General features: G+C 33.5%; 5 protein-coding genes across 6 annotated transcripts; all 5 read left to right on the forward strand.

Moving 5' to 3' along the window:
* The first annotated feature begins 19,242 nt into the window (after positions 1 to 19,242).
* LOC107839655 (topless-related protein 3) lies at positions 19,243 to 29,955 on the forward strand. 2 transcript variants are annotated; one of them, XM_016683230.2, is made up of 25 exons: positions 19,243 to 19,645; positions 20,552 to 20,731; positions 20,831 to 20,944; positions 22,291 to 22,449; positions 23,012 to 23,186; positions 23,317 to 23,449; positions 24,024 to 24,139; positions 24,276 to 24,411; positions 24,555 to 24,664; positions 24,938 to 25,007; positions 25,079 to 25,152; positions 25,267 to 25,362; positions 25,441 to 25,533; positions 26,500 to 26,627; positions 26,736 to 26,970; positions 27,130 to 27,297; positions 27,386 to 27,472; positions 27,615 to 27,767; positions 27,849 to 27,959; positions 28,053 to 28,232; positions 28,319 to 28,447; positions 28,533 to 28,628; positions 28,814 to 28,996; positions 29,072 to 29,247; positions 29,472 to 29,955. In XM_016683230.2, the coding sequence occupies exons 1-25, from the start codon at positions 19,566 to 19,568 to the stop codon at positions 29,686 to 29,688; spliced, it is 3,399 nt and encodes a 1,132-aa protein (XP_016538716.1). In that variant the 5' UTR covers positions 19,243 to 19,565; the 3' UTR covers positions 29,689 to 29,955. The 2 variants fall into 2 exon arrangements, with proteins under 2 accessions (XP_016538716.1, XP_016538718.1); XM_016683232.2 differs by having other exon boundaries at positions 27,389 to 27,472.
* Positions 29,956 to 33,064: 3,109 nt separating this feature from the next.
* LOC107839656 (pre-mRNA-splicing factor 38) lies at positions 33,065 to 36,461 on the forward strand. Its single transcript, XM_016683233.2, has 5 exons — positions 33,065 to 33,627; positions 33,712 to 33,802; positions 34,675 to 34,801; positions 34,883 to 34,953; positions 35,775 to 36,461. The coding sequence occupies exons 1-5, from the start codon at positions 33,216 to 33,218 to the stop codon at positions 36,238 to 36,240; spliced, it is 1,167 nt and encodes a 388-aa protein (XP_016538719.1). The 5' UTR covers positions 33,065 to 33,215; the 3' UTR covers positions 36,241 to 36,461.
* Positions 36,462 to 38,429: 1,968 nt separating this feature from the next.
* Positions 38,430 to 43,147, forward strand: LOC107839657 (single-stranded DNA-binding protein, mitochondrial). The gene is made up of 6 exons (XM_016683234.2): positions 38,430 to 38,652; positions 38,741 to 38,931; positions 39,822 to 40,027; positions 40,099 to 40,199; positions 42,609 to 42,668; positions 42,858 to 43,147. The coding sequence occupies exons 1-6, from the start codon at positions 38,592 to 38,594 to the stop codon at positions 42,872 to 42,874; spliced, it is 636 nt and encodes a 211-aa protein (XP_016538720.1). The 5' UTR covers positions 38,430 to 38,591; the 3' UTR covers positions 42,875 to 43,147.
* Positions 43,148 to 52,023: 8,876 nt separating this feature from the next.
* On the forward strand, positions 52,024 to 52,632 carry LOC107879352 (wall-associated receptor kinase-like 20). Its single transcript, XM_016726401.2, has one exon. It carries the CDS (start codon positions 52,024 to 52,026, stop codon positions 52,630 to 52,632), a length of 609 nt encoding a protein of 202 aa, XP_016581887.2.
* Positions 52,633 to 57,502: 4,870 nt separating this feature from the next.
* LOC107879825 (wall-associated receptor kinase-like 20) lies at positions 57,503 to 58,787 on the forward strand. The gene has a single exon (XM_016726767.2). The coding sequence runs from the start codon at positions 57,751 to 57,753 to the stop codon at positions 58,366 to 58,368; it is 618 nt and encodes a 205-aa protein (XP_016582253.1). The 5' UTR covers positions 57,503 to 57,750; the 3' UTR covers positions 58,369 to 58,787.
* Positions 58,788 to 66,484: the final 7,697 nt, after the last annotated feature.

A 66,484-nucleotide genomic window follows, 5' to 3' on the forward strand; every position in this document is an offset into this window, starting at 1 on the left:
AAGTAGATCTTGATAGACATTCACTATAATGTAAATATATTTATAACACCCCCCCCCCCCTTGAATGTGTAATTGGTAGATAATGTGTCTCGGTAAAACCTTAATAGAAAAAACCATTAGAATAAAAAATATAGTGAAGGAAAAATAGTACACATTTCTAACAATAGCATATCGGTTGCCTCATTAAAACCCTTACAAGGAAAACCCAGCGGGACAAAACCTCATAAGGGAAAAAGAGTACAACGCGTATTAACTCCACCTAATGAGAACATCCTTGAACCTTTGCATCCCGATCTTGTACACCATCTTCTTCAAAGTTGCAATTGAAAGAGACTTGGTGAATAAAACAGTCACACTGTCACTTGAACGAATCTGTTGCACGTTAATATCATCATTATTTTGGAGCTCACGTATGTAGAAAATTTTTGATGAAGTGTGGTTCGTTCTATCTCCTTTTATGAATCCATCAAGATGTGTTATGCATGTTGCATTTTTTCCGTATAAAATTGTGGGTACATTGTCACATTTCACGCCATATTTTTCTCGAATGAGATGTATCATGGATCTCAACCATACTCATTCTTGACTTGCTTCATGAATAACTATTATCTCATCATGGTTCGATAAAGTGGCTAGATAGACTGCTATGTATATCTCCAAGATATGACAGTGTCCCCACATATGAACACATTGTATGTTTGAGACCGAGATTTATGCCGGTTAGATGAGTACCCAACATCAACATAACCAGTAATATCGGGACTGCAATCTTTAGAAAATCATCAAAACTCATGTATCTTATCCCATTTCAATATCTCGCAGTAGGAGTAGAAATATACCTTGCTAACGAATTGAGCGAAAGGCTATATTGGGTCTTGTAGTATTTTACAAGATACATGAGTGCACCAATTGTACTAAGATATGGTACTTCATAACCAATCCAAATTGGTATATTTCTCATTTCAACAAATAATTTTATTGCTTTTGAAAACTCTCTAAGAGTTTCAATAATTTTCAAGCTATAAGCTTATACAATATAAGGATTATCAATAAGTTTCCCAGAAACTTTTATATTTTGAATCCTTAAAGAAGTTTTCATATAAATTTTGTCAAGTGACAATATTCAACATTTCATGTGTGACATCTTAGCTTCAAGTGTCTGGACTGCAAATCAAATAAGTTTTACGCTTACCAAGATGCATCCTTTCATGTCCCTTGATAAATGTTTCTACGTCAGCATGCTTAAATTAACGTAGAATTCAGATCCTCATAATCTTTCACAATATTGTGCCAATATTGTATCAAAAATATTGATGATATATCATTTTGTATCGGTTCACAATGTGACATAACATTTTGAGATCTCATCACTTCATTATTTTCAGGTACCTGAACCTCTCATAAGATTTCATGAAGTGTTATGTCGTAGACATTGCCTTCTTATTATGATTATTTGCTCCTTATCATTTTCAAGGATTATTTCATTTGGAACCGATTGGTCTACCACGCTTCACGCATGCATAGACTTTGTCCTTGATGGATACAAAATAGGAGCACTTGCAGCTTAAATATGAAATACTTTCGGCATTTGACTTGAATTATCTTTTGAATGAGGATCTGTTGATAATTCTAACATATTTCATAGCTGCTTATAATCTCTCCTTTATGTTAGGAAAACTAACATACATCCTCTATCTTCTTTGAGGAATCCATCTTTGTGCATCATGGTATATTCATTAATCATATACCGCACATCAAAACTATTAGATGGAATAGTTGGTTCATGACCTTGAACCAATTGAGGGGGAAGAAATAATTATAATTTATTGATCTAATGCATACAAGTGTTACTGTATGCAACATATCATATTTCAGACCAACACACGAAGCTTTGTTCTCATTAGTGATGGTTTACCTATATATCGAAGGCATTCAATGTCAAACCATCATCATCAAGATAACTTTCTTGACTGAACAATCTGAAAATTATGTTTTTAACTCAATTTTATTGAGCAAGCAACTTTATGAATGTCAAACTGCAGGTTGACAATGAATGTGCATGTGATCATCTTATTGATGCATCTTTTCAACATATCACATGATAGGTGAACGGGCCCATATTTACCTTTTATATTTTTCAGATTTAAGGAATTCAATCCCAACATTAGTTGGTCCAACCAACTTATCATAAGAACAAATGACATAAATAATTCTTGAAGAATCTTCTAGTTCTTCAATACATGTCTAATATTCAATATGCACATCTTCGAGATGTCACAATCGTTCATATCAATTTATGAACTTTTATTCTAGTAAACTCCAAGTTTACCATTACATGTACTTTTTTTTTAAAGTAAATTTCAGATTTACTATTAAATGAATAAATTTTAGATTTACTACTTTAGAAGTAGATTTCAAAATAATTCTTTTCAGTTATTCTGCCTCATTCGGAGGTGAGTTGTGATACCATCACAATCAAGTACACGTTTTCATTAATAGGCTTCTCATTCCCCATGAATAGAATATAATCGTGTCTTAAGTCTATCAAATTATGATAGCTTATAACCTCTTTCAAAATTTTGCTACTTCAGAAGCAAATCGAAGTATACACATGGTGTAAAGAATTTTTCTCTATCATATCTTATGATCATAATATGGGTGTGAAAATATCATCACTTTTAATGATTATAATCATATTGTCCCTTTACGCTTATATTCGTGCATTCAATCACTTGTCTCCTTTCAGACATATTATGCACTGCTGCCACATACACCTCAAGAATGAAGTAAGTTGTTATATTTCAGACTTATCATATATTGCTACCACATTCACTTCATGGAATGGAGCATATTTAATGGGTCGGATTTCATGACTTTTCACCAAATACCCATTATTTTGCCTTAGTCATCATAATATCATCAGTATGGTGCATTGAGATTCAAACTCAACGTCTTATCCATATAAAGGCGTCTTAGGCATAACTTGATATTGGAACTTGAATCCAAAATCTTATCATCACGGTATTTCAAGAACAAATGTAATTTTTTAATAAAACACGCCTTACGGCTAAATTAATTTCTTACCATATCAAAGATTCAAACTTACCATACGAATCTCAATTGATAAGAGACTTTGTGTAACCTTGTATTATAAGTTAAACTCAGATGGTGGCCACCAAAAATATAAAGCAATTGACACTTTATTATAAATAGTGATTGACTTCACGGCAGCTAATACGTCTATAAAAGCACCAAGAAAATTATCATTCATGTCAAATAAAGGCGACTTAAATAAGCAGTAACTATAATACTATAATACTATAATACTAAGAAGAGAACGTATACACACATATTCAAACTTTAAAACACATAGTACTATTATAATAATAGTTATACTTATCTTATGAGAGGTATTTCGTTCTGGATCTATGGTATCCCGAGGTTGTAAATATTATACCAAAATCAATTGTTTCTTCTTCACTGAAAGAATCATGCATCGGTGCATCAGTGATATTTGGTTCTTTGTAAGAAAGAAAACCAAATTTTATTTGATAAATTCGAGACTCGTGTTGATAACGTGTTATAAAACAAGAAAGAATAATAAAAAAAAAGAATAGAGAGAGTAATTCTTATTTCTTCTCTTGGGGATGAGTGATCATAAGATTATCAATACAATGAACAAAACTCGTCTATTTATAGGAGAAATTTACTCCTAGTCTGAGTAAAAGACGGATACTTCAAATCCTAATAAATATCAAAGTAGATTTTGATAGACATTCACTATAATATAAATATATTTATAATACTAACGAAATTATATGTAAATATTTTCACTATATCAAAGATATTTACGTGGTTTGTACATCTCCTTAGGGTATTCCCCCATAATTATTGGGCTTTAATTCACCGCACTGTACACAGCCAAATTTTCCATCTTTCTTACTCCACTTATTTTTTTCAGCGTTGACGTACGTGCTAGCTAGCTTATTGAGGCACACTAATTGAGCTCTTTGCCCGGCATTCTTTTTAATTTTAATTTTCCTTCCGTATCTAATATCTATTTAGGTCTCAATTAATTTGGATTTACATTAATTTTTTTTTTTAAATGAAGGTTCAGGAAGGAAAAATCAAGAAGGGGAGTACAAGATGGAGATTTACTTATTATCCTATATTAAGTAAAATGTTTGTTTTAGGCTCACTTTTTAAAAAAACATGAAATAGATCCATATTCTCTTTTGTTTTTTGGAATCTAACTAGTAATGCCTATATTATAAAATTCATAATCTATTTTTTGAGAATCTCTTCTTCTTCTTCTTTTTTTTTTTTTTAAAAAAAAAATGAAACTCTAGTCTATAAAAGTGCTAGAAAGTAGAAACCAGTCTCAAAATTTGGACGATGCGATCTGAATTCTGAAATCATGAAAGTACTTTTCCGAGAATCAAACATTTTTGAAAACTAAGAAGTCGTTTAAAAAATGGGAAAAAGCATCGTTTACATCTCAAACTATACCCGAAAAGTCGAAGCCACACTTAAACTATACTAGTGACCGTAAAACTATTTACACCCTGTCAGGCGACCACCACTTGCATGTGGTGTAGTGTCTTACACGCGCTGCCACGTCAGCACCACGTCAGTAAAAAGTATCACTTTTTTATAGTTAAGGTGTGTAATAGGTCACTTATATAGTTTAGGTATGGATTTGACTTTTCGACTATAGTTTGGGGTGAAAACGATGCCTTTTCCGTTAATGTTTTTAGCCGTCTATTTTTGTTATTTAATAGGCTGGACGCGCCTAAAATAAGTATAACACACGCGCCTTAGAATGGGGGTCGTGGGGAGGTAATAGTATCACTTTTATATAGTTAAGGTGTGTAATAGGTCACTTATATAATTTAGGTGTGACTTAGACTTTTCTTGTATAGTATGGGGTGAAAATGATGTCTTTTCCCTTTAAAAAATTTACAACTAAATTTTGTAGAAATGTAATCAGAAGGGCACGAGTTTAAATCTTGAAAATAAGAGTAAAGTAAGACTGCATAAAATAGACTCTTATGATCAAGCCTTTTTCCAAAATCTGCGCATAACAGGAGTTTTAGCCCCTTACTTACTCAACTAAATTTAATATCTCTAAAATAACTTACAAAATAGAAATAAGATTGTGTCAGCATAATTTTTCCAAAGTTCTTCTATTTGTGAAAATTACTATGTTATTGTTTTGACTTGGTCTTGTAAAATAGTATTTCAATGAAAGATAAATAGTTACGTTAACTAAAGGGATAATACTCACAAAAATACTTAAATTTTGATCGAATTTCAATTGATCATATTGAATTTTTCAGGGGGTTCTATTACACCTAAACTTTTTAAAGTGAATTTTAAAGCGAGTAATAGAACTCTCGCAAAATTTAATATGATCAACTGAAAATTCAGATATTTTTATGAGTATTATTTCTTAAGTAAATAATTCAATACCAATTACTACTACATTTATTAAATATCTTTTGGAGAAAAACGTGAATTAAAAAATAGAAAATGTAGTTAAGAAGAGTCATTGTATATTAGGTTTATATCTCGTGTCCTTTTTCTTCTTCCTTTTGGTGTTAGTTTTTCCATTTATTAGGGTACTTGGAACAAAAGTACAAAAACCCTTGCCCACGCGCTTTCACTCAAAACAATGAGAGGATAGCGATGGCACTTTATTTTTATATTTTTTTCCTCTCATTTATGTGATCTATTATTTTTTTTATTTTGACACAAAAAAGGGTCACATTTTTTTATTTATTAGCTTTTTAAAAACACAATTATTTTTTTATCATTGTTAATCTTATTTATTTTAAAAATAAATACATTAATTATTGTTTTTAAATAAAATTAATCTAAATATATTTTTAATACTAAAAGATAATATAGCACTCCCTCCCTTCCAAAATACTAATTGAATTGTTAAGATATAGCATATCGTTAAAGAAAAATCTTTTTGGACATAAATTGTAGGTTACTTTTCACTATTACCTTTTTAATTATTCTCAAATTAATTTCCTAAAAATTATGAAGTACTTAAGAATCTCATTAAATGAAAGGATAAAATTGGAAGAAATTTTCAATATGTCTCTCGAAAAATGAACAATTCATTTATTTTAAACATTAAAAAATAGTTCAATAGTTCATTTACTCCCTCCGTTGCAGATTATCCGTCCCAAAATTTCTAATTTGATTTCTCATTTTACTTGACTTTTTTCATTAATCAAGAAGAAACAAAAAATATTTTTATGTTTATCCTTTTTATTAATTATTTTTTTTCAAATTAAAATATAAACATCATTTAATAGGGGTACTATGATAAACTAGACATGTTATTAATCATTTTTCTTAATCAATGTATCATCTCAATTTGGGATGAGTAATTTGAGATGAAAAAAATATTTTAAAATGGAGGAAATAATAAATATGGTCAATTCAGATCTTATTTTTCAAATTTCGTATTCAATTAAATTAAATCAGATAAAATAAAACGGAGGGAATAATATATTTCTCTTCTTGTCCTTGTGACGTGCCCACCATAAGTTCCTTCTACTTTCCGCCCGAAAGTACGTGCGTTTACCTCACGCTATCGGACTAGCGAGTCTACAAAGTACAGAATAACTACTCTTTCCTTATTAATTTACGCGAGTTGTTTGATTGAGACACCAAATTTCAGAATTAGTCACTGCGTTTCAAATAAAATGATCTTAATTTAATTGACATAAAGTTTTAAAAAAATAAAAATAAAATTTATTATTTTAAATTAAAATTATATATAATACATTAATATATATTTTAATCTTATGATCTTAAATATATTATGTAAAAAAAAAAATTTAAAGTATTATCAAATAAAAATGTGTCAATCTTGTTAAAATAAATTTTAAAAAAAAAGTTGATCATTCTTTTTGTACTTCCTACGTCCCATTTTCTCATTCCAAATTTTCTAATTTGATTTCTCATTTTACTTGTCATTTTCATTAATCAAGACAAAGATTTTTTTTCTTACCCTTAGTATTAATTATTTTTTTCTTCAAATTAAAATGTAAACATCATTTTATAGAGATACTATGATAAAATAGTCATATTATTAATTATTTTTCTTAATCAATATGTAATGTTGAATTGAGACAAGTAAAATGAGATGCACAGAGTAATAAAAATTTTAAATTTTAAATTTGTGATTTAAAATAGTATTCCGTCTATTTCATTTTATTTGACTTTCTTATTAACTGCATTCATTTCTAGATATCTGTTGTCTAAAAATAGATGTTTCATACTTATCATTTTAGAAAATTAAAATATGATTAGTTATCTTTTTTTATATTTATTCTTAGATATAAATTTGAAAAGGTATTAATATAGTGTAAAAAAATATCCAATAGAAATAAATAATAAATAAAGATAATTTTATCTTATGCCTATTTTAAATGGTGCGCAAATCAAGAAGGTACAGCATTTAGAAACGGGGGACTTGTTATTTAAATTTATTTGTGCAATCTACTTCCTTTAATCTAAAATAAATGAATCTTTACCTCAATACATCCCTGTTAAGAAAAAAAATTTAGGACATAAATCACACTTTACTTTTCATTTTTATACCCTTTTAGATATTATATATTATCAAACTACTCTTGAAATTTCAGTCACATTAAAATAAAATCAATTGAATCACTTGGAACTCAAAATCTAAAAAATATAAATAATGAGTAAAATTTGAGTAAATATTCTATAAAGCTCTTGAAGAATGAACGATTTACTTATTTTGGAGATTAAAAAATTGCTCAAAAATTTACTTATTTTAGACAAGAAGAAATATAAAATCAACAGAATTTTATTATATTTTTTCAATATTATCATATTATTAAATGACAAGATAAAATGTATAATACTCAAGTTTATATTTTCAATGAATATTAAATAAGACTAGTCTAATAAAATAAATATTTTTTTAAGAGAATGTCAAATTAACAAGGTATAAGTGTCAGATAAAATGAAACATATGGAGTTGTAGTGATGAACCTGAGATTTAGGAACGTGAATATTTGGAAGGTTCGAACACACATATTAACATCTGAAATTTTAAGGTTATGTTTGAAAATTAAAGTACCCAATTATTTTCTTTATTTCAAGTTTTTTTTTTCATCTCGTATCAACTTTTATACGTTCTCTCTCTCACTGTGTGTGTATGTGTAGACACGCACACATTTATTCTATATTGGATTTAATGGGTGTCGGAGCACCACAAATTTGAACTAAGGCCCGTTCCTATGTAGTAGGATATCATCTATTTTTTTACTCCACCGTCTTACAATAATTAAAATATTTACTAAAAATTATTTATCTCAAAATAATCGTTATTCTCAAATATTATGAGAGCATTAATTATTCTTTTTCAACTCTGCACTTAACATTAATTATTCTAAATTAAGAGGTACTCCTGTAAGATAAAATTAAAGAATTAATAAGTATTTTTTTGTCTAATTTTATGTGATATACATTACTTTTTAGTCAATTTCAAAAAAATGTCATCTTATTATAAATAAATAGAAAGACTTTTTAATTTTTTTATTTATCATTAATGAAATGATTCATAATTACACGAATGTTCAGAAATGATTTTGGAACACAAATTTTAAAGTTTTTGTTTCTTTTCAAGTATCGTGATCAATTAAAATATATCACATAAAATAAAAAATAATATATTATTTAAATTACAAGTCAATTCAATTTTCTTTTAAATATTTTACTAAATTAAATAATATCACATAAAATTAGACGGAAGAAGCATCACGGATGAGAAAGGAGTATTAAATAGACGAAGTAGACAGGTGGCTTCTTCAAAAAATGACCTTAACATGGGCCCCACTTTGATAAAGATGAACATCTCTTTAACTCTTGCCACTTTGTCCCCTATCTCGCGATATATTGCTGCTCCTGCGATATGATAAATTATTTAGAAGGAGAACTTGTTTTGATATGATACTTTATTGAAATCTCATTAATTTGTCTCCACAAGAAATTTACATTTAAAGAATAAAGAAAGAAAAAAAAAGGAAAAGTACAAGAGACGTAATAATCATGAGAAATTATCCGGTGTGGTCGGGCTTACGATAGTAAAAGACTGTTGCCCACTTTGAAGCTGAGTAACTAGTGCGGAATTAAGTTTTTCATCAAAGGAGTTTAAAAATATATACACAAGCTACTTGAAGGAATTTTCTTCCTCCATTTTAAATAATATAATTTTTTATCGAAAGAAATTCAAATATACGATAGCTCCACCCTGAATTAACTCCACGACGAGTGTACGAGGTTCTTCCTTTCTTCTAAGGTGCGTAGTACATAATTGGAACCATCATAAGTAGTTTAATATATGTGATTGTGATATAAGAATAATAATTTTCACAAAATAATTATAAAATTATTGTACATTGTAGGTTTTTTTGTTTATTTTTACTAGTTATTTATTTTCAAAATAATTTTTTTGTCATATATTAAAAAGAGAGTTTTTAACTAATCGATAAAGTTGTTGTCATGTGATCGGGGGATCACAGATTCAAGTCTTGAAAATATCATTTAGAAGAAATGCAAGGTACGACTGCGTACAATAGATCCTTATGGTCAGACCCTTTTCCGAACATGCACATAGTGGAAGCTTTAATGCATCGGACTTCCCATTTACTTTTGTCATATCAAAAAATAAATAAAAAATTAATCCTAGTTTAGTCTTGTCTTTACTTATTTATTCTCTAAATCAATTTTAAGGTAATACTACTTATTAAGAATTAATTAATAGAGGTAGTATGATCAGAGGCGGATCTAAAATTTAAAGATTGTGGTTCTCAACTTATAATTTTTATCACTAGATCAATAATACACTTTGTTTGTGGGTTCTCAACTTATAATTCTTATATATTTACTAGTTTTTTCAATATACATTCAAGAACCGGACGAAAGTTATGAGTTTTCGGGAACCCGCACTTTATGTTGTGCATCCGTCCCTAAGTATGATAAAGTAATCATATTAATAATTATTTTTTATAATGAGTGTGCCACGTCAAAATGTGAAAATAAAAGAAAATGGATAAAGTATTTTATTGTGAATATTAATTAAACACCTAAAATCTTCTTTTTACAAACACGAGGATATTGATTATTATGTATTGTTATAAAACTTTAAAACTTTTTTGAGTTCAAAGTTCAAACCTTATTTTACTTCTGAAACAGCAGTAGTAACAACCAGCAAGTATATATTATTATATATTACAGTATATCATAGAAAACAAAACTAATTATTTCAAATTTTACATTTAATTCCAGATGAAGTAGTAATTAACTATAATACCCATCAATTAGAAGAGGAAAATTGTAGTTAGTATATATCATCACATCTTTGACTGAGGGGTGGCTTTCACATGCAAAAGCCAACTTTGTGAAAAGTTCCAAAAGGGATAATGATCTAAATTTATCTCTACCAAGCTTTGGTAGTTTAAGGGTCAATTTTTCATGTCAACACCTTCTTATATTTTCTCAATTATTCTTTCTTTTATCTTTTTTTTTTTTTTCAAACCAATTTTCCAGAAAAGTGGCAAAGGGGGCAGCACAAACAACCTTTTTGATCCCCATATTCGATGGTCACTATTTGAGGTCATTTGGTAGTATACGTGAAATGACATGATGAGATCGATCGATAAGAATATCAAAATATTTCATGAGATTAATTATTTTATATTTTACTTAATGTTCGTGTGCACACACATATTTTCTTAACATGATCTATATATGATGATAAGCTGTAGACATTTAAAATTTGTGGACTTTTCAATAAAAATTTAAATTCTGTTAGAGTTTTAGAAGACTATTTTATCCTAAATCTCGCTTATTTAAAGGGTAACATGTTCCCTGAAACAGGCATTTTGAATATCCCATAAGCTGATGAATATTCGTAAAAAGATCGGGATCTCCAATATCCTACAAAATCATGCGATATTCATAAAGAGATCATCCTATGTTCGAGAATAAGCCACTAACGGCCCTCGAATTACGGAGAAAATCAAGAGAAGAGAATCAAAGGAGGAACAAATTTGTAACCACAATCGTCTATCAATAAATAATTTTTGTTTGTGGTTAAAATTTATTTTCCATGAATTTAAATTATGTTGCAAACAAATTGGCCCGCCCAGTGGGACCAAATCTGTCCTTCATCTCTTATCTCATAAATCATATCTGCAAATCTGTAGCCAGTGCATAAAGATGGAAGCTCTATTGGTATTTCAAGACCCGTCATTAAATCTACACTTCGACAAGCCAGATGGAAGCTCTATTGGTATTTCAAGACTCGTCATCAAATCTACACTTCGACAAGCCTTGAGGTAGGGGATATTTGTAGACATCTAAAATTTGTGGACTCTTCAATAAGAATTCAAATTCTGTTAGAGTTCGAGAAGGTTGTTTTACCCTAAATCTCGCATATTTAAAGGGTAACATGTTCCCTGAAACAGGCATCTTGAATATCCCATAAGCTGATGAGTATTTTTAAAAAGATCGGGATCTCCAATATCCCACAAAACCATGGAATATTCATAAAGAGATCATCCTATATTCGAGAATAAGCCACTAATGACCCTCGAATTATGGAGAAAATCAAGAGAAAAGAATCAAGGGAGGAACAGATTTGTAACCACAATCGTTTATCAATAAAAAATTCTTATTTCTTTATATTTTTATTTGTGGTTAAAATTTATTTTCCATTAATTTAAATTATGTTGCAAACAATAACGTGCAAGAACTTTATTATTTTTAGACACAAAAATATATAACATGACCTAATTCTAACCATATTGATTAAATATGTACCATTTAAAGTTGAGGTGGATGGAAGTTCAAAATTCTTAACTAGCGTTTCATCATAAATTTAGTTGAAATTTAAATAAAATGATTTTTTGAAAGTTTTACTAAAAACATAGTTTTTGAATCTTGAAGTTGTGTTTGGACATACTTTTTACTTAAAAAAAAATTAAAATTTATGAATAAAAGTAAAATTTCACTAAAAAACTGACCCGAACTAGCTTTGAAACTTCAAAAACTAATCAAATTTCATGATTCAATTATTTGTAAAGAAAATTAGTCATCAAATCTATGATCATATGAGAGTTTAACTAGAATATATTCCAAATTTGAATGTCATAATGGAAAAATGTAAAATGAAATTAACCGAACCAGTGGCTTTCAAATCCTTAATGAATCAGAAATGAAGATAACAGAACTTTTTGCAGTAGTGTAATAATACCAAAATGAGGTAAGCAGAATTTTTTTGACCTTATAGGCTAAAAATGGAGTATTTTAATTTAATTAATCAACAGTTTGAAATAATATAGTGCTAATCTCGAGCTTCTTGTGCTTTATAATTTTTATTTTTTTTTAAAAAAAGAAAACAGGACCAATGCAATTCAGGCAAAGTGTCCGAGTCATGTGCCTGATGCAGTGTGTGGACAGCCATCCCCATCAAGGCCACTATAATACTAGTAACATAAAGACTCCCACCAGTTCCTCTTTTTCTTCTTCTTCTTTTATATTCAGTATTTAATATTTATATTAAACTCGGTATGCTTTCTTTCTTTTAAAAAAAATAATTTATTTTGATTTTATCAGAATTTTAAAAAGTAATGAACACTTTTAAAATTTATGATTATAAATTAAAATTATATAAAATATATTAAAATATTATTTAATTTTGTGGCCTTAAGCATGCATGACACATGAAAAATTAAAATTAAAGTATTATAAAAAAAAAGAAAAAATGATTCTTTTTGAAACAAACTAAAAAAAAAAGTAGATCATTCCTTTTGAAATGGAGGGAGTATTTAAGTTCGTGTATTGCAAAATCTATGTATGAGAGTATCGATTTTAGTGGTGGAATCGTGATTTTTATTGAGAGGATTCAAAAATTCGCACACAAACTATTTGAAGGAGGTTTAACATCTATTATATATATATATATATATATATATATATATAAAATTTAAACCATATATAAATGATATAAAAATATAGAGATAACCGTGTGGAGCAAATTCATACTACCATTTTTAAAAGTCGTCTTTTCGCCCCAGATAGTAGTTTTAAAACTACTGATGGTCTTATGCACATAAACTAAACAGATCATACTTTTTAGGTGAAACCATCGATAGCCCTCAAACTTATCCCTAAAATTCACTTAGACCTCTATCTAAATTATCTAGTTTTATTCCAATTGGGCCTTTTTTTGGCAATCAGCTAACAGCTAAAAGTGTGTGTTGCACACACGCGATGATGTGGTAAAAATGGTTAATTGAAAGCTGACATATGGCATTGTGGATCCAATAATTATTAAAAATTAATTATAAAAATTATTTTAAAAATAAAAAATAAAAAATTGATTATTAAAAAGAAATTATAAAATTTAAAAAACAAATTATTAAAAAATAATTCTAAAATTATTTTTAAAATAAAAATAAAATTAAAAAAAGAAAATAAAAAATGGCATTGAGGATCCAAATTATTAAAAAATAATTACAAAATTATTTAAAAAAATAAAAATAAAAAACTGATTATTAAAAAGAAATTTTAAAAAAATAAAAATAAAAAATGGCATTGAATTAAAATTATTAAAAAATAATTATAAAATTATTTAAAAAATAAAAATAAAAAACTGATTATTAAAAAGAAATTATAAAATTATTTAAAAAAGAAAATAAATAATGGCATTGAGAATCCAAATTATTAAAAAATAATTATAAAATTATTTAAAAAATAAAAATAAAAAATTGATTATTTAAAAGAAATTATAAATTTATTTACAAAATAAAATTATAAAATTTTAAAAAATAAAAATAAAAAACTAATCCCCACCTTCCCCCAAGTCCCTCTCCCTCAGCGTTCATCTTCTCTCAACCCCTCCGCCCGACATTCATCTTCTCTTCCCCCGGCATTCATCTTCTCTTCCCCTGCGTTCATCTTCTTTCCCATTAAAGTAAACTTTGCTTCACTCTGAACCTCAAAAACACACACACGTAACTTTTATTTAAAATCTACTTCAAAAATTTAAAAGGGGTCTAAAAAAAAAAACATCTTTCTTAAAAGTTTTCATAAAATAGTGATATTAATGGAGAAAAAAGTGATCTTTCTTGTAATTTTTCAACAAAAAAGTGATGTTTGTTGTAATTTTTCAAGAAATGGTGATACTAATGAAGGAAAAAAAAGTGAATTTTGTTGAAATTGTTCAAGAAACGAGGATAATTATGGTGGATTAAAAAGAAATTGTTTATGTGAAGATGCGGGGATAGGGTAGGGTTGAAGACGATGAAAATGCGGGGTGGCGTGGGGTAGAAGATGATGAAGAGGCGGGGTGGGTTGGGGTTGAAGATGCTGGGGGTGGGGTGGGGGTGGGGTGCTTTTTTTAATAAAAGATTAAGAAATTAAAAATTATATTAATAAATTAATTTAAATATAAATTTTTCAGTTAATATTTTTTGGGGCTCAGTGCCACTTGGCACCTTTCTATTGGATAATTCTTCAAAAAGGCGTGTCTCACGCGCTCCTAGTGAGTGGACGACATGCGGAGTGCCACAGAAGCAAAAAATGCCTAATTGGAACAAAATTAGACGATTTAGGGATTTGATAGGTACAAACCTTAATTTAGAGATCTACATGAATTTTAAGAATAAGTTTAAGGGGCTATCGATGAATTTAACCTACTTTTTATATAAAATTACCAGTTTAAAATGGTTCGGGGGTCATAAAGTCCCACAAAATGAAGTGACTTTTAGGTACTAATTTATGAGACACTTTATGTATTTTTCTCAATTCAAATATAATTTTTTTAACTTCACATAAAAATTACATCAAATAAGATAATATAACTCTACGAATATTTAACTTTCAACAACCCATGACAATAATAAGACATTGTTTGACATGTGCAAATTTTAGGTTATATTAAACTCCATTTATCAAATTTGCTTAAATTTTCTTCTTCTTCTCAACCACATCTAAAATCATTGCAGTGATCCAAACTATCCCCACAAGCTTCATATACATAGCATTTTTGGTCAATCTTTTGATTAGACAAAAAAAAAACTCCTATGTCATAATCTTCCTTATTTCCTTTCTTAATCTTTTTCCAAATTTTTGGTCTCTTGTAGTTTTGTTCAACAAAGTTGCTATTTTTAGAAATGAAATGCTTCACGTCTTCTTTTTGCAAAATTTCCTCTATGCTAAGAGGCATTAATTGTCGCCACTCACGCACTTTACAACATCAGCAACCTCACATCAGATTTGGAGACTATTCAAATTTGAAGTTTATAATTTTTAAATTAATATTATAATAATAATACGATTTACAGTCGAATGCTTAAATTAGTCAAATTTTTTTTTTTTTTTTTATCTAGTTTGGATAAAAGATATTTAGTTAATTTTTGTATGAAATTATATTTATCTATTTCACTTCCGAGATAAAAATACATACCGTATGTACTATATCTTTACTCAAATCACACTTTGTGAAAATACGATATATTATTATTGTAAATTACATATTATTTGAATAAAAATTATTGAGTTCTGTGAACCAAATTAAAGCTACGGCTGAAGTCAGAACAATTCCAAATTTGATTATTTGTGTAATTTTGTCGTTGACAATCAACTCAATACCACCGTTTGCACTTTGCGCTACTAGAGAGTAGAGATCATCTAATTACGTAACGTTCCCCTCCCCTAACAAACACACAACGACAATATATATCTCATCTCTTTTCTTCTAAATCATTTTCCTTCTACACCTCAAATTCTTATACACAGATACAAACAAATTTACTACACACAATAAAGGAATGACCAGTACATAAAACAGATCATACGGGGGAAAAGAATTAAACCTACGAAGAAACAAAGATCATGTGAATTGGATGAATGAAAATTCGTTTCATTTAAATAATTAGAAACGAGATAATTCCATAGTATATTGAAATAATGTTTAGTTTCCAACACATGAGGTATTGTATGCTGATCGAGGTTTGCACTGCACTTCACGATTTTGTATGCCAGCTCCTTAACATGACTAGGCAGTAGGGACCTCAAATTGGATGTATAAAATGTATATGTTTTAAGCGCGCCTTCGATGGTGAATGCCAACCGCATTGACGACGTTGGTACGGTCTTAATTATGTTAGTTGAACAAAATGCATGAAGTCACGCTTATAATTAAGAAATTAAACATGAATTAGGTGAAATAATCTCTTCGACAGTTAAATAAAACACGTAGAAAATAAATGATTTTTGTTGAACGTCAAGATAAAATTAAATCAACAACATATGAAAAGAGACGATTCATACATAATGATATTGAGCAGTTTAATTAAGTATTTGATTATCTTTATTAGTTCTTAACATCCTGCATTATAGCTGGATAATGTACACATATATTCTCATCGTTGTCAAGCTAACGTAGGAAGCTGCTTCCATTATAGCTAGGTAACATTACTATAACTCACCATAGAGGTGATCTAATCATTTCGAGATAATTCAGATACCTAAATTATTTGGCATCGTTTTGTGTATAAATCGATCCTCTTCATGTTTGTTGCATTGAACTTAACATTCGTTGAGAATCATCTATATTAATATAGACGTTACATTTTCAAACTGTTGGACAGATTATTTCCTATAATTCATCCTTCCTACAAGCGTATACATGCTTTCTGTACCATCTTGACCACCGGAACGTTCACATATTAATTAACATTAAAAACGCTTAAAGTATACAATTTATTCAAGATGAAGTATCTAATTCGAAACTCACATTAAAAGGCTAACATACAATGCAAGATCATGCAAGTACAAATGTCGATTTATGTATATTTACTAATGAGCATAAATAAGAATTGACAGTTCGTTTCTAATTTAAGTCGATTAGATTTTCATTGTTCAAGTTGCCAGGAACACTATAATTCCCTAGTTTCTTCATTAAATATAAAAACTTAATAAAATCAAATTAGATAAGTCTAGCTACATAGGCATAGATTCAGCTACATTAATTAACTTTCCTTTCCGTCCATTTCTGCCACATAAGCATTTCCTTATTTTCTTTCTTCTCATTTTGGTCTTACATTTATACACACTCCAAAGTCAATGCTTTACATTATTCATCACAATGCTCTTGATTTTGTTGTGGTTTATAAAAATTCCTTTCTTTTTATTTTTTTTATAATACCCACCAAAATATTTGAACTTTAATCAAATTTTTAATGGAGCATATTAAATTTTGCGGGAGTCCTATTATCCCTTATACTTTTTTAATCGAAATTAATTCCCCCCAGACTTTTTTAAAGTGGAATTAACCCCTCTCTAAAAAAAAAAAACGTATACCCAATTTTTTAGGTGGGAAGTGTGGTACACGCATTTTTTCTTCTCCATTTTATCACTGTTAAACAATTTTCATCATTACAACCATATTAAAGATTCCACAACTCAAATTCATCCTACAAATCAAATTCCAAATAATTTTATTGAGTCAATTTCAAATTTCAAATCCATTCTTATCACACAAGTTTCCAAATTCAATTTCTAGTTTCAAACTTTGAATTTCATTGAGTTTAATCAAAAAATTTCTTGCACATTGAATATATATGAATTCACTTGAATTTCAGTTTATGTATAAAAAAGCATACATTGAATTTTCAATAATTGAATGAAATCTTCCATTAATTTTCTCCATCCGGGTCCGCAAAAGTTTTCAAATTCTATTTTCAAATTACGCCAACTCAATTGAATCTTCCATTGAGTTTCAAATTTCAAGTCCATTCCAACTCAAATTTCTTGAAAACTTTCTTCAACAAAAATTTCTTAAACTCAAAACCCCAAACTTTCTTCCATTAAGTTTCCAGTTTCGATGACGGAATCTTCAAGAATGGAAACTGAAACGGAACTAAATGAACTGCAACAAAGAGGAAGAAGAAACTGAAACTCAAGAAGAAAGAAGAAAAAGAATAAATTTTTTTAAATAAATAAAAATATAAAACTTTAAATAATTATAAAACTAAGGAGTTGTTTGGCAAAAGAAAAAAAGAGTTTAAAATATTTTTAGCACTGTTCACGCACTCAATGCGTGTGACTAACACACAATGTTCCAAGTGACAGATATATACTATTAAAATATGAAAAAAAAAGTCTGGGAGTAATAGGACCCTCACAAAGTTCAATATGCTCCACTGATAATGCGATCAAACTTCGAATATTTTCATGGGTATTGTTCGTTCTTTTTTTATGCTAGTCAAGTCTCATCTAAATTATATAGATCTGGTCAATGCAATTTATTTTCATTCCATTATCGAATTAATTAGGCAATATATATCCTACTTCAGTATATTCTCTTCAACTTAAATCTGAAGAGGACAACAAAAATATTTTTCGTTTCTGAAAATAACATCTTAATTAAACTAAAAAACATTTTAGATATTGCATGCCTAATTAGTAGAATTCTTTTTTATTTTCATTCCATTATTAAGTGATCCGAGCGATAGATATCCTACTTATTTTAGTATCCTTAATTGTTTAGATAGTGCAACAATTATTTTCTATTTTCTTAAAATAATAGAGTAGTATATATGTTTTTTTTTTTTTTTTAAAAAAAGCAAAAAACGAAAAAAGAAGTCTAAAAAGCCTTTCTGAAGATCACGCGCCTAACTACTAGAAGGAACCACATCTTTAAGTGAGACAAAAAATCAGAAGGACCCACCTTATCTCAGCAAGCGCGTGGGCACGCGCTGTTCGACTGAATTCATTCATCTTAAAAACAAACTTTTTTTTCTTCTGACATGACAAAAATTAATTCTCCATTCCACAAAAGAGGTGTTGTGTGAGACAGACAGTACGAGAAACCAAAATATCGCGATAAATTAGACGATTAAATTAAATGCCGCCGAAACCAGAGAGTACCATTCTCATCAAATAGCACACGTAACCCACGACGGGAAATCGTAATTCAAACTGAATATTCAACTCCATTTGAATTCCCCATTTCAAATCCGCAAGTCCAGTCACATCCTACTTATCAATAAGCCACTTCACTTCCCACGATAAGTACACAAACTTATCAGAACCAACTTATCCACGAAATGGATAAGTACATAAGCTTATCAGTGATAGGTGAGTATAAAACAGATAGGCTACTGCTAAACGCATCGAAGATAGCGAGACCAAGTCCTCCCCCACCCACCTCATTTTCCATCTTCTTTACTCTTCTCTTTCTCCCTTGCACTACAAATAGACCCCATCCCTCCCCCTTTTCCCTTTCTCTCTCTACATAACTATTCCTTCTCTCTTTCTCTCTCTACATATATAATTCCTGTCTTCCCGTAAAAGCACTGATTTTTTTTATTGATTTTTTGCTTGAGGAGGAGCTGAAACCCTAGAAATATTAGCGCGTGTCGATATCTAGGGGTTAGATCTGTTGAGTCGTGAAATCGACCGTTGTTCGATTCGCGTTTTTTGTGGTCAAGTGTAGAGAAATGTCATCTTTAAGCCGGGAATTGGTTTTTCTGATACTACAGTTTCTGGAAGAGGAGAAGTTTAAAGAATCCGTTCACAAGTATGCTCTTTTTTTTTTTTTTAAGTTTTTATTTTTGTTATTTTTTTGTGTTGCTTTTTCTCTCTCACACACAAACACACATCTATATGTGTTTTTTTTTTTTTGGGTTGGGGGGGGGGGGGGGGGGGGGGATTTTATTGTCAGGTTGTTTGTGAGTGGTACTATTTTTACTTGGTTGTTGAAAGTGAAGACCTTTTTTTGTTGAAGGTGAAAACCAAAGAAATAAGTTATGGGTTTAGTTTTGGGGTTGTTCTGGTAATTTATCTGAAAAGGGCAAGAAAAACCACTTGATGTAAGCTGTTTTGCTGTGCTTTTTATATCTTTGCTTTTTCCCTTTCTTTTTCCTTTTTGGTTTTCGTTTTTTAATTGTTGTAAATTCTGGTGCAGAGTTTAATGATATACATTTAATGTGCCTTGATAAGTGATAGTAGTAGTAATCTGTAAAGAAAAAATGACCAATTTTTAATTATTTGTTGTTATTTATTTAGTGCTTTTATGAATGTGTGAAGGTATTAAAAGATGAGTTTAAAAGTTGGTAAGAGATTAATTTGCGGAATGAAAACTTTCTGGCATCAGTATATCTTGTTAAAAATGTTAACTTTTTTCTCGCATCATTTGCAAATGCAATAGTGTTTCAACATCTTGTTTTTGAGGTTGAAATAAATTTTTAAGTGTGAAAAAAGTGAAAGCTTTCCTTTTTTTTAATTGACATCATTTAATCAGTTCGTGTGGAATGAAATTTTTGCTTGTATAAGTGCAATTGAGGGTGTCCAACGCTTTCTTTTTTGTTTATGGTTGACATCAATTATCAGAGTTTATTGTAAATGTAAGCAAATATGTGTTTATATGAATTTCTGTGCTTGAAAATGATTAACCTCTCGAAAAAATGTATCATTTTGTTCGCAGGCTAGAGCAAGAATCAGGATTTTTCTTCAATATGAAGTACTTTGAAGAGAAAGTACATGCAGGTGAATGGGATGAAGTTGAGAAGTACCTCTCTGGATTTACTAAAGTTGATGACAACAGATACTCCATGAAAATATTTTTCGAGATAAGAAAGCAGAAATATCTTGAAGCTCTTGATAAGTATGTCCACATTGTTACTTTACAATGCTGTAGATACATTCCTGTAGTAGGTTTCTGGTTTGAACTTTTTTTCTTCTGTGTGACGTTTTGTTATTTCAGGCAAGACAAGGCAAAGGCAGTTGAGATTCTTGTGAGTGATTTGAAAGTGTTCTCTACATTCAATGAGGACCTTTACAAAGAGATCACTCAGCTCTTGACACTTACCAATTTCAGGTATCTAATTCTCATGTTGTGTGATAGGAATATCCATGCATAAAGACGTTGAAAGAAGAAATAACTTGTAGCATTGTTTAAGGACATATAATTAGAATATGAGAGGGAATAAATGGAAATGGCCTGTTATTGCATAATTGGACTCCAAATTTTCATTTGTGTCAGTTCTGTGCTTCTTGCAATCTTGATTCATGAGTGTCTAGTTGCTGTTTCAATACCGTCTTAGGTAAATCACGTGAAAATTAGAAAAGGCTGTTTAATAGCAGTTCATATCTGCCTATAATTTTGCATTGCAGTAGAACAAAGAAATGGGAATCTTGTTTATTAGTGGACTCCAAATTCTCTTTCGAACTATTAATTCTGTCCTAAAATGTCACCAGATAGAGTAAAATATTGAAAATTGACCCGTTGGGTGGAAGCTAAAATGTTTCTTTGTGTGGTCGAGTATCTTTCTACTAGTAATCCTTGGCATACGTTGCAAACCTCTCGTGGAGGACCAATAATCCAAGTCCATTTATTGATTTGTTTTAATCGTGTTTCTTGACTGATGGACTGTCCTCTCGGCAAGCGATCTAGACAAGTTGACTATCTTTTTTGAAGTGTTGGGAGTTCATGTGCTTGAACCAGATTGGGAAATTAACTGTACAATTTAATTTGGTTGTAATGCAAACCTAATAATTAAATGCATTTAGTACCTAAACTCAACTGGCAAAGATTTCTGAAAACAATTAAGTTTTTTTTATTGGGAGGAAAAGGTGAGAAGATAATATATGCCAAAAAACCTAATCATGGAGTTAAAGGAAGAGACAACCTTGTGTTCAATTATGAATGCACAATAGTATCTCTTGCTCCCTCTTCTCCCTTAATGAATACTGATAAATCAACTGTAGTTGCATTAATTCGCCCCATCATATAGTACTGTGGAGGTAAGGTTATAGATAATAAGGTGATTTACTTATTGGCTTACCATGATATTTACAGGGATTCTTTTTTTGGTTGTGTTATTTTTCTGTTGTCTGCCGACCAAATATGAAGTAAATTTTAGACTTAATTTTTGAGATGGAAGGAGGCAAAATGCAGAATTTGGTATTATCTGCATGTTTAGCAGTAGAATCTCAGGCTCCTAGAAGTTGCATTTTTCGAGTTATTGAGTTGTTGGAATTTCTTTTGAGCCCATAGGTTCTGTGAATGAGGATTCTGCACTCAATGCTTGTAGAATGACTCTTTTCAATTTATGTAGTTATTCTTTCCATGCTTGATATTTATCTTTCCTGAAATGTGATTTAGCAATTCAATGTAAGTCAACTGATGACTTCTGAATTACTACTATGCTTATTTGGTTTCAGAGAGAACGAGCAGCTTTCGAAGTATGGTGACACCAAGACAGCGCGTAGCATAATGTTGATAGAGCTGAAGAAATTGATCGAAGCAAATCCTCTTTTCCGTGAAAAGCTCGTTTTCCCGACTCTGAGGTCTTCGAGATTGCGTACATTAATCAATCAAAGGTGAAGAGTCTCTTTATGATTTTTCTTATACTAATCTATCTAGAAGGATAATAATATCAGCTTTATATTTTTGGTGCCCTGCTCGGTCAACGTACTGGCATTTGTAAACTTTGTATTAGGTTCTATTGGCTAGCTCCTTGTCTCGGCATAGAAATGAATCATGCTAATTTTGTCCATAATCGAGTCAACAAACATGCATGGGGGATGCACTTGGGCTTGTGCTTCACTTAATCTTTGTTGCCTGCTAACAAGAAAATTGTCAATTACCTTGTTACTTTTTTGGCTTTCGGGTACCTTGATTCTCAAGTACAATGAGCAGAAGTGAGTGCCAGTTTATAAAATGGTCTGCTTTCTAACAACTTGACTTGGTTCTTTGATTGCAAGATAACCCAGATGTGCTGTCTCCACACTTTTATACTTCTTGTGATTAATACATTTCTAGCATTTGTGTAAAGGTTAACAGTAGTATGCTTCTTGGGATTGAACATGATGTGTTTATGTTCACAGTTATATTTGGAATCATGTCTTTTGATTTGATCTTTCATTTTGGCATTTTCTGCAGTCTCAACTGGCAGCACCAGCTTTGCAAGAACCCAAGGCCAAACCCCGACATTAAGACGCTGTTTACAGATCATACATGCACTCCTCCAAATGGGGCTGTTGCTCCTACACCCGTTAATCTTCCTCCTACAGCTATTGCAAAACCTGCTGCTTTTACGGCACTCGGGGCGCATGGGGTATGATTCTTTGTGGTTACTCTAGTTATGATACTTCTGTAATTTGATTATTCTTTACGTAATGACTAGTGACCACGTCTTTGCTTGTCTCACCTCAGCCAAATCATGTGTTTTAATTTGTTGCTTGTAGCCCTTTCCACCCGCAGCAGCAGCTGCTGCTAATGCTAATGCTTTAGCAGGCTGGATGGCAACCGCCGCTGCTTCTTCTTCTGTTCAAGCGGCTGTTGTGACGGCATCATCCTTGCCTGTTCAACCAAATCAAGGTGAGTTTTAACTAGTGCTGTTCGAATGACTAGGGGCCTGGCTTCTTGTGGACACCATCAATTATGCTTCAAATATTTGTTAAAAACTTAGAAAGAACAACTCATCTTTTGAGAGGTTAAGAAATCCATGAACGTACTGTGTAATTATATTAGCGAATTTCTCAATATTTATTTTGGAATGGATGTCAATAGTATTCTATTCAATAAGCATATATTTCAACATGTAAATGGTAAAGAAGCACCAAATAAATAGGCAGGAAGAAAGAATAGTAACTCGTGTTTTCACCTGCTATATAAGAACAAAGAATAGTAGCTGTTGTTTTCTTGAGGATCACAATAATGCTTCATCAATAATCTTATAGCATTAAATAGGGTCCAAAGTTGATGTGTTTGAGAACTAGGTTCTTGGCTTCTTAAGAAAAAGCTCTAGATCTTGCAAAGTATAACTTTGCATAATGTGGGTTAGTTGGTTTGGACACGAAGCAGTCAAGCAGACTATTGATACTACAACGAGTGTTTGATCCAGAGATGATATTCTCCACTTTTGTTGACAGTATGTTTCTCTGTTGAACAGTTTCAATTTTGAAGCGCCCCCTCACACCTCCAGCTACATTAGGGATGCTTGACTATCAGAGCGCTGATCATGAGCAATTAATGAAACGTTTACGACCTGCACAGTCTGTTGAGGAGGTACTGCTGAAATGAATCTTTCTTAAATGATATATTTTCTTTTTCTTTCCTCATGCAGAATTCACCCTCAAATATATTATTATCATATCAGATCACATCAATTTTTTGAAATGCGTTTTATCTTTTTTCCTTTCAGGTCACATATCCTACAGTTCGTCAGCAAGCCTCTTGGTCCCTCGATGACTTACCAAGGACAGTAGCTTTTACTTTACCTCAAGGATCCTCCGTCACTAGCATGGACTTTCATCCTTCTCATCATACATATCTGCTTGGTATATTGTTGTCTAAGATCTTTTCTCCATGTATCCTATTGTTGCTGTGTCCTAGTCCCTTTTCCGCATGGACCAGCTGTGATAGAAGACACACAGCTGTTAAGATATCTTCTTCCTCTAACTCTATGGAGTGTGCTGAACAGTTGGATCCACCAATGGTGAAATAACACTATGGGAAGTAGCAACGCGAGAGAAGCTGATTGCGAAAGCATTTAAAATATGGGATATTCAAGCTTGTACTTTGACATTTCAGGTTAATCTATACCAAATTCTTTGCAAATTGATACTCTGGAAGTGAAAGCAAACATTCAAGTTTTGACTTTTAATTTATTTCTTCAATATGGTTGCATTTTGTCTGGCAATACTTGTAAACTCAAATAAAATCATCAGTTCTATAGTTTGAGAGACTAGTCTCCTTACAAATATGTAGTGCTGTGGGTGAGTCTCTGGTTTGATGTCTTTAAGATTTCTCAAATGGTAATTCAGTACACTATTTTTCCTTCCTGACAACGGAGAGTTTTTACAGGCTTCTGCTTCCAAAGATGCACCATTTTCTGTAAGCCGTGTTGCATGGAGTCCAGATGGGACCTTTGTTGGTGTGTGCCTTTATTTGTTTTTGTTATTATACATGTCTTGTGGACATTCATAACTGTACTTTTTATTGCAGGAGTTGCATTCTCTAAGCATTTGGTCCATCTGTATGCCACTATTGGAACAAATGATTTGCGCCAGCATTTGGAGGTAGATTTTTCTGTTGCTTCTTTTGTTTTCAATTAACAAGTTGAACCATATGTGGTGGCGAACTTAAAAGCTATAATTCATAACTCAATCTTACCTGTACCTTTGTGATATAAGTTGGATGCCCATGCTGGAAGTGTCAATGACTTGGCATTCGCTTTCCCAAACAAGCAGTTATGTATAGTAACATGTGGAGATGATAAGTTGATAAAGGTATTAGCTGAAACTTCATTATTTCAGTTGGTGTTGTAACTCATTTAGGAAAATGCTGAATGAAAAAATTTGCAACAGGTGTGGGATATAACAGGGAGAAAACTGTTTAATTTTGAAGGGCATGAAGCTCCTGTATATTCCATATGCCCTCATCAGAAGGAGAGCATTCAGGTATTTTCAAATATGGAAGAACTTGCATAGATTTCTGGTCATTGCTTCAGGATTGAATTACTTTTCATTAACCCAACACTTCATTAACTCCTTCAGCTGGTAGTTGGAAAGTCTTGGAAAATGTAGATGCAGCGTTCTGATTACTGTTGCTAGTGCTAGGGAGCATTCATTAGCTATTACAAAATTGGATACAAGTTACCTATCTACTGTTGCTAGGGAACATTCATCAACTATTTCAAAATAGCGTAAAAATTAACTATCTACTGTTGCTAGGGATCATTCATTAACTATTATAAAATAGGGTCAAATTAACTATCTACTGTTGCTAGTGCTAGGGAACATTCATTGCATTCGTCTTACTTTCTACAGTTTCATTACTATTGGTTATCCCAAAGAAGCGGTTCTATTTAATTACTCAGTTGTTGCCACCATCAACCTTTTACATTCTATTTAGATTCATTCTGTTAGGGAATAGCATAAACCATATAGTTATTATTGTTGGAAACTGGAAAAAACTTAATTAGGTTTTGGTTGATCACACTTTATCAAAGTTTCCATGAATATCTGAATCTGCATGAATATTTCCCATCATTGGATTCTATGCGCAAATAGATCATTGAATATGTCAAATGTAAATTATTTTAGTGCTGACGGTTCACTCTACGATCTGAGAAGCTATTACCTATCTCAATCTTAGGCCATGTCTATATGAGGTGTAGTGCACTTTCTGTGCCTGGCTGCGTTTGGAGATCCTATGATATGACTTGTACAATTGTTGATGGATCTGAAAATGTGTACTAGCTTTTAGTTTTATGTTTAGACAGATGCTTTATACTCAATGCAACTAAATTGAGAAGGACGTTAGGCATTATTGATGTATTTTCAGGTGTTTGCCTGCTTTTTTTTTTAATGGTGTTTGCAGTTGACACATCTTTAATAACATTTTGTTTTGGATTCTTTATGCAGTTCATTTTTTCCACTGCTATAGATGGGAAAATAAAAGCTTGGCTGTATGACAATTTGGGATCTCGGGTTGACTATGATGCTCCTGGTCATTGGTGTACAACTATGCTTTATAGTGCTGACGGAACTAGGTAGGGTTGCATGAGAATCCATTATTTACTGTATGTTGGGTCTTTGCGAGTATCACCGCCTCCACCGACTTATATTAACTCTTTGATGTTGATTTTTCATGCTTATAGATTGTTCTCTTGTGGAACTGGTAAAGAAGGTGATTCTTTTCTTGTGGAATGGAATGAAAGTGAAGGAGCCATAAAGAGGACTTATTCTGGGTTTAGAAAGAAATCAGCTGGTGTTGTGCAGTTTGACACTACTCAAAATCACTTCCTGGCTGTGGGTGAAGATAGCCAGATAAAATTTTGGGACATGGACAATATTAACATTCTTACAACTACACATGCTGATGGTGGTCTCCCGGTTGGTGCTTATGCCAGTTCTTTAGTGTCATTTGAGCAACCATCCCCTAGATACACCAAACAAAAAAAGAAAGGAAAATGAAAATTTCTAAACAAAATTGGGTTTTGCCCTATGTTTGGAATATTTTGAAGATGACTTTAAATGTGGTGGTTGTTGCAGAGTCTTCCACGATTGAGATTCAACAAGGAAGGGAATCTTCTTGCTGTTACTACTGCTGACAATGGGATTAAGATACTGGGAAATGCTGCTGGCTTGAGATCCTTGAGGACCGTTGAAGCCCCACCTTTTGAAGCACTAAGATCGCCCATTGAAGCAGCTGCTATTAAGGTATTGATGGTTGCTTGCTTTCTCCCACTTATTCTGAGCGTAGTTTTATTTCGTTAATAGTAAAAAGATCTCGTTGTGCTTCTTTTAGCAGGGTTCTGGCTCTTCTGTTCCAAATGCTGCTCCTGTCAATTGTAAAGTTGAAAGGACCTCTCCTATCAGGCCGTCTCCCATCCTTGTATGCAATATTTTAACTTTTTCATTCTCAGTTAAATCTTCAGAGTCTGCATGAAAGATTAAATAAGCGCATATTTTAGCTTCAAACATCGTCTGTGTTGCAGCTTAGTAAATTTATCCTCTTATAATATCTTACTTTGCAGAATGGAGTTGATTCTGTGCCCAGAAGCATGGAGAAACCAAGAGTATTGGAGGATGTTTCAGATAAGGCTAAACCCTGGCAGTTGACTGAAATTTTAGATCAAGCGCAATGCAGGTTGGTCACCATGCCTGAGAGTTCAGATTCAAGTAACAAGGTACGTTATCTAATTCGTGTGCAATTATTCTGTATTGTGATTCACATGTAACTGGATCGTTTAACTGACTCTTCCATTTAGGTTGCAAGGCTGCTTTATACAAATTCCGGTGTTGGGATCTTGGCACTTGGTTCAAATGGTATTCAAAAGCTGTGGAAGTGGGCCCGCAGTGAACAAAATCCAAGTGGCAAGGTAATTAACTTTAATTGACAGTGTCTTAGCTACATATTTATTTTCAAAATGTTATACAAACTAACTTATGAAACGTCTTGTGTCTTAAAAAAGGCCACTGCTAACGTTGTTCCGCAATTTTGGCAACCGAACAGTGGTCTTCTTATGACTAATGATGTCTCAGGTGTCAATTTGGAAGAGGCTGTTCCTTGCATAGCCCTCTCAAAGAATGACTCTTATGTAATGTCAGCTGCTGGTGGAAAAGTGTCACTATTCAATATGATGACATTTAAGGTAAATCTATGGAAGAGGGTCATGTTCTTTTAACATACCATTTGAGTGGGTTTGCTATGGGAATGTGATATAACTGAGATGTACAGGTAATGACAACATTTATGCCACCTCCACCGGCTTCGACTTTCTTAGCGTTCCATCCTCAAGATAACAACATTATAGCCATTGGCATGGAGGATTCAACAATCCACATTTACAATGTTAGGGTTGATGAGGTAATTTATGCAACTACAATATTCAATGACATCTGTGAGTTGGTTAAGTGGCCCATTTTTAATGACTACTGCATTTGATCTATAGGTAAAATCTAAGTTGAAGGGTCATCAGAGGCGCATTACTGGTCTTGCTTTCTCCACCAACCTCAACATATTGGTTTCATCGGGTGCTGACGCTCAGGTAAGTCACTGTTTGAACTTTGAAAGGGTAAAGAAACAGATATAGAACCTACATTTTATTCAGTTTGCTTCCTGCAAAAGGAGGGATGCAACAGAGACTTCCCAATTAGCTTTCTCTTGGTGCCAGCCACAACTTCTATAGATGCCTTATTTCTTATGTACTAACATGGAATTCAACCTTTTCAGCTCTGTTTATGGAGCATTGATTCATGGGACAAGAGAAAATCAGTTGCCATTCAGCTGCCTGCTGGTAAAGCACCTACGGGTGACACTCGAGTACAATTTCACGCAGACCAAGTCCGCTTGCTAGTATCCCATGAAACACAGTTAGCAATTTATGATGTATCAAAAATGGAAAGAATTCGCCAGGTAAAACGAAGCCCTAAATATCTCAAATTTAAAACTTGTGAAAGTTTGTTTTCTTATTGATTCTGTTTCTCGCAGTGGGTCCCTCAAGATGCACTTTCTGCACCAATAACCTACGCTGCTTACTCCTGCAACAGTCAACTAGTTTATGCTTCCTTTTCTGACGGCAACATTGGTGTATTTGATGCTGACACCCTGAGACTCAGATGTCGTGTTGCTCCCTCAACTTACTTGTCCCAGGCAGTGTTAACTGGGTAAGAACAGATTTAGCATTAGTCTTTTGAAGCTGTCTTATGTTATTCACTTCTGCAAATCAAATTTTTTGGTCATTCAGGTAATGTTAAAATGTGTTTAATATGTGTTGTGCTCTTTGTAAGATGTTGATTCATGTACTGATTTTACTTGTTCCAATCTCATGATCTTGTGATGTTCTTGGTGTTAAAAGAGTTGCAGCTAATGCACGTGTTGTATGCCTCAGGAGTCAAACTGTGTATCCGCTAGTAGTTGCAGCACATCCGCAGGAACCCAGTCAATTTGCAGTTGGGTTGACAGATGGAACTGTTAAAGTGATTGAACCCCTGGAATCCGAAGGGAAGTGGGGCGTAAGTCCACCTGTTGATAATGGGGTGTTGAATGGCAGGGCGGCTTCTTCTTCGACCGCTAACAACCATGTCGCCGACCAAATTCAAAGATGAAACATACTGTATTTCGTCAGTGACAATTCTTTTTTGTGTATCTTATCCATATAGGTTTTAGTCAACATCTCTTGTATCCCTTTGCAAAGTTATGATGACACCCCTCTTACTCTTAAAGTTTATTATATGTGTTTTTTTTTATTTGTATCATTTTTTCCTCCATAGTCAAGATTAGGGGATAGATATTCTTCCTTCGGCCGTTACTTTTGGTTGAAGGTTTAGAATGTCACAGGAAATAGCTCAGTTTAAAGGATCAGTTGGTGGATATTCTCTACTCTCTCTCTCTCTCTCTCTCTCTCTCTCTCTGTAGCGCTCCGTGTTATTTTTAAGCGTTAATAGTCCTTGTCCAGTATATGCATAGCATTATAGGTTTCAATTTTATACTATTGGAGTTGTAATAAGCTTTTCTTTTATTTGGTAGTGTCATTATATCTTTTGAGATCGCGTACAAATCTAATCCTTTTTATGATAGGTCCATAATGGTAATGCTCATTTCTATTGATTACTCGATATTTGAGTATTTCATGAAGTTGCAGAATCCTAGTTAATTTCTACAGAATCCAACTTAATTATTGTGCATCATAGTTGTGTTGGAGCAGAATTTGCTCGAATGTTTTAGTAAATGGAATGTTGCTCATTGTAATCAAGCTTGAGGGGAGTTATTCCGTACCTTGTTAAATAAAAGCTTACAGCTTTTACATATTCTTTCTCTTGTTTGTTTTGTTTAATCTTCAATGGTCGTTTTGGCATTTGTAGATGAACAAATGCAGGTTGAGGCACTTGATTTTTCCAAAATGCAGACCATCCGGTAAATTCAATATAATACACGCAGCATGACAGCCTGTTGTCATTCCAGCTGCGAGGCACTTTAGGGATTTGTTAGTTCACCTGATATTTTTCTAAAAATAACTAGATTTGAGCTCAAAAGTTTATTCAAAGAGGAGGTATAACTTCGATTCAACTTTATTTTAATAATCTTTTTTCATACATTGAAGTGAAGGGCATCCAACAATTCCAGAATGGCCTTGATTGAAACTTTCAAGTGCCAATGCATCAGTTACATTTGCAGAACACAGTAAAGGTATCAAAAGCTTCGCTTAAATATCAGTCAAGTTCATATTCCTCAAATGGGTGGGAAATCCTTTCTTAAGAGTTTGATAGGTTGTCTAAATATCTTCCATACCTACATACCCATAATTACATTTTTTTTTTTCCCAAATAAAAGTCACACTATGCTGAGAGGTTTGACAAGGACCTCAAACTGTATATATGAATAAGCAGTAGGTAAAACTTTGTAGGATTGGGACAAAAATTTTGTCCACTTCTGATATGCCTAAACAGTATTACTACTTGCGAGGCCTGCCTTATAGACTAGGGAGAGCGTTACTGCCTAGTTGTTTCATAATTTTCACAACCACCACCACTACCACCACTCTATTTATAATTATTAACTGCCCCTGTCATTACACGGTCAACCTCTGCCACAGTCACCAAACACCAATCACAACTAACACCACAACAACTTACTACTGCTACCCTTCTGGTCATTGATGTTAGTCGCTACCACACCCACTACATCCACCATTACAATTTTATCCATTGCCACCACCATAGTCGCCATCACTGCTAGCTACAACCAACACAATTTTAACAGCCAGATATTCCTCGGCCATCAACACCGCTAACTACTAACATTAATCAACTTCAACCATCACAACAACCACTACACAAACGACCTTCACCAATCACAATTATCACCACCATCGTTATTATCCACTACCACCAACCACCAATGCTACTACAAATCATCTCCACCATCACTAGCGAACATAAACATTTAATATTTTAAAAGCAAATAATAATTTATTTATTAAATTTATATATTTTTTAATATTTAATTACTTATTTTATTTGAACTTATCTATTATATTAGCAATTTGAACTTATCTATTATGTTTGTTAATAAATAAATTATGCATATTTAGATGTTAAAACAAAACAATATTAATTATGTATAAATAACATAAATACTAACCCTTTTGGAAGTAATTACACTCTCTCCCACTTTTTTAAATTACTGTATTCTCTCTCCCTATTAATATACATAAATAGCCGACATATACATAGCATTCTAAGTATATGCTGGAATTTTCGTAATATGTTTAAGGAGTTGGGATTTTTTGTAATATTGAAAACATTAGTTGTGTATTTGTGTAATTTTTAGATTAATTATTCAATATTTAGATTTAGAGAAAACATCTTAGTCATTCAGATGTGCATCCAAATTCAGACGACTTAACCTTAACAAAAACAAATGAGACATGGAGAAAACTTAATTTGAGATACATACTAATATCATTATGATAAGAAGTTTATTTGAAGTTACAGTAATAATTAATTGAGTAAATACATAAGTACATCACTGATTTTGTTCGAGTTTTGCAAAAACACACCTAAACTTTAACTTCGACCTATTACCTCACAATTCTTCTTTATTTCGTTGCAAATACATCATTTTTCGCTGAATCTCAGTCACAATAAAGAAAGTGAATGCACGCACCAATCAGGTGCTGCCACGTGTCAAATAATTTTAATTTCATATTTTATTTATTTTTTTAATAAATTTTTTCCTTTTTATTTAATTTATCGCCCCCCTCTTCCCCCACCCCGCCCCTCGTCCAACAGCTCCCCTTTCCCCCCATGCGTCCAGGTCAACAGCTCCCCCTCACCCCTCACCCCCCACCCCTCGCGTCCAGTTTCCTCCATTAAAATGGAACTTAAAGCTCCTATACAATCTCCATTTTAATGGAGCTTAAAGCTCCATTTTTATTTATGACCCCATCCCACCCCCACCCCGTCCAACACCTTCCCCCCATTCCCGTCCAATTCCCTCAATTAAAATGAAGATTGTACATCATATTTCCTTTTTAAAATTATAGTGATGATGTTGTTATTGTTGTTGTAATTGATGTTGTTGTTGTTGTAATTGATGTTGTTGTTGAGTTATGGTGATGAAGAAGAAGTTGGGGAAGAAGACAATGGTGGATGAGTGGGGGTGGGGGTGGGGTGAGTAGGGGGAGGGTTATGAAATAATTTTAAAAAATAAATAAATATTAATTTTAAAAATAATATAAATTATTTACACGTGACAGCTTCTAATTGATTAAAAAAGTCAATTTTTGTCTTTTCACGTGCTTGTGGCACGTGGAGGGTCAAAATGGTGTATTATTTGTGGGTAATAGGTCGAAGTTAAAGTTTAGATATCTTTTTAAAAATTTCGGACAAGATCAATGGTGTAATTATATATTTACTCTAATTAATTTAAAGAACTATAAATAGGAAACCTTTTTTGTATACATAACAGAGTATATATGTATCCGATACCCCGGATATACTGGACCAATTTAGACGAACCGCCTCATAGGCCCAAGAAAAGCCCAATTATATTCTCTCACTCCCTAACTTCTCTCCTCTTTCTTCCATCTATTTGGGGATTTCTACCCTCTTTTTCAATTAGGGTTTCAGAAATGGCGAATCGCACCGACCCGTTAGCGAAGAGCATTAGGGGAACAAACCCCCAGAACCTCGTAGAGAAAATCGTCAGATCCAAAATATACCAAAATACCTACTGGAAAGAACAATGTTTTGGGTTAACAGCAGAAACACTTGTCGACAAAGCTATGGAACTCGACCACCTAGGTGGAACATTCGGCGGCAATCGAAAACCTGCGCCCTTTATTTGTCTTGTAATGAAGATGCTCCAAATTCAGCCTGAAAAAGATATCGTTGTGGAGTTTATAAAGAATGAAGATTATAAGTATGTTCGTGTACTTGGTGCTTTTTATTTGCGGCTTACGGGTACCGATGTTGATATTTATCGATATCTTGAGCCGTTATATAATGATTATCGGAAGCTGAGGAGGAAATTAGCTGATGGGCGTAAGTTTTTGTTGGTTATTTTTGGATTTCGTTGAATGATTCTGATTGAATTGTGATTTTGAGGACTAATTTTTCCTTTTTTAGAGTATGCATTGACACATGTGGATGAGTATATTGATGAACTTTTGACGACGGATTATTCTTGTGATATTGCTATGCCCCGTATCAAGAAAAGGTATTTGTCTATTTCAATATTTGAGCCTTTTGCCTTTCCTTTTAATCTTTAAAGGTACTTGGAGTAAAGTTTCCAAGTTCAAAAAAAAAGAAAAAGATTAGAGATACTTGGAGGACACTCTTATGGGTATGAGGGATAATGGATAATAATCGCGGGATTATTTATCCCACCATCTGTACTATAATTATGTGATAAATTATCTCATATGTATGTGGTGATATAACTGATTCCATGGGAAATTCTAATCCATGGGATAACTTTGTTTATCTCATCCCCATACCAAACAAGCCCTAAAGAGCATATGTGCACCTAAATGGAAGACCATAGAATCATGCACAACATGATTCATTTACTGAATATCCAATTTGGCTCGTGTAGGATAAGACTCTGCCTTGTTCATGAGTATGTAATTTGTTGGTTAGTTTATCTTTTGCTCCAAACAAAGACTTCTGCTTCCCTGGAGAGGCAGGCCGTTATGTTTTTGTTTGTTTATATTTTGCAGTGGATGATGTGCTGGCTCTTCTTTTTTCTACTTTCTGTTGACATTTTTAAGGGTAGAGCAATAATAGGGAAGATTGTTTAAACCATTGAAGCCCATGAGTTTTCAGTTTATTGAACACAAGGTGTAAGCCTAGCTTGTATTGGTTTAGTTGAAGGGTCTATGTGTTTAAGATGATAACACAGAGGAAAATCATTATTAGCCTGAAACACTTGGTCGTCATCACAATAATATTAATTGAAGAAAGAAAGAACTATTTAATAGTCTAATTTCTTAATTGTCTATTTTGTCCTGTGCTTTTTCCTGCTATTTTCCTGTTTTTGCTAGTGTTAGTGCTGTTAGATCTCCGTCTTAGATCATGTGTTGCCACCAGATGGATATTGGAACAGAATAAACAGCTGGAACCTCGGAGAAGTGCATTGGAAGATGACTTTGAAGAGGAAGAGGAGAAGGATGAGGATGAACCACTTGCCACTGGATTAGATGACGAGCATGAAAAGGTAGATTTTGGACGTGCTTAGTTTAGATGGACATCATTGTTTTAAGGCTTGTACTGGTTACTGATTTCTAATAAAATGCAGGATTACTATCGTGGGGGGAGTCCATCTAGGGAGAGAGAACGGGATAGAAGAAGAGATAGTCACAGATACAGGTACATCTCAATCATCCGCTGTCCTTCTCTTTATTAATTAATGCATTGACACTTGGATTCTTCATTTTTTTCACGACTCACTTGTGTGAAGTGGAAATGACATGTATGGGTCCTACAAATGCAAATACTCCTATTAAATAAGAAGTGCTCCCATCTCCAGTTGATACCGGTACCCAGTGTAAACTCCAGAACGCTTGCATCATTACAAAGGATTGTACTTTAAAATCCTTCAGTAAAGCTGTAGCTTGTCAAGTTCCTGTTTTTGGGTGAAGTTGACCAGCCCTGACTTGGACTTGGTTATGTGAAATTTTGTTCATACTTCATTTTATGTTGATTGCTGTTCGAGTGGAAGCTGAATTTTTTAAGCATCCAGAGATACTCAATAACACAAAGCACACACTTCACATGCTTTCAAGCCTTCAACCAAATGGCATTTTAAGCCTTTTGGAGACTACCATAGCTTCCTATATTAAAAAATTTGTGATCTTGCCAGGTTTCACTGCACTGAGAGTGTGCAGTTGAGAAGTATGATGGATCATACATTTCCACTGTCTAATTGTTTCAGTTGGTGGCAATGTGATTGGTTTGTCTATTAACTGTGTTATTAACTGAGTTTAGGATGCTCTTATTTTGAATTACACGTGCGATTTGGCATTTTGTGCAGATTAGTGTTATTGATATTACTACTCGGTGACCGAAGTTTATACTTAGAACATTCTTTTTTTGATTCACAACGTGATCTAACTTTATGCTTTTCCTTTGTTAGTTGGGGTTCTCCTTTTATTTTCTGATTTGAGCTTCTATATGCCTTTCTTTTTCAGGGATCGTGACTATGACAGAGATCGAGATTATGATAGAGACTATGACAGAGATCGTGATTATGACAGGGAACGTGGCAGACGTGACAGGGATAGGGATAGGGATAGAGAGAGAGATAGAGATAGAGACAGGGATCGTCATCGCCTCAGGGATGATGATAAGGACTATGGTCGTGAGAGGGATCGAGGAAGGGACAGGGAACGTGATAGACGTGATCGTGAGCGTGGTCGACGCAGGAGTTATTCGAGGAGCAGAAGTAGAAGCAGAGACCGTAAAGATCGTGAGGACGACCGTCGTAAAAGGCATGCTCGCAGCAGTGCTAGTCCTGTTCGGGATGAACCTAAGAAGAAGAAAGTGAAGAAGGAGAAGAAAGAAAAGAAAGATGATGGAACAGATCATCCAGATCCAGAGATTGCAGAAGCGAATAGGCTTAGAGCATCGCTCGGATTAAAGCCTTTGAAGCTATGAATATGTACATCTGCGTTTGTAACTCTTAATACTCAATATGTTCTGGTGATGTGTGATCTTCTGGCCTTGTTGCCTCACTTCTTTTTGTTTGCTTATTTTTAGTGTACTAATAATGTAATACTGGAAGCTGCAGCTTTGTCTCCTTTTTTTCACAGTTTGCAAATTCCTTGCTTATTGTTTTTCTCTAGTATTATTAGCTGAAGCTAAAAAGTTCCAACAAATAAATCTCATTAGAGTTCTCTTTATGATTTGACATGTTTTTCTGCATAATCATGGCTAAGGATGCTGATCTATGGTTAATCCCCCTAGAGTCTCAGAAAGCATGCATGGAGTATAAAAGTAGTAGGTAGGCAATTGTGTTCTCTGTAGATGCTAATACAATTTAACTTAAATGTACAGTGCTGAAATACAGGGAGGAAGAGTTCAGCCTACAAAAAATGTGCAGAAACGAGCTTCACACTAGCAACATCAAAATGGTTACAACTCATGATATGGAAGTTCTGGTAACAGAATGCCATCCTGATCATAGTGAAGACTGCCAGACGCACTCAATGGTCGACATTTTCCTCCCATAAGTATCCTTTTCTTGCATAATTCCAGGTCAACTTTCTCTTGTTCTTCCTCAGCCTCATATTTGCTTTCTCTTCCCTGTTTCACCACTTTCTTGTGTATGGATTTCACTCTTCCAATGATGCAGTAACCAGCGGTCCGCTTCTTGATTGATGCCCAGTTGATGTTGTTCTCTGTATTAGTAACAGCATCATCATCTGCACCTTCAGATTCTGTTCCAGTATCTGCTTTGTTGTTCGTCCAGTTGGTGAAGCAAAATCCAATCTTCTTTCTGAACCTGAATTCGGAGAATCCTGAAAGTTTTCGGGGTAAAATCCGTGGTTGCTTTCTATTCCCAGTTGATATTTCTGCATTCTCTTCATTGTTCATCTTTAATGGCTTTCCCTTTGTGTCTATGATCCTCAGTATCTTCTTGAATGAACATGACTTACTCAGTGTTAACCGCTCCACTGAATCTTCCATCCAAGTCTTAAACACGCTGCTGACTTTCTTTCCGGAGGCTATCAGTTGATCTCGTTCTTCCATGCATTCGTCCAAAGCATAAGCATCATCACGTCCGTCATTTCTAGAGCTTGAAGTGTCCCTTTGCAACGGCGGCTTCTTTTTGCGAGAAGCATTGCCGAAAAGTGAACCAATTTCCTTTGGCGGAAGTCCTGCTGCTTTAGTCCATTTGATTTTCTTCCTTTTCCCATTCACACCCTTTTCAGTATTTCCCATAGAGTTCTTGACAAGAAGTAACTTGGGTAATCTCACTCTCACCTTTTGTTGTAGGGACACGGCAAAGCCATTGATTTGTGAATACCTTAGGAGAGAACTAGGACTTTTCAGTCTTCCAATACTATGAAAACTCCCCTTCTCCATATTCATTTTCTTTGAACAAGTTTGTTTTCCTCTTGGCAAACACAATATCCCTATGTTTACAAGAGTAGGGGATTTTCTTTTCTTTTCATTGTTATTGCTCTTCAGTAGACGTGGGTAATGGGATTATGGCATAGTGCCCTATTCATACGCCAATGATATCATACATCTGCCCTCAATTATCTTTTATACAAGGTTATATTAGTAAAATTATTATAGCCTGTGAACAGGAATTAAGGGATAAAAGTTGGTTACATATTTTCTCATCAAAACTCATCCGTAAAGTGATTGCTTATTTCACAAACCTCTACGGCTCTAGCTCCCATTTTCTTTCCAAACTGCGGAATCGGTGTTTCAATCTTCAAGGGGTAGTTAAACAAATAACATCTCATTTCACAATTTACCAAAAAGCACTTTTATTTTATTCTATCCATATGCTTTATGAAACTCGATATAATGTAGATTAAAATATAGATCAATATTGACATGACACATTGAAAACATCATGTTTCACATTTAGCAAAGAGAAAAGGAAGACAAAAAGATACTATTGTGTCACTGTGGCGAAGAAATGAGTTCTCGTTGTCTTTTGTACAATTTAAATAGAAATAAATAACCCTTTTAAATATCAATAAAGAAAATAACATCTCTTAATATAATTTTTTTTTATTTAAATAAAAATAAATGACCCTTCTAAATTTCAATGAAGAAAATAACATCTCTTAATATAAAAATCTTTAAAGGACTAAAACATTTCTCACCCAATTACAAAATTACGTATTTATTATACTCAGGGTCCACTTGAGTAGGAGTAGTAGTAAATTTAACCGACTAGCCGTGCCCCAATGTGCAAACCCGACCCGTATTAGTGTGTAGTCTCCACTAAAACCCTCCTTGTCCCCTAATTCTCCATTCACTGCAAAATGAATTCAGTAGCTACTAAACTTGTCAAATTCTTGCGTTGTTCTCCAGCGGCCACCCCAGGTTCTTCCCTTGTATAACAATCAATTTCATCCTACGTATTGTTTTTTTTCTCGTTATGATTAAGGTTGTTTTATTGCAAAAATTACAGTGATGATGGGTGTGGAAGGAAGCTCTAGGTTGTCCTATTCAACTGGTACATTTGGTAGTGATGGAGATGAGCCTGCAAGTACTAATGAAGCTGTTGAAATTGATGATAGTGACTTTCTTCCTGAAAAGCCTGAATTGCAGCTGCAAAGTGTGGATCCAAGAAAGGGTTGGAATTTTCGGGGTGTTCACAAGGTATATGTTGTTTTACAAAGACATATAAGCGTAGTGAAGACTGGATTGTAATTGCACTAGTTGTACAGGAAAGAATGAACAAAAATGTTGTATCAGTTAATGTTTGTTTTTTGAGTGATTTTGGGTTTGATTGGATGGGGTGCTATTTTGGATTTTTGATTTTTCGCATTATTTCACCGACCTTTGTCTTGCTCTCGAATCATTGTGAGTCTGCTAAATTGTTGGAACTGATCCTGTGTGCTGAATGAGGCTTGGGTGGGCAAAGTTGTTGAGAACTTGGTTGAAAATGAAGCTATTTTAGATTAAGAAAGATATTTCTAGGACCAGAATGATGGAATCTAGAAATTGGAATGTGATTTCTGTTGGAGGCCCATATTGGTGGATTAAGGATACCTCATCTCTTTATATGGTCTTGGTCAATCCTCCCTTCATGAGCTAGTTTTTGGGATTGAGTTAGGCCCCAGGTCTACTTCTTTAACATGATGATGCAGCTAGGGCTGGTTCATTGTTTCTGATGTCACCCTTCGGCCCCCATCGTTATTATGCACACTCCAGTGCCGAGGGTTCTGGAGTCTCACATTGGTCGTTTAAGGGGTGTCCGTGGTCTCTTTATTTGGTCTTGGGCAGTCCTCCCTTTATGTGCTAGCTTTTGGGGTTGAGTTTGACCCAAGGTCCATCTCTTTAACAATTTCTGAGCTATGTTCATTTTTTGAGATATGTCATAACTCCAAAACTATAGCCAAATAAAGCAAGCTGTTAGATTATCTAATTTTAATTTTTTAACCAAAAATGTCAAGGATGGTGGCATTATTATCTTTTTAAATTGTTTGTCTGTTTTATTGGAGGGCAATGGAGAGATCCACTTAAAGGCAGGATTTTTTTTTTGACAGGCTATTATATGTGGCAAAGTCGGGAATTCTCCTTTGCAGAAGATATTGCGAAATGGACGAACTGTCACTATCTTCACTGTTGGAACAGGTGGCATGTTCGATCAGAGAATCCGAGACAGAGACTTGCCTAGGCCTGCTCAGTGGCATAGAGTCGCTGTGCATAATGAATTGATTGGGGAATACTCCGTTCAGAAACTTACCAAAAAGTAAGTACCTTTTTCCCCCTATAATCCACATTGCATTTCTCTTTTATTCTCTAATATATACGTTCTCTCAGCTCCTCAGTCTACATTGAGGGTGATATTGAAACCAGAGTCTACAATGACAGTCTCAGTGGTGAAGTTAAAAGCATACCAGAAATTTGCGTGCGCAGAGATGGTACATCCTTATGTTTATTGTGATCCCCCATGGTTTGTCTTATTTGAAGATGTGGGAATTTAATATGTCACTGAATGGTAGTCCTTGCACCCCATTTCCTGTGATGATTTCATTGAAAACAGATATTTAGAAAAAATATATTTTAAAGTTTATATCAGACTTGCATGTTCTACTTTATTTGTTGACGGAAAGAATTCAGCTAAATTTTTTTCCTTTTTGAGGAAAAAGTCAAATAATGCTTTAGCTTCAAAATTCTTCTATATACTTGCATTTTGGATGTTGTATATTTCAAAGGCGTTGTCAAATATTTTATGGCGTTACAAGATGGAAGATGCATAACTGACATTTTTGAATAAAAGGAGTATTAACTTGTGAGGCTGTCTTGCGAGTTATTATATCATCTTATATCTTTTTCCCTGTTCATAAGCTTTAATGAGCAGGGTTGTAGAGTAAAATATAGTTAGTAGACTCAATTGTCAAAAGAAAAAAGTTAGTAGACTCATACTTCTATAATCGCCAACCTTGTAGATATACCTAACAAAGGAGGATAAAGCCTGCAATGCATTGGCAGGAGAATTACAAAATGATTTAAAACACAAGGTTCAAGACAGGTTTTTATTATACTTAGAAAGTGGAGTATACGAAGTCTGTTAGCAAGATGAAGGAAATATACCAAGTTTTAGGTTGGGGGAGCAACTGTTGAGAATCCACTCCTGTAGGTATGAATTGTGCCTCATTAGTTTGGTACTCATCACTAATGTTAGAAGAAATATCATCTGTCTACCACACCTATATCCTCGACATCCAAGAGTAGTACCCTCAAAAAGAGAGGGTGTGGAACACTTGGTTTGTTTGGGGGGGGGGGGGATCTGTCTTCCAAAACCTCAACGTTTGGGATTTTCACAAAATTAGTAACAAAAGTAAGGTCTGTTCAATTAGTAAAACTTATTAGTCCCTCACGATTTGGGAAAAGTGGCCCTCATCCAGATTTCAAATTCAAGTTCATTTTGCTCTCATTCTATTAAAATTAGAGCCAAATCAGTTCTAATTTTTAGTAGGATGACCGAGGCGCTGATATAATACTAGGAGAAAGTAGAAGTAGGATCTTTTTAAGTTCCTTATAGAAAAAAAGAAACTTCTTAAGTTAAAAAGAGAAAAAGAGCCGACTAAAAGGTAACATCACCTGGAAATAACCTCTGACAGAAATGCAAGGTAAGGCTGCGTAATATAGATCCTTGTGGTCGGGCCCTTCCTCGGACCCTGCGCATAGCGGGAGCTTTAGTGCACCGGGATGGCCTTTTTTTTTTTTTTAAAAAAGTAACAGCACCTATCAGCCCCTCCATTAGTCCCGAAGGACCTCAACAGTAAACAGACAGTCTGCTTCACCTTCTTCTTTCTCTAAGCTTTACTGAACTTGGACTATGGCACCAAAACTGAAACTAATTCCTGTGGTTGCACCTTTTATTCCCATTGCTGCCACTGAAGGAATGTAATGTAGCTCCGGGCTTGCTTTACAGGAGCAGTATTTGGATATTTGAAGTGAGGAAGTGAACAAAAAACAAAGAGTTCAACTAGGGGACTGAAGAAAAATTAGCAAGTGTTAGTTATAGTGGATTCCATGGTATTTGATTATTGAACGGCCATTTGCAGTTATGCTGTTCTGATATTTAATTTCGTGGGCGTGGACAAGAAAAAAGAGAAGTCTTTATGTTCAGATTTGAACCTTTCAAGGAATAGAATGTAAAAAGTGAAGGCACGAAATGCTTGATAACATATGTTTTTAATGAGAAAAATATCCCTACAATATTGCTACTCATGGCCAGGTTCAGTTATGTGCATTTAGTATTAAAGTACTCCCACTATTCTGAATTGAATGTTATGGTTGATTTTACATGTTCTTTAGCAGTAGTGTATTTCACGATGTTGAAATATCAAATAAATAGATTGGTTTTATGATAGGTAAGCCAAAAGATAAGGTGATAAAACCTCTTGTTCGGTATTTTTATAACGGAATTAAAAGTTGATCCATTTAAGTCAATCTGGAAATTCTTAAAATTGGAATCAACTATACCATTAATCTTTGGTGGGTGATTCGATTTAGTTTAGTGGTCTTTAAACTGGTACAAGTAAAAGAGAAAGCATGACATTCAAATACAGTTAAGAGGGAGTAAATTTGCAAGACAGCTTTGAGGTATTACTCTGATTTAAATTCTTTCTGTATCTAACTTGATGGTTTGTAGATGTGAGATAACTGACTCAAAAATATACTGCAAAAAAATATGTAATATTACTATTGTTATGCATGGCTGCCTACTGCTGCTGCTGTATTACTATATGATTAACTTCTTTGTCAGTGAAACAGATGATAACGCATCATATATTTTCTGATGTTATACAATTTTCTCACAGGGAAGGTTCGGCTTCTAAAAGGTGGTGAAAGTCTCAGCACTATCTGTATTGATGAGCTCCGTAAGTTTTCTTCTGTTATAGTATTAATTAAATTGTCTTTTGTCGAATTTATGAGATTTGGGTTGCAATACCAGATTTATTTCCTAAGTCGTCAGATCCCTTTTGTACCACCATATTTGTTTTCAATGAAACATTGGTTCTTCCCCTCTGTTGCTTTTATTGGACTTGTACTTTTTCTGGTATTGGCAGGAGAAGGATTGATGTAGAAACTCATTGATAATTTGTTGAAATATGGGACGTGGTTGGTGGAGTTGGGGTTGCGATGGGAGGAAGCAGCTTAGGAGTGGCCTATTTTTTCTAAATTTACTCTGCAGTAACACAAGTTTACTTATTTCCAATTATAACTTGAATAACTTCAGTTATTAGTTTGCCTTCTACGACTAGGGTCCATCTTCTTCTCACTTGTATTTTGTTCAGAAGCAGGAAGAGATGCCCTTTTTGGGGCACCGTTATTTATTGGATAGTTGTTTCATTCGCCAGCACCACTGCAAAATGATGTTCAAATGATCAAAATAACTAGGTGTAACTGTTAAAGAGTAAGAATACTCGTGGAATGATACAACAACAACAAACCCAGTGTATTCCCACAAAGTGGGGTCTGAGGAGGGTAAGATGTACGCAGTTCATACCGCTACCTCCGAAGAAATAGAGAGGCTGTTTCTGATAGACCCCCGACTCAAGATAAAAAATCATAAACAAGGAGGATGGATGACACAACGAAAAAATCAGGAATAAGAAATACTCCCTCCGTTTCAAAAAGAATGACCTACTTTGACTTGGCACAAAGTTTAAGAAAATAAAGAAGACTTTTGAATCTTGTGGCCTTAAATTAAAGTTGTGTCAAATGTACCAAAATGTTCTTTAATCTTGTGGTTCTAAATATGTCATGTGGAAAGTTGAAATTAAAATATTGCTAAAAAGGGAAAGGGATCATTATTTTTGAAACGGACTAAAAGGAAAGTAGGTCATTCTTTTTGAAACGGAGGGAGTAATAGAAATGAAATCAGAATAAAAAAACGAAATACGAGAAATAAAGACAACACTAAATAAGAAAATAGGAACCAAGAAATAAGAAATAGGCCTCCCACCTAGTAGTAACATATCCTCACATACCAATGACACCTACGTACACAGTCTTAGGGTTGCGAATCCGGCTACACAAGATCTCTTTTGATTGTCTGCTACAATCCACACACTTACACTAGCCTTCTACCCTTATTCGTGACCTCCACACCTTCCTATTTAGGGTCATGTCCTCAGTAAGCTAAAGTTGCTCCATGTCATGCGTAATCACCTTCCTCCAATATTTCTTCGGCCTACCTCCACTCCTCCTGAAACTATCAAAAGCTAGTCTCTCCTCCTGAAACTATCAAAAGCTAGTCTCTTACACCTACGAACTGGGGCATCCGCACCCTTCTTCATCACATGCCCAAACCATTTCAACCTTTTTTCCCGCATCTTGTCCTCCACCAAAGCCACCCCCACCTTCTCCCGAATAACCTCATTCCTAACTTTGTTCCCTCTAGTAAGTTCACACATCCAACGTAAAATTCTCATTTCCGCCACCTTCAATTTTTGGATGTGGGAGTGCTTGACCGGTCAACATTCCGCTCCATACAATATGGACGGACGAATTTGCCTTTAAGCTTAAGGAACACCTTCTTATCACACAACACTCCCGAGGCGAGTCTCTACTTCATCCAACCTGCTCCAATATGTTTAGAGACATCCTCATCAATCTCACCATTCTTCTGAATCATAGACCCAAGATACTTAAAACTATCCCTCTTACAAACATCCTGGGAGTCCAACCTCACCGCCACTTCGTCCCCCTGCCTCAAGTCACTGAACTTGCATCCCAAATACTTCGTCTTGGACCTACTCAACCTGAACCCCTTAGACTCAAGGGTTTGCCTCCAAACCTTCAATTTGTCATTCAACACCCCCCCTCCGCGTCTCATCAATCAGCACTACATCGTCCGCAAATAACATACACCAAGGAACCCCGCCTTGAATACTCCGAGTCAACACGTCCATCACCAACGCGAATAGGAACGGACTAAGAGTCGATCCCTGATGCAACCCCGTCTCGATCGAAAAATGCTCTGAGTCTCCTCCCGCCGTCCTCACCTGAGTCTTCCCTCCATCGTACATATCCTTAATAACTCTGATGTACGCTACCGGGACCCCTCTCACCTCCAAGCATCTCCAAAGAACCTCCCTCGGGACTTTATCATATGCCTTTTCCAGGTCGATGAACACCAAGTGTGAATCCATCTTCCTTTCTCTATACCGCTCCACCAATCTCCTCGCCAGGTGGATTGCCCCTGTCGTCGAGCAACCAGGCATAAATCCAAACTGATTCTTCGAAATGGACACGACCCTCCTCAATCTCCGCTCAACCACTCTCTCCCAAATCTTCATAGTGTGACTCAACAGCTTAATACCCCTATAGTTGTTGCAACTCTGAATGTCACCCTTGTTTTTATATAACGGAATCATCGTACTCCATCTCCAAGCCTCAGGCATTCTTGCAGTCTTGAAAATGCCATTAAACAAATCCATCAACCACCTTAAACCTGCCTCACGAACATACTTCCAAAAATCCACCGGAATCTCGTCAGCCCCGTCGCAGTCTTGGTTGTTAACTGGAGTGTGAAACTTCGTCTGTATAATCTTTAGCATCCAGTAGACTGGTAGTAAGTAAAAATCTGCATTCATCTTGTTTTTGGCATTTATGGTTCGCATATTCTTTTCAGATAGCAATGATTGATGATGGGTTCTATCCTAATTAAATTTTGTTTGTGCTTTGCTCATGGCACACCTTAAAATCAAAGCTCTTTCTATCTTCTTCAGCCGTTCTATCTAGATCTCCAGCCGATACACAGCCATCCTTGCTAATTTTCTCTTTTGTGACAACAAATACAAACTTGTTTTCCGATCCATCAATTTCCTTTGTTACTTATTTCTCATGCTTCATGAAAATAGTGTATAGTCATCACATACATGGAGTTAAGGGTAGACGTTAAGACACTATTTTGAGGTTGGTTATTTCTCATATTTAGGATAAATTTGTAAGGCCATTATCCAAGTCATTTAACTTTTTTACAATATTATGTAGTCTGTTAGGCCCGGGAGATCGATTAATGGAGCACTTTCACTTTCACTATTAGTATAGAGTCTCTTAGTTCCATGATTTGATATTTCGATTTTCCTTAAAGACACACTCCTAAAAGGTTAAATGATCCTTAAATCATAGCTGTGAACAGATAAGATATCATTTATGTGGTGACTTGAAATTTTATATTGGTGTTAACATTGCCACGCGTTTACCTAACAAATCATTTGATTCTACGAAAAAAGCAATCAATCTCCTGTCCCTATGAGACCAACAGTATATAGTGAATAGCAAATCATGGACCACTTCATTCGAGCACTTTATGGCCTAATCTCACTTTCTGTTAATACATTATTATATAATCAAACACAAGATTTCTTTGATTCATCCTATGTTAATTTAACATACTTAATGTGTGCGTGTCTTTTAGGCTCTTTTTGACAATTGGCAATTGTGCATATGCCATTGGCTACGAATTACACCAGTACCTTTATACAGGAAAAACAGCGAAGCAACAAAGAGAGTTCATTGGACTCGTTTGGAAGTCCTTGCAAATCTCAGTACACTAAAAGATGTGAAAGAAATCTGAAAACATCCATTTCATCAACTTTTGAGTTGTGAAAAGTTCAAATTATTTGTGACAAAAGTTGCAGAATCCTTATGAAATAGTTGCTGTAATACTAAGAATGCAAGTTGTAAATACTATTCGAGCCTGGTTGTAATTGAAAATCAAAATATAGATTATAGGAACGTATTGTACATGTCAAAGTTTGTAAACGACGACAACAAGTGGAATTACGTACGTATCCTTACCCTATCACCATAAAGGCTGTTTTTAATATATCAAAGTTTGTCAGATAAAAGAAATGAAACAAAATGCTGTGGCTGATGCAGCTGTCGCGTACCTTAATAATTGCAATACAGAATAAATGAGCACTAATCTTAGTGATGGTATAAATTTGGCCAATAAAAACTACGTTAATGACACTTGGATACCATTGCATATTCGAATATTGGCAAGGATTCTGTGTTCCTTAAACAATAATTTTCACGATTTTGCCTAATTCGTGACACATGCATATGCTCTTAGCCACCCTCCAAAAATTTTGTATAAATAGATGCACTGTAGAATTCCCAAGCACAATGAAGAGAATCAAAGTATATTTCTGATAATTAAGGAGTTGAGTACATGCTCCTACTTATAGGAGAATACTACGTAGTTGTAGAGTCCTAGACTACTTACAAGAGTCTAGTTATGCCAATATTGAAGACTTAGAGTTGTATCACTAGGCAACTACATATACAAGTAGATGTTTACTACTACTACAATACTAATACAATTATAGATGCAAAACATAGGATAACTCTAACAGAATCAGCTACCCTAACAGAATCATACACTCTCCTTATCTTCTATTTGATCAGTATCTTCAACACTTCCCCTCAAGCTAGAGAGTGGTGGAATACTCACTCCTAGCTTGCTTTTGAAATTAGCAAACGCCGGCTTTGTCAAGGCATTTGTATGAATGTCAGCTAGCTGATCTCTAGATTTTACGAACTGTGTGACTAGCTGTCCTCTGACCACTTTTTCTCGAACAAAATGGTAGTCCATTGCTACATGATTTGTTCTGGCATGCATCACTGGATTAACTGTCAAGTATAAGGCACTTAAATTGTCACAATACAGTATAGGCACTATCTTGAGATATACTCCAATGTCACGAAGAAGGTAAAGGATCCATGTCATCTCAGCTGTAGTAGAAGCTAAGGCTCTATATTCAGCTTCAGCACTGGACCTTGCTACTATGGATTGTTTCTTCGAGGTCCAAGAGATACAATTTGTACCTAAATAGATGCTATAACCTATAGTTGACCTCCTAGTTGTAGTGCAACCTCCCCAATCAGCATCCAAATAGCCATATAACCTGCAGGGTGATTGTGAGATAATTCTGAGCCCATGATATAAAGTTCCTTTGATGTACCCGAGGATCCCTTTAACACCTTGAAGATGTTCACTATTTGAACTCTGCATGAATTGACTCACTAGATTTACTGCACGAGTGATGTCAGGCATTGTTAGTGTCAAATACTGAAGACTTCCCACAATCCTTCTATACAAAGATGCATCAATAGGGTTTCCAACAGCTTTATGTAGGCCATGTTTCTGTGCATGAGGTGTATTTATTGCTTTTGCCCGTATCATATCAGTCTTATTAAGCAACTTAGTAGCATACTTTCCCTGACTCAAGTGCAGTCCACCTGGGAAGTACTTGACCTCAATTCCTAAAAGAAATGTAAAGGACCAAGATCTTCCATAGAAAATTCTCTCCCAAGTTTAGCGACCACCTTTGAGACATGCTTTCGATCACTTCCTGTGATAATTATATCATCCATATATAGTAATAATAAGATAGTCCCTCTGTTACCATGTAAAGTAAACAAAGAGGCATCTGCTTTGCTACAAGTGAAACCAATGTGAAGCAAATACATGCTGAATCTGTCAAACCATGCTCTAGGTGTCTGTTTAAGACCATAAAATGCCTTCTTTAACAAACAGACATGAGTTGGATACCCGAGGTCAATGAATCCTGGAGGTTGACTTATGTATACTTCATCCTGCAAGTAGCCATGTAGAAATGCATTTTTGACATCAAGTTGTCTGATATGCGAAGCAACAGCTACGGACAGAACCACTCTAATGGATGTAGCCTTAACCACCGGACTGAATGTTTCTTCAAAGTCTATTCCTTCAAGTTGAGAGAAACCCCTAGCAACAAGCCTTGCTTTGTACCTGTCGATTGCTCCATTTGCCTACAGTTTAGTCTTAAACACCCATTTGGAGCCAACCAAGTTCATACCTGCATGTTTAGGTACTAGTATCCAGGTTTTGTTATTGTGTAGAGCATTTATCTTATCCTGCATAGCTGCAAACCAGTGTGGTGACTTCAGTGATTCATTTATTGATTTTGGTTCCCTCATGATCTGTTCTTTGCTTGAAACAAGAAACACATAAGGTAAAGTAGCTGATTTTGCCTTATATTTAGTGATCATATGATGCCTTTGTGGTTCTAGTGATGTCTAAGCTGCACTATTTTCTATAAGTGTTGCACCTACACTATCATCTTGTGGATTAGACACTGAGAGTAATATGGGTTGTGGTATGCTAGGTGGATTAGTAGCATCTCCTATTGCTTCAGCATTTGAGATGTCAAGCATTTTAGAAGACTCATTTTCAGATATGGAACTATAATCCCTATCATCATCAACAAGAGTGGCTAGAATAGGTTCAACTGGTGTTGTTTGGTTATCAACAGTTGGCAACATAAGCTCAGCAGGTACTAGTTGAGTAGCCTGATCCTCAACAGTTGCTTGAGTAGCTTGATTCACCACAACCGACAACACTTTACCTGGAGTGACTTTAACAGAATTATGTGCCTGCAAATTAGTAAAAAAATCAACAAAGGTAGCTAGGTGAGGTGAGACATCAGCTTTAGCTTGAGACTATATTGGTTGTATATAAGGTAATGTACACTCATAAAAAATGACATGCCTTGACACATAGACTCTCCTTGTTGGAGGATGATAGCATCGATATCCTTTATGTAGACTGCTATATCCTATGAAAACACATGGATAAGACTTTAGGCTACACTTGGATCACCCTTAATGTACGGAAAACATCTACATCCAAACACCTTCAAGCTGTTATAGTCAGGTTATGCACCATATAATTTGACAAAAGGAGTCATTTTCAGTATTGAGGAAGACAATTTATTAATGAGGAACACAATAGTTAAGAAGGCCTCTACCCATAGAAAAAGAGGTAGGTTAGCATGAAGTAGCATAGTAAGTCCAGTCTCAACTATGTGCCTGTGTTTTCTTTCAGAAATTCCATTCTGTTCAGGTGTATTAGGACAAGAGATGTGTTTGACAATACCACAACTTTCTAGATGCTTAATGAATTTTGTTTTGATGAACTCACCACCTCCATCACATTGAAAAATCTTAATAACTTTAGAGAATTATTTTTCGACCATTTTTTGGAACTTGAGAAATACATCAAAAAATTTAGATTTCTTTTTCAACGGATAAAGCCATGTGTATCTTGTGTTATCATCTACAAACACTACATAATATCTCATGTGTTAAGTAGATTCAATAGGTGCAGGACCCCAAATATCACAATGAATTTTCAATAAAGATTCCTTCTCAACTTTATTCCTCAAGCCAAATGGTAGTTTACAACCTTTTTCCAACTGACAGCTAGAACAGACAGTATGGATTTTATTTCAACTACTGACGTTAATGCAACTATTACTACTCAAAATCTTTAAAATATTCAAACTAGGATGTCCTAATCTATTATGCCAAATGATGTCTGAGGTCTTCCAGTTTTGTGTGGCAGTCAATGAATAGAGATTGTTGTCTTCCAAGGCATAAAACCCATCTCTTTTAGATCCCTTGGCCAGTAGTGTCCTTGTCTTCTTGTCCTTTACAACAAAATTAGTTTCATCAAATTCAAGAGTGCAGGAATTATTTTTAGCAATTTTACTAACCGAGAGCAGATTTTTAGCAATCTTAGGTACTACAAGAACTTCTTGTAATTTCAGCTCTGATCTGACTGTATTGCCAATGTGTGTAATATCTAATTGAGATCCATTTCCAACAATGATCTTATTAGAACCTTTATAGTGTTTAAGATCAGATACAGTACCTGAATTGTTTGTCATGTGACTAGTAGCACTTGAATCCACATATAAAGTATCATCACCACTTGATATATTCTGCAAATTTACAACAACAAGTGTTTGTGGAAGTTCATCTGCAGCCTGGTAAGAATAGTCACACTTGTAAAAGCACTTAAGAGCAGTGTGGTTATTCCTACCACAAATTTGACATGACTCATTTGCATTTTTCTCCTTATTCTGGTTGTCATTTTGATTTCCACCCTGATTGTTTTGGTTAATATGATTATATGATGCAGCAGGTCTAAAACCTCTTCCTCTAGAGTTAAATTTGTTATTTTCTCTTCTTCTGGAGAAATTTCATCTTCCTTTGCCTCTTTGACTAGAGACAACCGAGAATGCCATGTTGGAGTTTGGTTGTGGCACCTCTTTTTCATCCTCCCTCATGTCAAAACCCCTGAGTGCATTAATAAACTGATTTAGTGTAGGATAGGGTTCCTTACCTAACATGAACGTCTTGTATTTGAGACCTAAGCCTCTAGCAAAGTTGATAACTTTACTGTCCTCATCAATAGGCTTGTGCATAGCAGCAAGTCCATCACAGATGCCTTTGAACTCTTTGATATATTCATCAACCTTCTTGTTTCCCAGCCTAACACTCTGCAATTGTTGTTTAAACTGAAATTCCTTGTCCTTTGTTGCTTGAGGATAGGCTTCTTCCAAGCATTCCAATATCTCTTTGGCAGTGGAGCAACCTATTATGAGGTACATGCTTTCTTCTGTCAAGGTACCTGAGTTCCAGCTCCTCAGCAGTACATCTTTCTCCTCCTAGTCATCAACATTTTTACTATCTTCTTCACCTTTCTTAGAATCTATGACCACAGTTTTCTCAGCAGCCTTTCTAGTAGTGGGATCATTTATAGTTGGTTTCTTCTCCTTGAGGAGATAAGTTAATCTTATGATTTGGATCAATTGCATCATTTGTGTTCTCCATATGAGATAATTTGTTGGCTTAAGTTTAATAGAACAGGAAGGAATGAGGTGGTGAAGAGAAGAAGTGGAAAGAGAATTGGCAGAGGATGTAGAAGAAGCCATTTTCAGGATTTGAGATGTTCAGTTCTTGGTTTTAATATTTAATCAGCGGAACGAGCTTAATGCTCTGATACCATGTAGAATTCTCAAGCACAATGAAGAGAATCGAAGTATATTTATGATAATTAAGGAGTTGAGTACATGCTCCTACTTATATGAGTTGAATACTATGTAGTTGTAGAGTCCTAAACTACTTACAAGAGTCCTAGTTATGCCAATATTGAAGACTTAAGAGTTGTATCACTAGTCAACTACATATACAAGTAGATGTTTACTACTACTATAATACTAGTACAATTATAGATGCAAAGCATAGGATAACTCTAACAGAATCAACTACCCTAACAGAATCATACACTCTCCTTATCTTCTATTTGATCAGTATCTTCAACATGCACAAGTATTCAAGCTATTCACCAAAATAAATTCTTATAATTTAGAGTATACTTCAAAATTAACCATGATTGCTTTGGTACTCTTTCTTTCTCTCTTTCCATTTGCTTCTGTCTCATCATATCCTAATAATTGTCCAAAATGTGGCACAATGGATGTTCCATACCCTCTAAGTACTAGTGATGATTGTGGTAATCCTAACTACAAAGTTTATTGTAACAATGACACCTTAGAGTTCTTGTCATCTGTAGGATTTTATTACAAAATCCTCAGTATCAATCCATATACATCTAGGTTTATCATTCGCCCTCCTTTCATCTCTTGCCAATCCTGTGATCTTTCTCTGGGTGGCTTTAAGATTGATGAAAATTCTCCTTTTAACGTATCTTCGCGAAACATGATCATGTTATTTAATTGTTCTGAGAATATTTTCTTGTTCCCATTGAACTGTTCTTCGAGCAGCCCGTGTAGGCGGTTCGAGGAGGCGAATCAAGGAAGGAACTGTAAGAACACATTGTGTTGCAGTTACTTGAAAGATGCATCCGTCACTTCGCATAGAATTAGGATTAGAGATGGAGGATGCACTGCTTATATATCTCTGGTGGATTTTAAGACAGAAGAGTCTATCAATGCATGGCGTTATGGCATTGAGCTACAGTGGATACCCCCAAACTAAGCATGCATTTGCTTGCCTATATATGTTACTCAAGATTTTTCAAACAAAAAAATATACCATATATTCATGTTTGATCTTTCAAAAATACATCACATTTGGAGGATCCAACATATACCCTGGCCCCTAATAATATTTTTGAAGAATCGAGCAACATAGATTATATTATGACAACATTATTCCTGTTATGTGTGCATGTTACGTGTGTTGCAACTTTCTAGTTTATGTGGTTGTCGATTGTCTTTAAGTTGTGATTATTTCGTGTGGGGTGTCGAAGTATACTTATGCTTGCAAGTATATACATCTACATATGATGAGATAAAACATATGTCCATGTAAAGAACATAACTCACTTGGTCTTAAATCCCATATTAGATCAGCGACTGTCGGTGAGTTGTTCTTTATTTCTTGTTTTTCGGCTAATGGGCTAATGTGTTGATCACCACTTGGATATAATATTTCAGGAACATAATATAAAATTACAAAAATAAGTTTAAATGGTTTATTTTGTATTGAAAAGAGAATATTGTATTAGTACTTTACGAAACCAGGCCAGGCACTATTCAAGTGGTTGATACTCATGAACAAGCGCAGTAAGGGAATAAAAGAGTTCTTTTAATTGTCAAAAATTCTTTATTTTATAAATTTTAAAGAGTTCTATCTCCACCAAAAAAATATGTATTAATATACATAACATAACCGACATATACATAACATTCTATGCATATATTGAATTTTTGTAACATGTTTAGGGAGTTGGAATTTTTTGTAATATTAAAAATATAAATTGTGTATTTGTGTAATTTTTAGAAAAAATATAGGTTTGTGTGATAGCTGATATCCGGTTATGTTTAGGGAATTGTTTCTCTTCGTCATACATTACAAACTTTGTTGATTTACATCTTTCTAATCCAAGGAGTAAAAGTTAAAAACAATTGTTTTAAAATATTCGGAATTAAATAAATTTCAATGTGTTGTCGATTTTATGTGATTTTAGGTCTCTAAAAACTCCTATTCATTTTACAATATATATGATTTCACTATCAGAGGCTGAAAGTATATGTCCCATCAATCGTCATCCACTAGTCGAAAAATGATGTAGAAGTCATTATATGATATGAGGATTAATATTTAAGGAGTAAAATATTCTCTAGCCAAACAGAAGTTAGGATTTGGAGATATATATAACAACAAAGGTTACATTGAGATTTTTCCCCTCAATGGAGATTTTTTTTTTTAAAAAAGGAAAACCTTAAAGATTGAAAAACAAAAAAAAACTTAATTGATTGAACATTAATTTAATAGTCCTATGCATTTAAACTATTCAAAATAAATCTGGTAGATAGTTTCTCAAGTGGTCTTTAATTGTTTGTTATTTATTGTTTGATAGAACTAATTTGACGTCAATTTCCTTTATCATACCATCTTTTTTTCTCCTTGTGGTTTCTTCAGCTAGATGTTCTACAGATATTTGAATGGAAATAATAGATAAAAGAAAAATGAGAGATACATAAATAGAGTTTAAGGAGGGTTTGAGGTGAGGATATATAATTGAAGAAGATACTTTTCTTTATATGGGCTAACTAATTTATGATTTTGATAGATCTACACAAGTCTTTTCGAAATTTCGAATAATACTTTATTAATGTTAATATCCAGAAAAATAGTATGTGAGAATAAAGAGGAAAGAGTAAATTGAAAAGGAACATGAAAGGGTAACAAAGAAGTACCTGAAAATTGCAAAAGAGAGAGAGCAAAATGCAAGTGAGAGAATGAGAAAGAGCATTGAAGAATGAAGATTAGTGAAGTCACATGGACGCGTGTCTTTACTGACACGTAAATATCTATAGGTAAAATTGGAGATAGCTGAATTTTCATAATTGCCCTCCAATATGAATTAATTTACAAAAAAACAGACATGTTAATCCTGTTTTTAACCCACGCACGCTTCTTGTATAGTAAGTAGATGGAGGACTAGCTGGACTAAAAGTACACAGGATAATAATAAAGATTATTAGTATTTCATATAACTAAACTGATGATGGTTTTGACTCAAAGTACAAACATAAGAACTATTTTCAGCTTTTTCTCAATTTTTTTTTTAATTTAATCTAAAGTCCTTTTGAAGGGAGGAATAATTGTGAAAAATATTATAATAAATTAAATTTGAAATCATAAATTTTACAGTAAAGTTTTAGAATGTTCTAGCATAGTAAAGTTTTCTGATGTTATACAATTTTCTCACAGGGAAGGTTCGGCTTCTAAAAGGTGGTGAAAGTCTCATCACTATGTGTATTTTTTTTTTTGGTTTTCGATACCCACATTGAAACCTGATTAATTTGAATTCACGCTGGGTAGAACCCCATTCGGGGGTAGCGCTCCCAACAAAGTTTTCTCCATGCCCAGGATCGAACCCTCAACCTCTGGTTAAGGGTGGAACCTCATCCGAGGGTTGAACACTCGACCTCTGATTAAGAGTGGAGCAACCCCATCCGTTGTACCACAACCCATGTTGGTGAGCTCGGTAAGTATTGATGAGCTCATCTGTATTGATAATTTGTTGAAATATGTTACGTGGTTGGTGGAGTTGGGGTTGCGAGGGGAGGAAGCAGCTGAGGAGTGGCCTATTTTTTCTAAATTTACTCTGCAGTAACACAAGTTTCCTTATTTCCAATTGTAATTTGAATAACTTCAGTTATTAGTTTGCCTTCTACGACTGGCGTCCATCTTCTTCTCACTTGTATTTTGTTCAGAAGCAGGAAGAGATGCCCCTTTTGGGGCACCGTTATTTATTGGGTAGTTGCTTCATTCGTCAGCACTCTGCAAAATGTTGTTCAGATCGATGATCAAAATAACTGCGAAAGAGTAAGGATACTTGTGGAATGAAGTGTTGGCTGGAGTGTGAAAACTTCGTTTGTGTAATCTTCAGCATCCAGTAAGTAACAATCTGCATTCATCTTGTTTTTGGCATTTATGGTTATCATCATATTCTTTTCAGATAGCAATGATCGATGATGGTTTATATATATTCTAATTAAATTTCGTATGTTCTTTGCTCATGGCGCACCTTAAAATCAAAGCTTCTTCAGTTGTTTTATCTAAATTTCCAGTTGATACACAGCCAGTTACACTAAAAAGCTTCTTCCTTTTGGCGAAAGCCTTGCTAATTTTCTCTTTTGTGACAACAATGCAAGCTTGTTTTCTGATCCATCAATTTCCTTTGTTACTTAATTCTCACGCTTCATGAAAATAGCATATAGCAGTCAAGGGTAGAAGTTAAAACTATGAGGTTGGTTATTTCTCATACTTAAAGATAAATTTCTAAGGCCATTATCTGAGTCATTTAACTTTTCTACAATACTATGCTCTCTGTTAGGCCAGGGAGTATATGATTAATGGAGCACTTTCACTTTCACAATAGTATAGTAGCTTTTTAATTAGTCCATGATTTGATATTTCGATTTTCCTTAAACACTCCTAAATGGTAAAGTGATACTAAAATCTTAGCTGTGAACAGATTAGACGTCATTTATTTGGTGATTTGGAATTTTATATTACCCTTTAAATGTTAACGCTGCCACGCGTTTGCCTAACAAAGCATTTGATTCTACGATAAAAGCAATCAATCTCCTGTCCCTATGAGACCAACAGTATATAGTGAATATACGATTCATGGACCACTTCATTCGAACACTTTATGGCCTAATCTCACTTTCTGTTAATACATTATTATATAATCAAACACAAAGATTTCTTTGATTCATCTTATGTTAATTTAACATACTTAATGTGTGAGTCTGTCTTTTAGGCTCTTTTTGAGAATTGGCAATTGTGCAAATGCCATTGGCTACAAATATTGTCAAATTGTACCAATACCTTTACAGGAGAAGTAGCGAAGCTACAAATTAAACGGGTTCATTGGACTCGTTTGGAAGTCCCAATACCCTCTTTTTTTGTGCAAATTTCACTACATTAAGAGATTGAATCAGTGGCGGACCCAGCGAGATTCGATCCCAAGATGGGAGACATGAAAGTTATGTCCAAAAAAAAGCACCCAACCATGCTTTTGTTCTCTGGGTGCTTTTGTATATATTTTACCATTTTTTCACTGTTTCTTATATAATTATACCTCTTCTACGTCAAGTTTAGTGGGTGCTCGAGCACCCGAAAATTGCACGTCGGTTCGCCCATGGATTGAATGGGGAAAGAAATCTGAAATGTCTATGTCATCTACTTTTGAGTTGTGAAAAGTCCAAAATATTTGTGACAAAAGTTAGAGAATAAGTAATTCTAAGGATGCAAGTTGCTGTAAATACTATTCGAGCCTGGAGGCTGGTACGTTGTAATTGAAAATCAAAATATAGATTATAGGAGGTGAATTCAGTAACGTATTGTAGATATCAATGTTTGTAAACGACGATAATATACCCAATGACCTTCCACAATTGTGGGATCTACGGAGGTGACGTGTATGTATCCTTAGCCTTACCTTATGAACAGGGGCAGACCTATATACAAATTGTGGTGTTTCGACATGCATTAAACCGATGCAGATTAGGTATTATTATATAAAAAATGTATAAAATTGATATATGATTTTAAAAAGCATCATGAAAACCAAAAATATAGCCGGGTGCTTTGATTTTCAGGCGGAATCTTACAACTTTGGGCATCAATATCTGTGTTCGAACTTCCTGAACACCTACGATCCCTAAATTCTTGTCCGCTACTGCTTATGAAGATAGAGAGATTAATTGTTTTCAATAAATGAGAGTTTTCAGATGAAGAAATGAAACGAATTGCGGTGGCCGATGTAGCTATCGCCTACCTTAATAATTGGAATACAGAGCAAATCAAATGATCGAGCACTAATCTTAGTGATGGTATAAATTTAGCCAATATAAACTACGTTAATGACACTTGGATACCATTGCATACTCGAATATAGGCAAGGATTCTGTTTTCCTTAAACAATAATTCTCACCATTTTGCCTAATTCGTGACACATGCACGTGCTCTTAGCCACCCTTCAAAAATTTTGTATAAATAGAGGCACAACTATTCAACCTATTCACCAAAAAAAAAAAATCTTATAATTTTGAGTATACTTCAAAATTAACCATGATTGGTTTGGTACTTTTTCTTTTTCTCTTTCCATTTGCTTCTGTCTCATCATATCCTAATAATTGTCCAAAATGTGGCACAATGGATGTTCCATACCCTCTAAGTACTAGTGATAATTGTGGTAACCCTAACTACAAAGTTTATTGTAAAAATGACACCTTAGAGTTCTTATCATCTGTTGGATTTTACTACAAAATCCTCAATATCAATCCATATACCTCTAGTCTTATTATTAGCCCTCCTTTCATACAAAAAGACACCTGCCAATCCTCAGATCTTTCTTTGGGTGGCTTTAAGATCGGTGAAAATTCTCCTTTCAACATATCTTCGCGAAACACGGTCATGTTATTTAATTGTTCTGAGAATATTCTCTTGTCCCCATTGAACTGTTCCTCGAGCAGCCCGTGTAGGCGGTTCGAGGAGGTGAGTCAAGGAAGGAACTGTAAGAACACATTGTGTTGCAGTTACTTGAAAGATGCATCCATGACATCTCATAGAATTAGGATTAGAGATGGAGGATGCACTGCTTATATTTCTTTGGTGGATTTTAAGGCTGAAGAGTCTATTAATGCATGGCGTTATGGCATTGAGCTACAGTGGATACCCCCTAACTGAGCATGCATTGGCCTATATATGTTGCTCAAGATTTTTCAAAAAAATATACCCTATATATTAATATTAGTGTTTGATCTTTCAAAAATACATCACATTTGGAGGATCCAACATACCCCGTCTCTATTAATATTTTTTGAAGAATCGAGCAACATAGATTATGAGAACATTATTCCTGTTGTCCTTTTAAGACTTTTTCGTATGTGTGCATGAAAGTACGTTGTACTAGTACTACGTACTACTAAATAATAAGAGTGACGTTACGTGTGTGTTGCAACTTTCTAGTTTATGTGGTTGTCGATTGTCTTTAAGTTGTGATTATTTCGTGTGGGGTGTTGAAGTACTATATATAAAAATAAAAACCTATGTACTTCCTAAAGAATCTCTTTGCTTGTATATATAGTTGTATGTTTTTTTTAATGTTATTCACTCAGTGAGCCGTGTACGGCTCCGATGGAGCCAATGGATTAAGTTAAACTTACAACATCTAATGCATATATATACACACTTATGCATGCAAGTATATACATCTACATATGATGAGATAAAAATATGTACATGTAAAAAAACATAATTCACTTGGTCAAATCACAAATTAAATCAGCGACTGTCAGTGAGAACTTTATTTCTTGTTTTTTGGTTAATGAGCTAATGTGATGAATGATGATAACCACTACTTGGAGTCCGATATAATATTTCTGGAACATATTACAAAATTCCAAAAATAAGTTTGAATGATTTATTTTGTATTGAAAATGGTGAGATTTACCTACCTTCAATTATGATATTCGTAGAATATTTTTATTTTCTCTTTTTTTAGTCTAAGAATATTTTATATTGTTTACTTCTTTTTAAGTTTAGAATTTATAATTAATTGCAGAATATTTAGTCTAATAGCTATAAGGAAAATATCATATTTTTCCTATTTATTTTATTTAGTTTCTTATTCTTATCTCTTTCATTTCATAACAGAAAAGCAAATATTATATTATTAATTTGCGAAACCAGTCACTACAGAAGTGGTTGATACCCATGAGTAAGGGGATAGAATGTTCTTTTAATTGTCAAAATTTCTTTATTTTATAAATTTTAAAGAGTTTTATCACCACCAAAAAAATATAGGCTGTGTGATAGCTGATAGCCGGTTATGTTTAAGGAATTGTTTCTCTGACATAATTACAAATTTTGTTAAATTTACGTAAAAAGCCAAATGATAAAAGTTAAAAATAATTATTTTAAAATATTTGGAATTAAATAAATTTCAATGTGTTGTCGATTTTTTGTGATTTTAGATCTCTAAATACTCCTATTCATTTTATAATATGATTTCACTATCAGAGGCTGAAAATATATGTCCCATCAATCGTCATCCACTAGTTGAAAAATTGACGTAGAAGTCATTATATGATATGAGGATTAATATTTAAGAAGTAAAATATTCTCTAGCCAAACGGAAGTTAGGATTTGGAGATATATAACAACAAAGGTTACATTCAGATTTTTTCTCTCAATGGAGATTAATAAGAAAAAGGCAAACCTTAAAGATTGAAAAACGAAAAATTACTAATTGATTGAACATTAATTTAATAGTCCCATGCATTTAACTATTCAAAATCAATCTGGTAGATAGTTTCTCAAGTGGTATATGTAAATGTTTGATGGAATTAATTTGACGTCAACGTCCTTTATCAGATCATCTTTTTTTTTTTTTCTTTTCCTTTCTTCAGCTAGATGTTGCTCAGATATTTGAATGGAAATAATAGATAAAAGAAAAGATGAGAGATATATAAATAGAGTTTAAGGAGTGCTTGAGGAGAAGATGATTGAAGAGTACATTTTTCTTTATATAATTAAAATTAAAGAGTTGAATCATAAAGTCAACTTCTGTTTCTACATTAATCAATTTTGTTTGGGGTAATTGATAGACTTGAGCTGACATTAGTTAATTAAAAATCTAAGAGGCGATGTAAGACTTTTTAACAACTTTTTATATAGTTTTGATTAATCTAAATTTTAAAATATTAAATTAATATAATATAATTTAATTTTAAAAATTAGTCAAATTAATTACTAGTATATTTTATTGCTGTAACACTGACACCCGTTGGCTTGGAGAAGCAAACATTTTATTCTACCAAAAGAAGATTCTATTTGAACCCAATAATACGATAATAATGGAGCACTTCCTAGGAAAGCACTTTTATAATTACTTACTCCTATTTAGTACACCATCCTATGTTTTGTGTGTGTGTGTCCCTTTTACTTTAACCTATCATCAGCTGGGGCCTATTTCCTATCATTAGTATCACATAAGATTTGCTAATTGGTTCATTTTGTGTTTATTAGTTTCACATATACAAAAATGTTTCATGATCTTTTGGTACTTGGCTTTATTAGGCATCCAAATTCTTTATATGTGTAATGTGTCTAAAAGTTGTCCCTTTTCTTCTAGATTATTAAAGTTGGCAATTGTTGATATGTCATTGGCTGGAAGATGTTGTCTAATGCCTTTATAGGAAAAGGAGCAAATCAATGAACTCTTTGTTGTTTGGAATAAATTATCTCCTCAAAAAAAAAAAAAAAAAAAAAAAAAAAGCAAATCAATGACATAGACTTGTTTGTTAATCCAATTATCCAAATCCCCTTTGATATAGCGGAAATCGAAATAAATTTACATTCAAAGGATTCAAGAAATATAAATTACACCTAAAAAATTATTTATTTTGGATCGAATGAGCTTCAATTTTTATGATTGTTAAAATTTACCAAAACTTAAAATCCTCTTGGACAGATGCTACGTAAATGACACTTGGATAAACTTAGAATTTTTTCATTAAGATAGCCTAATTAATCATAATGCCTGGTTTATGACATGCTAAGAGCCAAATTAATACTAGCTGCATTGTGTAATAGATGCAGAGTGGTTGGTTCATTATTTGCAGGGGCATAATTAGCAAGTAATCATCTTTCTTGTGAGATTTCAGGACTATTTGTAGTTTCAAATGTAAATACACCTCCTCTCTTCAAATTTTGTGTAACAAACATATATTTTAATCTATAAGTATACATATGCAATTAATCTATTTAATATCACCACCAAATGATCTAGTGTGACGTTGATCCTGTATTAACTAGAGGTCTCAGTTTCAAATGTTTCTTTAAATAGGCCGCATGTGATGCGAATCTGAATTAATCAAGTTTCAATGCAAATATTGAACACCAAATGAGAACCCAAGAAGTATTTATTTAATATTTGATCATAACCAAATCGTAGAATCCTCTATTGATCATTTTCATATAATTTTTACTACGGAAAATGCAACTTGTTCTTCGTTGAGGCATCTCCTTTTTCTTCTTTTTCATTAAATTATTCTAACCACATTTTCTGTCATCAACTCTTCCGAACAACTTTATAGAATTATGTTGTTTTCATAATTCTCTGTTTAATTATAAACGAGGATCAAGTTAAAAAGAACTTTAATTTAAGCAGCTGCAACTGTGAAGTTCTTACCGTTACATCAATTTTATTGTTAAAAAAAATTGTCTTTAGTTAATTGACTATTTCAACTTGTATATTAATTCCTTGTCCCTAAATTGACTTTTATGATCAGTATTACATTATTATTGAACCGACCATTAAATTTTTTTGAATCCATTTGGCCTTTCTGCTACTAGAATTCAACGTTGGACAGCTCTCCTAACATGTCGATATTATTTGTAATTTACATATTATTAATTAAATTTTCAAAGATTAAATAACCAATACACAAATTAATAAATTATCCAGCAAAATATTGAATTATTCCGTCTGTTTTTTTTCTTTGATAGGTCTCCACCCTTCTCTTGTATCACCTCTTCATTAGAAGTATTTTATAAAATCGGAATGGACATCATTAATTTTCTACATACTGCTTTTAGCGATAAATATGCACCTAAATAAAAACACTAAAAATCGTTTGTCAATATTATTTAATTATTATTGAATCCAATGTCCCTGAATGCTTAAGGAGCATTTATAAAGAGTTCTAACATGTAACTGTCACTAATAATAGTCTCTAAAAATATAATTTAGTGCAATTAAATAATTACCGTTAACTAATTTTCGCTAAATACCTTGCTTGGTGTAGTATTGAAAGTGGGGTTGAGTTATTAGCTACCGATGAAAGTCCTTTTTTAATTATCACTAATAATTGTCTTAGTGAAATGTTTTTTTCTTTAGTATGAGTATTATAATCATAGTTTGGTGCAGTAAAACTTTTGCTATGAGTTGGGTTTGACTCTGAGGAAGAAGTCCTATTATAAAGATGTATTATATGTAGTCTTATTTTATATTTTTGTTAGAAGCTATTTTCAAAACTTAAATCCGTGATTTCGTGATCAAATGACAACAATTAAGGGAGGGAAAAGGTGCAGCGATTTATAGGCTAAGGTTATGTATTTGACCACCTGATCCATTTTGTTTTATTGTGTAAGGGTGTATTTGTTTTTTTTAAGATTAAGATGTCTGAATCTTATCTGAATGATTAAGATGCTGTATCTAGATCTAAATACTGAAGGATTAAGACTGTTTATTTTTTTAACATTTAAATATACGTAATTTATTTATTTGTAATAAATATACAATTCAAATTTAAAAAGTAATAAAATATTATATTATATGAAAAAAATATTACATAAAGTATTAACTTAAACAATAAAATTATTATTTGAGTGATAATTAAAATATTTAAAGATAAATATATTATGTTAAATATAATTATTAAATTATTTAAATTATTAAAAAAAGATATATCGATTAAAAATTATTGTGATATGATGTTATTATAAAAAATTAAATTCAACATAAAGTAATCTGTCAATTAAACTAATCCAACAAACTAAAATAATTAATCAGATATAATTTTGACTTAGATGCATAAATATTAAAGTATTTGAATAACTAATTAATACAAGAATGGACACATGTTTATTTCTTAACCATGAAATCTGAGTGAAAATATCATTAGTAAGTTCAATGTTACGTTACGAACAGACACACATAAGATTCTATTATTCAAAGAACTACAAATTTTATAATCAAAACAAAAAATTTTAAGCAGAAATTTAGAGTTTAGCAAATAATGAATACACAAATTGATAACTAAAATATTTATAAAAATTTTTGGTGAATCATACCTAAAAGAGAAGGAAAGCAAGTGAAGAGGAAGAGAGAGAGAAGCTTGAAGAGAGGGAGAGATAACGTGAAAAGAGAGGGAGAGAGATAACGTGAAAAGAGAGAGGAAATAATGAAGTGAGAGAGTTAGGAATTATGTTTTAAAAAGAGTCTGAATGCTATTGAGACTTCTTTTCATATCTGATTCATTCAGATGTTTTCAGATACATTAAGAGATTCTTTAAAAAAAAAAAAAACACAAATACACTTAATGGGCTGAATCCTGAACCATTCAGATTCATACCACTATTAAGTGCAAACAAATAGGGCCTAAATGCCATCGAATTTGTTTTTGTTTATTACATGATATAATATTGGGGGTTAATTAAGGTTCAAGAGATAATCCATGTGGCTCTCGCGGCATTTAACTGTAGGTGCCTTGCTATTGCAACTACTTGACAATTTATATATATAGATATTAGATAGTGATGGTCCGTGTTAGCACGGGCTCAATGTTGAAATATTTCACTAACGGATATATAAGCATATATTATTTACGCATAGATATTACATGGTTGTCAAGTATTTTGTTAGCAATTGCGGTTGTATTATTTACATCACATGTTTATATGCCATGCTATTTTCATGTTAAAACAACGTCAATCTAAATACAATAACACAAAAGTAACAATTCAATTCAAGAAATCCACCCAAAAACAATAGAGTAAAGGATTTTTTTGAGTTGCATCATCTGGAGAATGCAATGACAAGGAGGACAGGGAAGAGCTTCCCCATTTTTTTCCTCACACTCGCACTTCTTATTCAGCCTTATGAACATATTTTTTCATCAAAATCTATTGTTCTATTTCGAGAAAAATATCAAGGTTGATAACTATAACAAAGAATTAACTCAAAAAGAAAAAGGACAGTTAATCAACGTCGTATCATATAATTGAAAAATAAAATAACCATACAAGTTCTTTCCCTTAGCTTAAAAAAAAAGAGTGAAATAACATTTAAGGCATTTGAACTAAATGAAAGATCTAAAGTCCCAATAACAACATCACTACTCAAGTGGAAAAATAACAATGGTTGTTATCAGACAACTTGAGTATATCTAATAAACTTGTCATCAAACTATTGTAAAGTGACATCAAAACAAGACAAATATAATACTAAAAGGATGCGTAATGGAACACTTGTTATTAAGTGTTCTTACCTTTTTACTTGATCACAAGAAAAGAAACTAATCAATTAAGCCATTGAACAAACTTAAGATAGAAGTGATTATAATCCAAAAAAATAGCAATGAACTAAGATAGAAGAGATTATAATCCAAAAAATAGCAATGTAATCAAACAAAATTAGCATCAGATAGTGGATGGAAAAATTGAACCATGCCTAAGAGGCTAAGAACCCAGTTCTCACTGCTCATGGACAAGAATGTGAAGACAAAAATACTACTAAAATACAATAAGTTACTAACCATAGCCACACCATTACAAGGGAAATATAAATTCCAGTTAGCACATTAAACCATTAACATCATAATGTGCACAAGCTGAAGTTCCTATGAATAAACACAAAAAACAGGAAGCTCCAACTTACCAATGGATTTGATTACTTGATATGCACTCTCTTTGTTGTACTTTTTCTCGTTTCATGGACAAAATGGCCAATTAGAACTTGCTGAAGTTTCAAAAAAGAAATTAAGAATCATCATAGGTTGTGTCTTGAGTGAAGGAGAGAGACAGGATCGAGACTTGTAACTTGATTCTTTACTCATTCCAAGAATCCTTCAATAGGTATGACCCTTGTATTTGCTTAAAATTAATACAATGAATACAAAAGCAGCAAACCACCTCTCTTGCTTGAAAGAGTTGAAATACATTGAAATGATATCATTTACACTTAATAATAAAAAGATTTGACATAAATAAATCACAGATGGATTTGTCATGCAGCATATCAGGTGTGAAAGTAATAGCCTCATGTTATGTCTTCCCTAGACTTGCAACAATTATACTACTACTATGATGTATGCCATGACAAGCTATGAAAGGCAGAGAATATTTGAAGTTGAGGAAAAAAATATTACCTAATATATTTATTCTATGCAATAGAAATTTCAAGTCATAAAAGTGAATGTGAGGCACTCGACTTCAGGCAGCACAACAAAGGGCATATATTATCAATACAAAAACGAGTAAATTTTTAAAGGGAATATACAACTGCAAGAACAAAATTCTTGATCAGATAAATAACCAGTATTAATTTTAGAAGCATATTTATAACTCTAGCAGTAGAGAACTGCTAAATTAAACATATAAGAACAAAAGAAAGTGATACTCTGTGAAAACATTAGAACATAACATTACTTAAAGCAGTTCTCTAAATCAGTGTAAGAACTATACCAACACAATGAGCAGCGTGTGATTTTCGCTGAATAGCAGCAATCCCAAGATCTCCAATTTTCTTCTCCAACACGTTTTCAAGAAACAGCTCTGCCACTGGATATGTCAAACCCTGGAAAAATAAGCCTAAAAAAATTAGACGCAGAACATTATGTTAGATTTGCCTTTACACCAGAGTAGAATGTTGTAACGGTATATGAATCGTGGGTGCATCTCTGAAGTATTTGGAGAACAACCCAGCTTTTATAGTAGCACTCATCAGAATGAGATGCAAATCAGATCGTTGCGGAAGGAGTTCATGTAAAATTATCAAGAGAAAATCTTCATTCATGCCTCTTTCATGGATTTCATCAAGAAGCAGACGGCTAACACCAGTCAAATCAGGGTCCTGAACCTACACTTGAAAGGAAAGGGGGGAGGGGGGGCGGGGGAAATCATCTTTCCTTCGAATAGATAGAAAATCTCTAAATCAGTAGGTATTAATCCAAGCTAATAATTACATAGATAACTATATATCAATAATATAAAGCCAATATTGCCGAAAATATATTAA

Source organism: Capsicum annuum, chromosome 8, assembly GCF_002878395.1.
Source record: "Capsicum annuum cultivar UCD-10X-F1 chromosome 8, UCD10Xv1.1, whole genome shotgun sequence".
Lineage (NCBI taxonomy): Eukaryota > Viridiplantae > Streptophyta > Magnoliopsida > Solanales > Solanaceae > Capsicum > Capsicum annuum.

What these genes read in the sequence shown, in the direction of transcription:
- LOC107839655 (XM_016683230.2), top strand. Translation starts at nt 19,566, where the DNA reads ATGTCATCTTTAAGCCGGGAATTGGTTTTTCTGATACTACAGTTTCTG. An exon ending in AACAAAATCCAAGTGGCAAG is followed by an intron (nt 27,960 to 28,052) that starts GTAATTAACTTT and finishes GTCTTAAAAAAG; the next exon opens with GCCACTGCTAACGTTGTTCC. An exon ending in CATCGGGTGCTGACGCTCAG is followed by an intron (nt 28,629 to 28,813) that starts GTAAGTCACTGT and finishes CAACCTTTTCAG; the next exon opens with CTCTGTTTATGGAGCATTGA.
- LOC107839656 (XM_016683233.2), top strand. Translation starts at nt 33,216, where the DNA reads ATGGCGAATCGCACCGACCCGTTAGCGAAGAGCATTAGGGGAACAAAC. An exon ending in GAGGAAATTAGCTGATGGGC is followed by an intron (nt 33,628 to 33,711) that starts GTAAGTTTTTGT and finishes TTCCTTTTTTAG; the next exon opens with AGTATGCATTGACACATGTG. An exon ending in AGAGATAGTCACAGATACAG is followed by an intron (nt 34,954 to 35,774) that starts GTACATCTCAAT and finishes TTTCTTTTTCAG; the next exon opens with GGATCGTGACTATGACAGAG.
- LOC107839657 (XM_016683234.2), top strand. Translation starts at nt 38,592, where the DNA reads ATGAATTCAGTAGCTACTAAACTTGTCAAATTCTTGCGTTGTTCTCCA. An exon ending in TTCTCCAGCGGCCACCCCAG is followed by an intron (nt 38,653 to 38,740) that starts GTTCTTCCCTTG and finishes CAAAAATTACAG; the next exon opens with TGATGATGGGTGTGGAAGGA. An exon ending in AATTTGCGTGCGCAGAGATG is followed by an intron (nt 40,200 to 42,608) that starts GTACATCCTTAT and finishes ATTTTCTCACAG; the next exon opens with GGAAGGTTCGGCTTCTAAAA.
- LOC107879352 (XM_016726401.2), top strand. Translation starts at nt 52,024, where the DNA reads ATGATTGCTTTGGTACTCTTTCTTTCTCTCTTTCCATTTGCTTCTGTC.
- LOC107879825 (XM_016726767.2), top strand. Translation starts at nt 57,751, where the DNA reads ATGATTGGTTTGGTACTTTTTCTTTTTCTCTTTCCATTTGCTTCTGTC.